We start from the raw sequence: 72,089 nt of genomic DNA, 5'->3' as shown, positions 1-72,089 counted from the left end.
ACATGAATATGATATATATATATATATAAACATAAATTATCCATTCTAATGGGGTCAGACAGTTTTATTTCAAAATCTATAAATTAATCTAGATGGGTTCAATGACCCATCATACCTTAAGTTCATAAGACCATGAAGATAAATTTTAATCTATAAATAGAACCCAATCAAAGAATAAGCAACTGATGCATTGAAAGCCAATACTAGTGGCTTCGGTTTCACTGTTTGATAAACCTGTGCCCAAAGACGTTTACTTCATGGATCTATTCACGCATTCATTCATGAAAGCTTTATTCATTCATCCTCTCAACAGGTTATTAAACACTTTCCCCAGATCAGGTATGATGTCAGACCAGAGAGATAATATGTTAAAAAAAATGGATATAATTCCTATTCACATTATATTAGAACACAGTAAGGGATTTTACTTTATTTAATCATTATTTTATTTAACTATTAACAGTTAAATAATATTTAACTAATATAGTTAAGTGATATTTAAATGTTAATACTTCATTTAACTATTTATTTAACCAAGTCATCTAAAATCATATCTGGGACAGTGCTAATAAGAAGATATATTTCTAAGAATATCTAAAACAGAGATATTTGTCTTAAGAGTTGTCAGGGAAGGACTGCCTCAGTAAGTGCGGCTTGAGTGGAGATCTTAAATGAGATTTGGTTAACCAGGCCAAAAGGGAATGAAGGAGATTTTCAGGCAGAGGAGATACTTAGGTGGGGCCTGACGAGATCATGGAAGGTAGAGTAACACAAACCCCTTTCAGGGCTAACCCTTCTATACTTATTATTTGACCATCTAGAAGCCTCTTTGGCCTTAATTGATGAATAAACATTGAGATCAAAGGAGCCTAGATTCTTGTGTAACTGCACAGAGCAAACACCACCTTCTGACCTCTAATCTTGGTCCTTAACAAGAATAGTGTAAATCTCTGCTTTATCAGACACTGTGTTTTGCAGTTATTTGCTATAGGAGACAGCATTAAATGTCCTAATTCATGGGGATTGATTAATCTCAGAAGTTTTTCCACCGGGGAAATTCTGTGATTTGAATTTACCATTTGAATATAAAGATGATAGTGGTCCCTAATGCTTTGTGTGCTTTACTAGCCTTTCAAACAAAATCATTAATACTTTATCTACTTTATTTATTGCATCTTATAAACAACTCAGTAAATAACAGGTAGTTGATAAATGTTTTCTTATTTTTCAACCAATTTATCTCTCCTTGGTATAGAGGAGTATTCTTTCTCCACTGCATTATATTGCTTTTCACTTGAAATTTCAGTATTTACTGAAAAAAAAAAAAAAGAAATTGTATCTGACAGTCTTCACGCTTAGAGACTTGGAGTGAATTTTTTCCCTACTTTTCTGAGGTTTATAATAACTGAATCTGCAATTAAGATTACTTCCATAAAATACTGAATGATTAATGATTTTAATAATATTAAATTGCTTTTAGTAGATTGCTAATGACATTAGGATCAGGATATAAACCAAAGCAGCTGGTTATAGTCACTGATGTTGAAAACATGTGGGTTTCAATTGCTTATATTCCAAATCAAGTATAAAACTTTCTTAACCAAATGTTGAGAAAAACATTAGAGAAACTTAGGAAAAACATAATAAATATAGCTATAAATTCAAATTTTAATTACTATGTCTGAGATGATATCAAGAATTTTGAGATGTGTGATCAATCTGTCTTAATTATATAATGTGCATATATATAGCTACCTATATATTTAAAATACACATCTTTCTTTCAGGAAACCCAAAGGATTTTATGACTAGTAAAAGAAAGAATCCTATGAATTAACTGATTTTTGGTGATACTGTCATTTTCATTAAAAAACAGAACAAGTACAGTTTTTGAAAGATTATTACTCCAACCACTTAGCAATACTCTGGTTTGGTTCAGAAAACTCATACTAAAAACAAGCTTGCCTCCTCTACCACACAAAATCTTAAGCTAAAAAATCACCATTGCTGCCACACAAAAAAAATATTTTCTATGCCTCCCTTCTAAATAAAGATGGCCAAGAGACACAGATCTGGTTAATGAGATATGTAATTTGGCATTGTTTGGTGTCTTTCAAGAGGGACTGATTCAGCTGGCATATGCCTTCTAACTTATGCACTCCCCCACTTTCCTCACTGGAATACAAACATGATATCTGGAGGCAAAATAGTCATGCTAAGTGTGGGGGGAGATAAACATATCCTGAATGGTGGATAGAAAGCGCCTGGTGATTGATGGCATCATGAAGCCACCATGCCTGTTCCTGACTATCTTTCTCTGAACTTTTTATTATGTTGAAAAACAAAACGCTCTATTCATTTAAGTCACAAATTAATATAATTCTGACTGACTCATCAGTTTTTCAAAGTCATTGGAAATTCTTTTAACAGTATACTTAATGGTGAAAACCATGCCCTCACAAAATGCATATATAGAAGTATTAAATCTCATCATCTTTCACAGGTATTTGATGTATAGCTACACGCATATTTCTTAGGTTAGAAATTTTAGTTGTCAATGGAGTGAAACCAGGAACAATAGAACTCAAGCAAAAACATCCTATTTTTATAATCATATTATCACATTTCAGAGATTTTTTTCCCTTGGAAATAGAAGAAAAGTACAGAAAAGAAAGTTGTGTACTGGATTGTCTTTCAAGAAAGCAGAAGTAGTAAGTAATAGGATATTGGAAGACTTGTCAGAAAGTATGTAGATATTTAAGACAAGTTTCTTCTTGTGTAAGCAAACCACCAAAAGGCATGGTAGCTTTGTGCAATTCTTCAACCTCTGTGAGTCCTTACAAATTTAAGCAAAATCAACGTTTATTTGGAATCACATTTGTTTAAGGCATTGTGCAAGTATTATGCTAGATACTATATAGAAAATAAAGACAACCGAGTCTCAATCTATTCCATCACACTGCTTAGAATCTAACCTGAAAACACAAGATAAAACAAAATGACGTCATTTGATGAGCTAGTTGAGCATGAATTTCATATAAAATTATTTAAAATCCTACACATAATTCAAAGTCTAGTAGACTGTTGATAAGTATGTGTACATTAAATAACACAGGGGGAAACAAATTTCTCTGGTATAGCACAATAGAGAGCAATTAGTTTTGCCTGGAGAGCCTCTGTCTCTCTTTAATGGCTATGTTTTTCTGACTCTTGAGACCCCATGGACTGTGGCCTGCAAGGATCCTCTGTCTGTGGGATTCTCCAGGCAAGAATACTGGAGAGGGTTGCCAGTTCCTTCTCCAGGGGATCCTCCCAACCCTGGAGTTCAACCCAGGTCTCCTGCATTGCAGGCAAATTCTTTACCAACTGAGCTATGAAGTGAAACCCCAAGGGAGAGCCAGAGGTTATGAATATTTAGACATTTGCACTGAGTTTGGATGAGAATGACATTGATAACCAGGTCTTTTTAGGAGTGGTAGGGAACTGGGTGAAGGACATTTTAACTGTGAGCGAAGTGATAAAGGTGTTACAAAATGATTGGTGTAGTCTGAAAATGCAGTATGTCTCTCGGTGCTAGGAATCAAGATGAATGGGGAGATGAGCATTTAATGAGAGTATGTTGCTGTTCAGTTGCTAACTCATCCTCTGGTACCCCATGGACTTTAGCTCATCAGGCTCCTCTGTCCAGACAAGAATACTGGAATGCGTTGCCATTTCCTTCTCCAGGGAATGACAGGATGAAGCAGGTTTACATAGAATTATGACTTTTCTGCAACAAGTTTGGATATTATTCTCAGTTGAAAAACATTCAATTTTTTTTTTTAAAACTAGAAATGTGATTCTGCTTTTGTTTAGAACTATAATCTTGGGCAATGTGAACACTGGTTGGAGAAACTGAAACACAAATGCAGGAAGATTGATCATCTAGGAGACAATTTTACTGATCTAAGTTGTTGAGGACCTAGTTGAAGATTCTACCTCCAGAGTAATGAACAAAAGGTGGACATATTAAACAATAAGACTGAAGATCCTAAGCTTTGGCAAACAATTGAATAGGTATTAAGAGTAGAAGGGTGAATTTGAAGTAAGACTTAATCTGAGTTTATGGAAAAATGAGGAGATGAGCGTTAATTAACCTAAGAATAAAAAAGGAGATAAAGACGTGGAAGGGAAAATACTAACTTCAGTTTTATTCATGTGTTGTCTGAGGTGTCAGGAGTATAAGTTTATGTAAGTGCTCAGGCTTGCCCTTCATTGCTTCTTTTCATGAATTATAAATAGGATGGTATCATTAATGATGCCTATGTTTTAAGAAGGTGAATTTTCTAATAATAACTATAATGAGTATGCTGTAGTCACAATACTAACTTTGTTCATGTGATAATTTACAAATATATTTTATACTCATTTTCTACTTAATGCTTACAATGATCGTAAGATCACTGGGGCAAGAGTTAATATCCCAGGTTTTTAGATGAGTCAAGGAAATGAGAGAATTGAAATCACAGACAGGTAAAAATCTGGTGAAGGTGCCTGGAACACAATTCTTTTGAATGCTTGTCCAAGGATTTTTTCACTTTATTATTGGTCTTAGAACAAAGATACAAGCTGAAAATTTACAAACTCGTTTTGGTAATAGTAATAGCAAAGATTATGCAAACTAATATTTTGGAAAAGTCATTATTTTAGATGTGTGTATGTAACCATGTATAAATATTATATGTAGTATGTATACATATATGTGAGTATGTGTATATACACGTGTGTGGAAAGGATGTATGTATATTTATGTACATATACACACACACACACATAAGCGTATGTATTTTTTTTCTATTTACTTCAACTAAAATAATACATTTTAAGAGATTGAGTGCAGAAACATAAATGAGAATTAATTTTTCCGTTAAGATGGATATTAAGATATTGTTCAATAAGTAAAACAATGCTACTCTTTCCACAAGATTTCTTTTGCTTTGAAAATGTATCAATACTTCATAAAAACATGTAATTACTTTATAAATGCTATTTTAAATGAATTATAAGTAAATATTTGTACTTTTTGTTTCAATTTCAATCACAGTTAATGTTGATAAATATTTATCCATGAAAGAAAAAGTCATCAATAATTTTTAAGAGTGTAAAGGGTCTTGAGACCAAATATATATAAGAAGTGTTATTATAAAATTTCAGACAATTTATATGTAGTTGTTGCTTTAAACCTTCATGATACCTCTGCAAGGATTGAGAGCTTGAGCTCACAGGCTCTACATGTAAGTCACCTGTCACCCTTACTCAAATAATAGCTCCATAACTGACTAGCTATGAAATCTAAGCAACCTACTTAACTCCTCAGTGCCTCAGTTTTATCAATACTACAATGGTAATAAGGTATTTAGCTGAGCTAGTCCCAGAGAATTCAAGAGTTATGACATGGCATTTCAAGGGCTGGGTGGTAGAAATAGTACACTCCAGCTGCAGGCAATAAAGGGATGCAGTGTCTGCAGAGAAAAAATAAAATTTTTAAAAAAGTTACCAAAAGTCAATTTGCTCTAATTATCACCAGGCACCTGTAATTCTAAACAATGTCAGTAATGAAATACTTGTTCTCCAAAACATCTTTTGTTAAATTAAGTTTTAGACAATCACCTGCACTCCAGGTGGACGACATCAACTGCCCCACCAGGAAAGAAACCTGGGGAGCTCTTAGCTTTGCTAGAGAGCCTTCTAGGCTACTGTCCACAGGGTCCCAAAGAGTCAGACATGGCTGAAGTGACTTAGCATGCACTCATGCACTTCCTAGTTCTAGAGTCTCCTTGACATCTACGGGTTGAGCCTCTGTTTCAGCTGCATCCCAGTTCAACCTCTCAATTCTACTTCTCTCACTGCTGACAGAAATTGTTCGTGAGAGTACCAGCCAACATCTCATGTATTCAAAACCGTTTTAGAATCTGTTTCCCAGGGAATCTGATGCAGACAAGTAGCTAATCCAACATCATACAGATAGTGAATTTCAGAACCAGAATTCAAATACCAGCAAATTTGACTGCAGTGTACCTATGACCACTTAATTACTACCTCATTATATACACACAATTCCTTGTATCCCCAATAACTACAAGCAAAACAATGATCAGTGTTTCAGTGAGGCAGGCAACCCTAGATTTTCTCTTTGGCCTGATGTTCAGTCAGGAGCTTAAATCACTAATGATTAGAGGGACAATTATAACCTATGCTTGGAGTCATTGACCAGAAGCCACTTTGAGTGGCAATCTTCCTAACCTGCAAAATCTCTGGAACAACCACAAAGAGAGATTGGAATCTGATTCAGGGAGTAAATGTTGATGTCTCACCTCATCAGCAGAGTGTGCACCCTTCCTTGATGTCTCTGTGTGAGCTGTATTCTGATAGCCAGTTGCTGGATTCATACTTATTTCCCTGAAAAGAAAAAAGAGTTTGTGCTCTTACAAACCCTGATTGTCTACCAAACCATTAGCTAACCTTCAAGGAGTGTCATGCAGAATGCCTGCTTTATTTCTTTTGATTAAAAGTAATATATTTTCCAATATTTAAATGGAAAATAGTTGGGATTTTACTTTTACTTTGCACAAAACCATAAAGAAGGAAAGCTCATACACATAAGCATTCCCTAAAAAGTACTCATTTTGTTTTCTTTACAGTGTTTGTTACCGCCTGATATTTTCTCAAATTAACTTGCTAATGTGTTTATTTTTTTCCCTGTTCCTTTAATATAAAATGAATGAGTAAGGAACTATTCTATCATTTTTAAGCTACTAGAAGAATGTAGGACAGACAGTTAGTGTTTAACAATGCTGGTTCAATGAATGAATATCTGGAAAGAAAGGATAATAAAACAAATTTTGAGAATCTGGTTAAAGTTTGAAGAAATATCTGTATTATTATTTATTTTGTGCTTTGAAAAAATTTTAAAAGTTCTTACTTTCTATCATACACTATGCTTGATACTAAATTTGAAGTGGCAAATTAAATGCATAATACTGTCTTGAGAGACTCACCAGAACAAACCAGGATATTTTGTAAACCACATTTGCACTGGATTATTAAAAATTTAGTAGAAATTTTAGTGGCTAATATAGCAATACTTTTAGGTAATATCTGATCATGTGACAAATAAGAATCAACATTTAGTAGATGAATGCAATGTGTTAGTCACTGTGTTAAGACTTCCAAAACATATTATTACATTCTAATCCTGAAATGTACTCTGTGTCAGAAAGTATTCATACCCCCATTTGTTTCCTGGAACCCAGGATTCTAACTCTAAAACCCACTAAAATTTCTAGCCACCTTCAACCTGGAGAAGGAATTTCAACCATCAGGAAGAGATAAGATGAGTAACTCAGTTTTTGAGACAGTCATTCAGATAAATATGTTAGTAACCATTTAATCATATCTCAATAGTAAAAACATCCTATTCATTTTTATATCACAATTTTTATGAAGCCTTTATTAGTGACACGTACTATGAAATAATTATTGCTCTCAGATGGCTTGGGTATTTCTTCAGGTCCTAAGTTTAATTGAACAGATATTACTATAATATAGTATGAAATAAACAGATATTCCACAAAGGAATTTATACAAATGGACAATAAGCAGTGAAAATGTACTCAACATCATTAGTCATTGGGGAAATATAGGTTAAAGTCACAATGAGATACCACTGAGCACAGACCAGAATGGTGAAATTAAAAAGAGAAAAAACCTCAGGGATTTTTCTAGGCTGAGGTCAATGACCTGTATCTTGAGAGTTATTTTTGTTATACCAATCTGATGCACTTGTCAAAGCTCATCAGATGGTACACTTAGAATCTGTACATTTCAGTATAAGCAATGTTACATGAAAAAAGTGAGCAAATGTTCAATTCTCGTTATTGATATATATATACTGCATACTTAATGGTGAAGTGCATGCAACTTACTTTTGAATAGTATCAAAGAATAATAAAATGGATTGATGGATGATAGAGGGATAGATGGTTGGATAGATATATACACTGTTCAATTTTTTCAATGTTTCTATATGTTTAAATATTTTCATAACAAAAGGTTAGAAAAAAGTATAAGGACTTTCTTATGTCTTCTAATATAAAAATTCCTACATAAACTATATCATAGGGTCTTCCTGACTTTCCTAGGCAGAATGTATCCCATCTTCTTCTGCACAACTAAGAGACATAAAGGATTAGGATAAGAAACAGATTATCTGGATCCTTCTCTCATTATTTATTTATTGTTTAAATATTTTGCCTAAATTATGAATTGATTTTTTAGAAATATTTATAAGTTAATCATTGTGGTGGCTTTTCAAGGACAGGACTTATCTGCATTCATCATTATATCTCTTTCCAAAATTCATTTCACTGTTCTGCATATGACTGATACTCAAAATTATCTGTTAAACAGAATTGAATTTTGGTTATCACCATCTACATTTACTTCCCTATATTTCATTCTCTTTTCTTCACATATATGTTGTTCAATTTGGGCTTCCTAATCATCCATGATCCTTTCTGAAAATGAGGGAATATGGATCAGGAGGTTTTGATTAAAATAATAATTTTAATTACTAGTAAAGGGTAAAGGGGATTAAAAAGTACAAACTTCCAGGAAAGTAAATATTAAACTTTCTGGGAGAGTAAATATTAAAAGATTTCAAAACAAGGATAAAAATTTGTAACTATGTATAAAGATTGATGTTAACTAGACTTATTCTGATCATTTCACAATTTCTACAAATATTGAATCACTGTGTGTTATACTTGAAACTAATATGTGTAATGTTATATGTCAATTATATATAAATAACAATAATAAAAATCAAGAGAAAAAATAACATTTGGTCAACTAATTTTTACTGCATGTAAAATGAACTTGAATCTGAACCTTTGATGTAAACCTAACTCAATAAAAAAGTTACATCAACAGGGAGTATGTGGAAGGTGCACAGTTAGGAAGATTTGTATTGGTAAGGAAAATAGGTTTAACATACATTTAAAGAGGTGAGTTTTTTTATATATTAATTTTGATTTTATTGCCAGATCATTTTGGCTTGCATGAATTACAGTTTCATGTGAGAAATAATGGATGTTCATATCTATTGTGTTAATACCTTTCCATAGGTTCTTCTTATTTAAATGTGGAAGAACTTTACTGTGTTACAAAATATCTGCCTGTTTTTAAAGATTATTTAGCATAGGTCCTCTTCAAAAAACACACCTTTTCATATGATCTTGAGGAGCTCATTGCAGAGGCAACAGTGAAGCATCCTCTGGTTTGTTGATAAGTACACTTAAAGTCCAAAGTGAGATGACCTTTAACTTCAACAGTGGTAGGCTCAGGAAATAATTCTATGATTTTAATATTTGAAATAATAGTATGATTTCAATATTTAGGTAACATAAAGTATAATGGCAATAGGAAGGAACTTCTAGGAGTTTATGAATTCAAATCTAAGTAGAAGTAAGAAAATGTAGGTGGGAGAGAATAGAACTTAATTCTGTATAGTAATAAAGTCAAAAGATATGTTGAATATCCATATATCCCTCACATGAGTTTCATGTCTAGACTACACACAAAAAGTATGGAACATGGACTCTGCTCTCAAGGGGCACGCTTCTGTCCTTCAGGAGAATTCTCACAGAAGGAAAGTGAAAAAAGTCTTGTTGCTAGAGTCAGGAACTTTCTGTTTGACCCACCTGCAACTTTAGTTGAAAATATCAATTTTTTATACATTATAGTATCTATTATGATATGTGGCATATTATAATATTATATTCATATATATATATATGTATATATATACACATATATATATAGCATTACTTGGCACACAGTAAATCCTTACCATCATTATTCAATACTCTACTGGGATTAGAAGGGGAAAATGGGTCTTGTTTGAACGGTTAGACTAGGTTCAGTAAATCTTTAATCCAATTTTCTGTTGATGGGTGGGGCTGTGTTCCCTCCCTGTTGTTTGACATGAGACCAAAATATGGTGGAGGTAATGAAGATAATGGTGACCTTCTGCATTATTTTCCCATATGTGCACTGCTGCATTCAGTGCCCCTGAGCCTGCAGCAGACCCCACAGTCAGTCTCTCCATTCAGGAAACTTTCATAAGCCTCTTATCCTTATCCCTCAGATGGTAGACAGAATGAAAACCACAATCACAGAAAACTAAACAAATGGATCATGTGGACCACAGCCTTGTCTAACTCAAGGAAACTATGAGCCATGCCATGTAGGGCCACCCAAGATGGATGGGTGATAGGGTGAATAGAGGATAGGTGAATAGGATGAATAGGGTGAATAGGACAGGTGATGGAGAAGAGAATGGCAAATCATTTCAGTATTCTTGCCTTGAGAACGCCACGAACACTATGAAAAGGCAAAAAGATAGGACACTGAAAGATGAACTCCCCAGGTCTGTAGGTGCCCAATATACTGTTGGAGAAGAGTGGAGAAATAACTCCAGAAAGAATGAAGAGATGGAGCCAAAGCAAAAACAATGCCCACTCGTGGATGAAACTGGTGATAGAAGTAAAGTTCGATGCTGCAAAGAACAATACCGCATAGAAATCTGGAATGTTAGGTCCAAGAATCAAAGTAAATTGGAAGTGGTTAAACAGGAGATGGCAAGAGTGAACGTCAATATTTTAGGAACCAGTGAACTAAAATGGACTGAATGGGTGAATTTAACTCATATGACCATTATATCAACTATTGTGGGCAAGAATCCCTTAGAAGAAATGGAGTAGCCATCATAGTCAACAAAAGAGTACAAAATACAGTACTCCGGTGCAACTTCAAAAATGACAAAATGATCTCTGTTTGATCCCAAGGCAAATCATTCAATATCACAATAATCTGAGTCTATGTCCCAATCAGTAAAGCTGAAGAAGCTGAAGTTGAACAGTTCTACGAAGACCTATAAGATCTTCTAGAACTAACACCCAAAAAAGATGTCCTTTTCATCATAGGGGACTGGAATGCAAAAGTGGGAAGTCAAGAGATATCTGAAATAACAGGCAAATTTAGCCTTGGAGTACAAAATGAAGCAAGGCAAAGGCTAATAGAGTTTTTCCAAGAAAATACACTAGTTAGAGGAAACACCCTCTCCCAACAACACAAGAGAAGACTCCACACATGGACATCACCAGATGGTCAATACCGAAATCAGATTAATTACATTCTTTGCAGCTAAAGATGGAGAAACTCTATACAGTCAGCAAAAGCAAGACTGGGAGCTGACTGTGGCTCAGATCATGAACTCCTCAGTGGCAAATTCAGACTTAAATTCAAGTATGTAGGGAAAACCAGTAGACCATTCAGGTATGACCTAAGTCAGATCCATTATGATTATACAGTGGAAGTGAGAAATAGATTCATGGGATTAGATCCAATAGACAGAGTGCCTGAAGAACTAAAGTAAAATCAAGTCAAGTCTCTCAGTTATGTCCGACTCTTTGCGATCCCATGGACTGTAGCCTACCAGGCTCCTCTGTCCATGGGACTTTCCAGGCAAGAGTATTGGAGTGGCTTGCTATTTCCTTCTACAGGGGATCTTCCTGACCCAGGGATGGAACCCAGGTCTCCAGCATTGCAGACAGACACTTTACCATCTGAGCCACCAGGAAGCCCTAAGAACTGAGAATGAACTAAGGATGAAGAACTAAGGATGGAGGTTTGTGACATTCTACAGGAGACAGGGATCAAGACCATTTCCAAGAAAAAGAAATGCAAAAAGGCAGAATGGTTGTCTGAGAAGGCCTTTCAAATAGCTAAGAAAAGAAAAGAAGCTAAAGACATAGGAGAAAAGGAAATATATATCCATTTGAATGCAGAATTACAAAGAATAACTCAGCGAGATAAGAAAGCCTTCATCAGTGATCAGTGCAAAGAAATAGAGGAAAGCAATAGAATGGGAAAGACTAGAAATCTCTTCAAGAAAATTAGATACCAAGGGAAATTTTCATGCAAAGATGGCACAATAAAGGACAGAAATGGTATGGACCTAACAGAAGCAGAAGATATTAAGAAGAGGTGGCAAGAATACACAGAAGAACTATATAAAAAAGTTCTTCATGACCCAGATAATCACGATGATGTGATCACTCACCTAGAGCCAGACATCCTGGAATGCGCAATCAAGTGGGTCTTTGGAAGCATCAATAGGAACAAAGCTAGTAGAGGTGACGGAATTCCAGTTGAGCTATTTCAAATCCCAAAAGATGATGCTCTGAAAGTGCTGCATTCAGTATACCAGCAAATCTGGAAAACTCAGCAGTGGCCATAGGACTGGAAATGGTCAATTTTCATTCCAATCCCAAAGAAAGTCACTGACAAAGAATGTTCAAACTACCGCACAATTGCACTCATTTCACATGCTAGTAAAGTAATGCTCAAAATTCCCCAAGGCGGGCTTGTACAGTACATGAACCATGCACTTCTAGATGTTCAAACTGGAATTAGAAAAGGCAGAGAAAACAGAGATCAAATTGCCATCTGTTGGATCATAGAAAAAGCAAGTGAGTTCCAGTAAAAGATCTACTTCTGCTTTACTGACTATGTCAAAGCCTTTGACCGTGTGGATCACAACAGACCGTGGAAAATTCTTCAAGAGATGGGATACCAGACCACCTTACCTGCCTCCTAAGAAATCTGTATTCGGGTCAAGAAGCAACAGTTAGAACTGGACATGGAACAACAGACTGGTTCCAAATAGGAAAAGGAGTATGTCAAGGCTGTATATTGTCACCCTGCTTATTTGACTTATATTCAGAGTGTATCACGAGAAAAGCCGGTTGGATGAAGCACAAGCTGGAATCAAGATTGTGGGGGAGAAATATCAATAACCTCAGATAAGCAGATGACACCACCCTTATGGCAGAAAGTGAAGAAGAACTAAAGAGTCTCTTGATGAAAGTGAAAGAGGAGAGTGAAAAACCTGGCTTAAAACTCAACATTCAGAAAGTTAAGATCATGGCATCCAATCCCACTACTTCTTGGCAAATAGATGGGGAAACAATGGAAACAGTGATAGACTTTATTTTTTGGGCTCCAAAATCAGTGCAGATGGTGACTGAAGCCATGATTAAAAGATGCTTGCTCCTTGGAAGAAAAGCCATGACCAACCTAGATAGCAAATTGAAAAACAGAGACATTACTTTGCCAAAAAATATCCATCTAGCCAAAGCTATGATTTTTCCAATAGTCATGTATAGATGTGAGAGTTGGGCCATAAAGAAAGTTGAGTGCTGAAAAATTGATGCTTTTGAACTGTGGTGTTGGAGAAGACTTTTGTGAGTCCCTTGGACTGCAAGGAGATCCAATGAGTCCATCCTGAAGGAAATCAGTCCTGAATATTCATTGTAAGGACTGATGCTTAAACTCCAATACTTTGGGTACCTGATGTGAAGAACTGACTCATTAGAAAAGACCCTGATGCTGGGAAAGATTGAAGGCAGGATGAGAAGGGGATGACAGGGTATGAGGTGGTTTCATGGCATCACTGACTTGATGGACACGAGTTTGATCAAGTTCCAGGAGTTGGTGATGGACAGGGAAGCCTGGCGTGCTGCAGTTCATGGGGTTGCAAAGTGTTGGACACGACTGAGCAACTGAACTGAACTGTGATTAGAAGGACACATATTCATCCAGGTGTATATATATTCACCATTTCTTGAAAGCAATATAATTCTGTTCAATAAGTCAGAGTTATTCAAATCCTTCTTGTCTTTGTTTTCAGTAATGAAATAACAACATAGACCATTTTTAGGCTAATGTTTTTAAAAATCAGCTATGTGCTGATGGTAGCTAAATTTTAATATTAAAAATGATATGCCACAAAACAGATACATTGACCAATGGAATAGAATTTGGAGCCCAGATAAAAACCCATACGTATATGAGCAACAAATATTAACAAGGGATTCAATAATACTCAGCAGGAAATGGAAAGTTTCTTCAATAAATTATGCTGGGAAAACTACATACATACTCAAGCAAAAGAATGAATGTGGCCCCCAACTTACTCCAGTTACAAATATAATCTGGTACTGTGTAAAGAATTCCATGTAAGATTTGTTACCATGATACTCTAAAAATAAAACAAAGTTCCTTTAAATTGATCTTGGTAATTTTTTGAATTTGACAGCAAAAATACAAGTGACAGAAGCAAAAATCAAGTGGGACTACATCAAACTAAAAAACTTCTGCACAGCAAAGGAGACAATTAATTAAAAAAAATGTGGAATTGGAAAATAATGTTAGCAAACCATCAATCTGATAAGAGTTAATATCCAAAAATACATAAGGAACTCATACAGTTCTACTGAAAAAGAAACCTGATATAAAAAATGGGCAAAGGACTTAGACATTTTTCCAAAAAGGAAATACAAATGGTCAGGAAGTATGTGAGAATGTCACTATCATTAATCATCAGAGAAATACATATCAAAACCCCAGTGAGATATCCCTGTCACCTGCTAGAGCAGCTGTCATCAAAAAGATAAGAGATAAATGCTGGCAAGGATATCAAGAAAAGAGAACCCTGGTGCACTGTTGGTGGAGATTTAAATTAGTATAGTCACTGTAGAAAACAGTGTGAGCATTCCTCAAAAAAGTTAAAAATAGAACTACCATATGATCCAACAACCTCACTTCTAGGTATACATCTAAAGGAAATGAAATCATAGTCTCAAAAAATATCTGCACTCTCAAGTTCACTGCAGGATTCACAATAGCAAAGACCTTGAAACAAATATCCATCGGATATAGATAATGGCATATCTATCTATCTATCTATCTAGGGAGAGAGAGAGAAACACTGTATGATCTCACTTATATGTGGAATACAAAAACCCTGAACTCAGAAACACAGGAGAGAATGGTGGTTGCAGGGGCTGAGGAGGGGTAGAGAAAATGGAGGACATATTGGTCAGGGGATATAAAGTTTCAGTTATAAGATGAGTAAGTTCTGTGGATCTAAGCTATGGCATGATGACAGTGATTATCAATACTGTATTGTATAGTTGAAAATTGCTGAGAGTAGAGTTTTAATATTCTGTCTTTAAAAACTACAATGGTAATTATGTGAGGTGAAGGTTGTGTTAACTAACCTTATTGTGGTAAATAATTTAAAATATATATACATCTCAAGTCCTTACACTGTACACCTTAAACTTACATATTATTGCATGTCAATTAAATCTCACTAAGTCTTCCCAGCTGGTTCAGTGGTCAAGAATCTGCCTGGGTCGGAAAGATCGTCTGCAGAAGGAAATGGCAATACACTCCAATGTCTCGTCTGAAAAATCCCATGGAGAGGGGAGCCTGGAAGGCTGCAGCCCATGCAGTCACAGAGTTGACACGACTTAGTGAGTGAGCCTCGATAGGTGGCTGTTCAGCGCTGAAGTGGCAAGTGACGGCTGCGCAGCGCTGCAGAAGCAAGCAGCCTAGAGGTCCTGACCACGTTTAATTGTCAGCGGTGGAGGCAGTGAGGAGACAGCCCATGTCCAAAGTCAGAGAAACCCCTGTAAGATGGAAGGCGAGGAGAGGGTATCAGAGGGCAGACAGACTGAAACCACAATCACAGAAAACTAACCAATTTAATCACCTGAACCACAGCCTTGTCTAACTCAATGAAACTATGAGCCATGCCATGTAGGACCATCCAAGACAGATGGGTCATGGTGGAGAGGTCTGACAAACTGTGGGCCACTGGAGAAGGGAATGGCAAACCACTTCAGTCTTCTTGCCTTGAGAACCCCATGCACAGTATGAAAAGGCAAAAAGATATGACACTGAAAGATGAACTCCCCAGGTCTGTAGGTGCCCAGTATGCTACTAGAGATCAGTGGAGGAATAACTCCAGAAAGAATGAAGAGATGGAGCCAAAGCAAAAACAATGCCCACTCGTGGATGAAACTGGTGATAGAAGCAAAGTCTGATGCTGTAAGGAGAAATATTGCATGAAACCTGGAATGTTAGGCCCATGAATGAAGGCAAATTGGAAGTAGTCAAACAGGAGATGGCAAGAGTGAATGTCGACATTTTGGGAATCAGAGAATTAGAGTAAACAAGAATGGGTGAATTTAACTCAGTTGACCATTATATCTACTACTGTGGGCAAGAATCCCTTAGAAGAAATGGAGTAGCCATCATGGTCAACAAAAGAGTCCAAAATAGAGTACTTGGATGCAACGTAAAAAATGACAGATGATCTCTGTTCGTTTCCAAGCCAACCAGTAATGCTCAATATCATAGTAATCCAAGTGCATGCTCCTACTAGTATGCTGAAGAAGCTGAATTTGAACAGTTCTATGAAGACCTACAAGACCTTCTAGAACTAACAGCCAAAAAAGATGTCCTTTTCATCATAGGGGACTGGAATGCAAAGGTGGGAAGTCAAGAGATATCTGAAATAACAGGCAAATTTGGCCTTGGAGTACAGAATGAAGCAGGGCAAAGGCTAATAGAGTTTTGCCAAGAGAATGCACTGGTCAGAGCAAACACCTTCTTTGTTTGTTTGTTTTTTTATTTATTTTATTTATTAATTTTTTACATTTATTTTTATTAGTTGGAGGCTAATTACTTTACAATATTGTAGTGGATTTTGAAATACATTGACATGAATCAGCCATGGATTTACATGTATTCCCCATCCCGATCCCCCCTCCCACCTCCCTTTCCACCCAATCCTTCTGGGTCTTCCCAGTGCACCAGGCCCAAGCACTTGTCTCATGCATCCAACCTAGGCTGGTGATCTGTTTCACCACAGATAATATACATGTTTTGATGCTGTTCTCTCGAAACATCCCACCCTCGCCTTTTCCCATAGAGTCCAAAAGTCTGTTCTGTACTTCTGTGTCTCTTTTTCTGTTTTGCATATTGGGTTATCGTTACCATCTTTCTAAATTCCGTATATATGTGTTAGTATACTCTAATGGTCTTTATCTTTCTGGCTTACTTCACTCTGTATAATGGGCTCCAGCTTCATACATCTCATTAGAACTGATTCAAATGAATTCTTTTTAATGACTGAGTAATATTCCATGGTGTATATGTACCACAGCTTCCTTATCCATTCATCTGCTGATGGGCATCTAGGTTGCTTCCATGTCCTGGCTACTATAAACAGTGCTGCAATGAACATTGGGGTGCACGTGTCTCTTTCAGATGTGGATTCCTCGGTGTGTATGCCCAGAAGTGGTATTGCTGGGTCGTATGGCAGTTCTATTCCAGTTTTTTAAGGAGTCTACACACTGTTCTCCATAGTGACTGTACTAGTTTGCATTCCTACCAACAGTGTAAGAGGGTTCCCTTTTCTCCACACCCTCTCCAGCATTTATTGCTTGTAGACTTTTGGATAGCAGCCATCCTGACTGGCGTGTAATGGTACCTCACTGTGGTTTTGATTTGCATTTCTCTGATAATGAGTGATGTTGAGCATCTTTTCATGTGGCAAACACCCTCTTACAACACAAAAGAAGACTCTACACATGGACAACACCAGGTGGTCAATACAGAAATCAGATTGATTATATTCTTTGCAGCTAAAGATGGAGAAGCTCTATATTGTCAGCAAAAACAAGACTGGGAGCTGATTGTGGCTCTGATCATGAACTCTTTATTGGCAAATTCAAACTTAAATTGAAGTAAGTAGGGAAAACCACTAGACCATTCATGTATGACTTAAATCAAATCCCTTATGATTATACAGTAGAAGTGAGAAGGAGATTTAAATGACTAGATCTGATAGAGTCCCTGATGAACTATGGATGGAGGTTCATGACATTATACAGGAGACAGGGATCAAAACCATCCCCAAGAAAAAGAAATGCAAAAAGGCAAGATGGTTGCCTGAGGAGGCATTACAAGTACCTGAGAAAGGAAGAAAAATGAAAAGCAAAAGATAAAAGGAAATATAAACCCATTTGAATGCACAGTTCCAAAGAATAACAAGGAGATATAAGAAAGCCTTCCTCAGTGATCAGTGCAAAGAAATAGAGGAAAGCAATAGAATGGGAAAGACTAGAGATCTCCTCAAGAAAGTTAGACATACCAAGCGAATATTTCATGCAAAGACGGGCTCAATAAAGAACAGAAATTGTATGGACCTAACAGAAGCAGAAGATATTAAGAAGAGGTGACAAAAATACACAGAAGAACTATACAAAAAAGATATTCATGACCCAGATAATTACAATGATGTGATCACTCACCTAGAGTCAGACATCCTGGAATGTGAAGTCAAGTGGGCCTTGGGAAGCATAACCACAAACAAAGCTAGTGGAGGTGAAAGAATTCCCAGTTGAGCTATTTCAAATCCTAAAGGATGATGCTGTGAAAGTATTCCAGTCAATAAGCCAGCAAATTTGGAAAACTCAGCAGTGGCCACAGGACTGGAAAAGGTCAGTTTTCATTCCAATCCCAAAGAAATGCAATGCCAAAGAATGGTCAAAGTACCACACAATTGCACTCATCTCACACTAGTAAAGCTAGTAAAGTAGTAAAGTAAAGGTTGCTTTAGTAATAGTTCAGTTCAGTTCAGTTCATTCACTCAGTCGTGTCTGACTCTTTGCGACCCCATGAATCACAGTACGCAGGCCTCCCTGTCCATCACCAACTCCCGGAGTTTATTCCAACTCATGTCCATTGAGTCGGTGATGCCATCCCGAAATCTCATCCTCTGTTGTCCACTTCTCCTCCTGCCCCCAATCCTGCCCAGCATCAGGGTCTTTTCCAATGAGCCAACTATTCGCGTGAGGTGGCCAAAGTATTTGAGTTTCAGCTTTAGCATCAGTCCTTCCAATGAACACCCAGGACTGATCTCCTTCAGGATGGACTGGTTGGATCTCCTTGCAGTCCAAGGGACTCTCAAGAGTCTTCTCCAATAACACCACAGTTGAAAAGCATCAATTTTTCGGTGCTCAGCTTTATTCACAGTCCAACTCTCACATCCATACATGGCCACTGGAAAAACCATAGCCTTTACTAGACGGACCTTTGTTGGCAAAGTAATGTCTCTGCTTTTTAATATGCTGTCTAGGTTGGTCATAACTTTCCTTCCAAGGAGTAAGTGTCTTTTAATTTCATGACTGCAATCACCATCTGTGGTGATTTTGGAGCCACCAAAAATAAAGTCTGACACTGTGTCCACTGTTTCCCCATCGTTTTCCCATGAAGTGATGGAACCAGATGCCATGATTTTAGTCATATTAATGTTGAGGTTTAAGCCAACTTTTTCACTCTCCTCTTTCACTTTCATCAAGAGGTTTTTTTGCAAATAGAAAATACTAACTTTAGTAAAGCTAGTAAAGTAATACCCAAAATTTTCCAAGCAGACTTCAACAATACATGAACTCTGAACTTCCATATGTTCAAGCTGGTTTTAGAAAAGGCAGAGGAACCATAGATCAAATTGCCAACATCCACTGGATCATTGGAAAAGCAAGAAAGTTCCAAAAAAACCCCATGTGTTTCTGCTTTATTGACTGTGCCAAAGCCTTTGACTTTGCGGATCACAATAAACTGTGGAAAATTCTTCAAGAGATGGGACTAGCAGACCACCAGACTTGCCTCTTAAGAAATCTGTATACAGGTCAGGAAGCAACAGTTAGAACTGGACATGGAAAAACAGACTGGTTCCAAATAAGGAAAGGCGTATGTCAAGGAGTATGTATATTTTCATCTTGCATATTTAATTTATACGCAGAGTACATCATGAGAAATGCTGGACTGGAGGAAGCACAAGCTGGAATGCAGATTGCTGGGAGAAATATCAATAACCTCAGATATGCAGATGACACCACGCTTATGGCAGAAAGTGAAGAAGAACTAAAAAGCCTCTTGATGAAAGTGAAAGAGTAGAGTAAAAAAGCTGGCTTAAAGCTCAACATTCAGAAAACTAAGATCATGGCATCTGGTCCCATCACGTCATGGCAAATAGATGGAGAAATATTGGAGACAGTCGCTGACTTTATTTTTTGGGTTCCAAAATCACTGCAGATGGTGAATGCAGCCATGAATTTAAAAGATGCTTACTCCTTGGAAGGAAAGTTATGACCAACATAGACAGTATATTAAAAAGCAGAGACATTACTTTGCCAACAAAGGTCTGTCTAGCCAAGGCTATGGTTTTTCCAGTGGTCATATATGGATATGAGATTGGACTGTGAAGAAAGTTGAGCGCTTAAAAATTCGTGCTTTTGAACTGTGGTGTTGGCGAAGACTCTTGAGGGTCCCTTGAACTGCAAGGAGATTCAACCAGTCCATCCTAAAGGAGACCAGTCCTGGGTGTTCATTGGAAGGACTGATGCTGAAGCTGAAACTCCAGTACTTTGGCCACCTCATGGGAAGAGTTGTCTCATTGGAAAAGACCCTGATGCTGGGAGGAACTGGGGGCAGGAGGAGAAGTGGACAACAGAGGATGAGATTGTGGGATGGCATCACCGACTCGATGGACATGAATTTGGATAAACTCCGGGAGTTTGTGATTGACAGGGAGGCCTGGTGTGCTGCAGTCCATGGTGTCGCAACAGTTGGACATGACAGAGCGACTGATGTGACGTGAACTGAGCTGAGTGATGGAGCACGTAACTCAATAAAGCTAGAAAAATAAAAAATAAAAGGGTACATTAGTGAAAAAAAGTCACTAGTGCCAAAGTTTTCTAGAAAGTTCAAAAATAGGTAACTATCTGCTTATTTGATGTGTTCACTTGAACAGGCATGTCAAAATTAGCATATCTATACAGATGGCTAACAAACACATGAAAAGATGCTCAACATCACTCATTATCAGAGAAATGCAAATCAAAACCACAGTGAGGTACCATTACACGCCAGTCAGTATGGCTGCTATCCAAAAGTCTACAAGCAATAAATGCTGGAGAGGGTGTGGAGAAAAGGGAACCCTCTTACACTGTTGGTAGGAATGCAAACTAGTACAGCCACTATGGAGAACAGTGTGTAGACTCCTTAAAAAACTGGAATAGAACTGCCATACGACCCAGCAATACCACTTCTGGGCATACACACCGAGGAATCCACATCTGAAAGAGACACGTGCACCCCAGTGTTCATCGCAGCACTGTTTATAGTAGCCAGGACATGGAAGCAACCTAGATGCCCATCAGCAGATGAATGGATAAGGAAGCTGTGGTACATATACACCATGGAATATTACTCAGTCACTAAAAAGAATTCATTTGAATCAGTTCTAATGAGATGTATGAAGCTGGAGCCCATTATACAGAGTGAAGTAAGCCAGGAAGATAAAGACCATTACAGTATACTAACACATATATATGGAATTTAGAAAGATGGTAACAATAACCCTATATGCAAAACAGAAAAAGAGACACAGATGTACAGAACAGACATTTGTACTCTATGGGAAAAGGCGAGGGTGGGATGTTTCGAGAGAACAGCATCAAAACATGTATATTATCTATGGTGAAACAGATCACCAGCCCAGGTTGGATGCATGAGACAAGTGCTCGGGCCTGGTGCACTGGGAGGACCCAGAAGGATTGGGTGGAGAGGGAGGTGGGAGGGGGGATCGGGATGGGGAATACATGTAAATCCATGGCTGATTCATATCAATGTATGACAAAATCCACTACAATACTGTAAAGTAATTAGCCTCCAACTAATAAAAATAAATGAAAAAAAACACCCAAAAAATTTCCATTGGGGGGAAAAAATTAGCATGTCTAATAACTCCTTATACCTGTACCTCACAACCTGTTTTGCTTTCAGTATTCTTATCTCCTTAATTTGAACTATCTCCCATCCAGTTGATCAGGTTCAGTATAGTCTCATCATTGACTCATTTTTTTTTTTAAACATCTGGAATCCAGTCTGTCCTTCTGTAATATCCTGTTTGCTCCATATTCAAAATATCCTATATTCTACATTTATGCATCTCACCTTTCTCTGCTACCACTCCAGTATAAGCCACTAGCACTTAACACCTAGTCTCTTTAGACTACAGTCGCTGCATCTCCTTATTCCTATGTATGTACTCTTTCAGTCTCTTCTCCAACAGCAGTTTGAATATATTTAAAAATATCAGAGAGTGTGATATCATTGCTCAAACTTTCTAATAGTTTCCCATTTCACTCTGAATAAAATCTGTCTTAGAGAATCTGACTCGGGAGAATGAGCTAAGGCCCCTCTCCTACTTCACTTCTTCAATCTCTCTCTCCCATTCACTGGGTCCCAACCACATTGTTATGTTCTTGGAACATGTTCACATGTTCAATACACTCAGATCACTCATTGTCTGCATTTATTCTTCCTTTTTCTGAAACACTTTCCCCCTAACTATTAATATATGAACACCAGGCTCAATCTTCTCCTTTAAGGCTCAGTTCAAATGTCAATGCCAAAGAGAATTCTTCCTGACTACAAAACAATACCCTTCCCATTTTCAGTCTCCTTATTTTATTATCTTCATAATACTTATTATTAATGACACTTAATATTTTAAATTGTATGAGGGGAGGGACATATGTTTTATTTACTGCAATAACTCCATGCCTAGTTAAGTCCCCGACCCACAGTAGATGAAAAACAAATATTTGCTGAATGAATGAATAAATCGTTGGTCAATTCGAGTTTCTTATGACCATCACAACATTGAAATGTGGTTTGCTGAAGTGGTGGTGTGATTCTGTTTAATGATGATAATAGTAGTAATAATATTAAAAACCTTGAAAACTTAGAGTTCATAATCTCCACTATTCAGGTTTTATTTTCCTGTAGTTTTAAAATTATCTAACCATGAAGCATTAAAATGATTTGTGAAAACAAATCCTTAAGATGAATTAATTTATTCATTTTATACATTTTCCCTAGAAAGGTTACATAAAAATTAATTAGTGAAAGCAATCTCAACAGAAGGAATCAGGAACTATTAAGGGCTGCTTTTTAGTTTATATATCACTATAGTAAGCATATAACTTTAAGTATTAATAAATTCTTTGGTTTTGTTAGTAAATTAATTTTTAGTGTTCATAGTATTACATATCTTTTAATTTTCTAATGTTTTGTGAGAATTAGTAATTTTTAGTGTGGCCATTAGCTGTCAATATAATAATTCTTTTGAACTGGATGGAAAAAATGTTTAAAATGCCTTTCTACATAGGAAAATAAAGACACATAATGTCCATACACTTTGTAATTTGATTTATAAGCTTCAGTGATGTATCCCTTGAAAAGCAATACTGTGAAAGGGGTGGTAAGAACAGCACACACACAAAAGCCTATAACTTGATTTCATGCACAATTGTCATAATACATAAGAGCACAGAGAGGGAGTGAGATAACGCAGCAAGATAGATGGGAGATTAAAAAAGTGTCATCACTCACTCATGATTCTATTCCTTTTTCTCAAGGGGCAGAGAGAAAAATATCATCTCTTTATCTTCAGTTCAATAAAACAAACTCTGAATGATGTCACCATGGACAAAAAGGATTTCACGGAAATCATTATAAAACGTGTTGAAGACTATCTCAAGGGAATAGAAAGACAGGAAGACTGTTTTATTGAATCACATAAGATGCATATAAATATTCTACACAAGCATATTCCCATATGAGATAGAGAATCTAATTTGGGATTTGCAGCTCTTTCATCAAAGCATCAGGTTTGTGATGTTGGGAAGTCATTTACTTCGAAGGGATGACAAATCACAGTCCCAGGTTTTTAGACAATCAGAAATGGGCTTTTCTTACCTCCATTTTCTCATTTTACGTTTAAATCTTATTGAATAAATGTCCAAGAAGTTTAAAATATTGTGATATGACCTTATATAACTTATTTGACAAGGGACTGACTAATAAAATAGTCTTTAATAGAGCTATAATTTCTTATGTCATTTTATTGGCAATTACTGGAATCTAATAAATGTTTTACAGTTCAACCAATTCTTTGGGGAAATTCATGTAACACATGAGAAAAATATGTACTGAAAAGAAAAAAAGTGCAGAAACAATATAATCTCAAATTAGAGCATATATATATTCTAAAGAAACAGTTTCAATTTTTTTTTTTTTATTTAAGAGAAAAGGTTTTATTTTTATTTAAAAAAATTTTTTTAGGTTTTATTTTTAGAGATCTAAAAATACAATTAAAATAATCTGAATTGATTAACTCTTCGAAAAATCTGATCCTAAATATCTACAGGTAGTGTAAAAAATGAAAAGACAAAAGTCTTGTCTCTTAACAAGAAATGTTCTGAAGTGGTCTATCATTATTAATTAACTTAAAATTCACTGTCGAAACATTAGTCACATGTTTGCTATTAACGTCAGCCTAATCAGCGCCTTCATGTGGAAATCTCAGATTTCTGCCTGATATTGCATTTCAAGACAATGCTTCAAGAAAGGGGTGATTCAGGAGGGGAGAGTGGTTAATAAGACATGTCTAATCATTCTATAATTACCATTTAAAATACATGACACTCAAACAAAAAGTGTGAGAAAAAAATAGATTAAAATAGAGCTATTGTTCACACTAGATAATTTTTCCCTCTGTTTCAAAATTAATCCATAGTAGATAGGAAAGGACTCAATTAATTGGATAAATGAAATATTTACATAAATTCTTAGAAATCAATCTTAGACATAGTGGCCAAATGATTAATCTGCATATGCCCTGTGAAGAACAGACATAAGAGTAAAGTAAAAAAAAAACACAAAAAAAACAACTTCACAACACTGTTCATCTTCTCTCATTTATTCCTGTTCATTCTTTTATCTCTTTCTTACATCTATAAAACTATATTTAAATAAGTGTGATTGCTTTTAAATATTTTAATACTATACCAGTTTGACAGATACAGATACAGGATGGTGAAATGGAAAGAGTATAATACTTTAAGTTGTGAGATTCAGGTCTTGATTATCTGATATGAGAAAAGTTCCCTTATTCTTTTCTTAAAATGCATTTCTTAAAATTGCTGCTCATTTTTAATAATGACTGCACCACTTATTATGTATGTGCTTTGGAATATATGTTTTCTAGTCTCAGATTCTTCATTTGTGAAATATAAACAAAGACATGTATTGTAGTTAGATAATATATGTTGAAATGTCCAACATAATGCCAGAAGAATGGGGAGCATAATTGTAATAATACAGAGAATTATACATTTTAAAGGGAAAATTCAAGGAATTAATGGAAGCATAAAACAGAAAAACTTTGGTAACTTCAAATCACTTAGTTAATTTCTAAAGGGGCTATACATCCTTTTTGTATCAGGAAATGTGTATGGAAAGTCAGAAAAAAATGTCTTTAAAAAGCATCATTCAGCTATTTATAATTGAGTGGCTCTATTTGACTAATATAGCTCCAGGAACTGAAAAATATTTCCTATTCTATAAAATCAGGCTGGCCCAAATCATTAATGGTGCTTTTTGGCATTGCTTGACTGTTTCATTGCTTCACCAGATAGTTTTTCATGAGTAATTGTAGGTCACTACTTGTAAAGTGGATGCATTTGCATAGAACACATTAATCAACAATCATTCATGCTTTGAGAAATAGTGAAACAGATGGAAACAGCAATACTACAAGTGACTGACTTTTGCCTCAGCAGTCTGGGTGGATGCTCAATCAAGAAAATCAGTTTATTGTGGTGATGATTTATTTTAGCTTCCAAGTGCTGTGTCTAAGAAGCAGTTCAAGAAATAAGACCTTCTGAAATGTCTCTAGACTTTTCTCTCCCTAAAACATGCAATAGCAAAATGATGTCTTTAGTATTACATGTTAAAAGCCAAATATCTACATAGGCTATTTCCCACTGGCATTCGTTTTTCCATGACTTCAAGGGTGTAGGTTGCAATTTCTGTCTAATGCTGCTAGTTTATAAGATGACTTTGGTAAACATCACTGATATATTTCTTATTTACTCTTTAATCTGAAGTTATTGCAGATTCATCCCCAAGGCTAGCCTGAACAATTATTATTATTATTTTTAAATTTTTTCAAGTTTAAGAATCATAGCACCAGCTCTGGAAAAGCACATCGTCACCTGAGTTACTATCTTACTTTACATGGAAATTATTTGGAGGAAGACAAGACCTATTCTAGTTTGACATAATCCTTGCTACTGGGCAGAGTGAGATGGGGAAGCAGTATGTATAATTCTCTCAGATGTATTTACTCCTTCACATCAGTGCTGGCTTTAAGAGAAAATTAAAAGTTATCCCCGATGGCTCAGTGGGAAAAGAATCCACCTACAATGCAGGAAACACAAAAGATGTGGGTTCAACCCCTGAGTCAGGAAGATCCCTTGGAAGAGGAAATGGCAAGCCACTCCAGTATTCTTGCTTGAAAAATCTCATGAACAGAGGAGCCTGGTGGGCTACAGTCCAAAGTGTTGCAAAGAGTTGTACATATGACTGAACAGCAAAGCACATATAAAAATCAGGGAAGAAGCTCACAGTAGAAAATGGCAAAGTAGTAACCTCTAGAAGAGAAGAAATCAGAGTGATGACACAAAGTATTTAAGACTGATGACAAGAAAGATACATTTTATGTTCACAAAAGATGAAGCAATTCTAAAGTCAGCAAACATTTTTAATAATTAGGGGACCATTGCTACACAATAGTTATTTTTTTAACTTTGAGAACAATTACTTTCTCTCAAGTATGGTATCAATTTTGTAGCAACCCTGTCCTTGGAAACTTTAAAAAACAAGTTGGATGTAGTGATTTCAGAATCAATATGAAAGTGTACAGGTGAATACACCAGATGGACCTTGGTCCTTTCCAATTCCATAATTCTATGGTGATAGGAAATCCCAAATTCCAATCTTGTCTTGGCATATTTGATTGGTTTCTGACAGGAGAGCAGCTGGTGTTTGTGGTTGTGTAATGAAACTTCAATCACCAATTGGGCTAACTGTACTAAAATATGATGGAAAGCATTCTGGTTTGGTGATTTTCATTTAACCAGTTCTTCTAATTTTTATACACTCCACGTTGGATTGCATAATTGAGTGCTTATTTTACCCCCCAGTCATTCAGTACCAACATCAACAAAATCTGGAACTCCATGCATGACCTGGGGCACATGCACACAGAATCACACTTTGGCAAAGTGAAATGGAGCAGGTAGTAGGGAGTATTAGCACATATTAGTCTATTATAACGTCGTGGAGAAGGCCCTAAGATCAAAGGGGAGAGTCTATTCTAACACTTCAGTAAAACACAAGAGCGAAGTCTACAGGTAAAGCTAACTAGCTGAACTCCAATCCTGCAACTCACTATATGGTCAGACTGTCAAAAAATAGCAGAGGTTTAACTATGAGCCTGAGACTTCACTGCCTGATCTTGAAGTAAGTGAGAAAAGCAAGCCAGGAATTTAGATCTACTAGGATCAAAGTAACAGGTGGGACACAAAGAATGAGACTTATGTGCAAACAATTTTCAAATCTAGCTCCCAAGACTGGGTTATAATGTCTGTGATGATACCCAGACAAAGAAAGTGAAAACCCTTTTTTCAATAGAATACTGCTAGGACAGGAAAAGAGTGTTTATGCAGATTCCTTAGATTGTTTTGTTTATTTACTATTATTATTTTTTTCTTTGTGACTCTTTTACTGGTCCCAGAAATTAGAACTGGCTTAAACCACAGGAAGCTCAGCCGAGAGGAAGATTTGGAACCTTGAAGCGTTGAATGAAAACCATGGAGAGAAACAAAGTTACGTCAGGCACGCTCACTTGAAGACTGGCACAAGGTGAAGTTACTGGAATACCAGTGGATGAGGTGAAGATGAGGAGCTTAAAGCCAGAGCGACAAGTTAAATGATGACTCCAGACTCGGCTAGTGCTGCCAAAGGTAAGAAATACGTAGCAATTTGTGTGCAGCAGGATAAGCTTAGTGGAGGACTAATTTGTTCAGCTGTTGTTCCAGCTTATTACCCATCTTTGGCAGATAGAAATGGTTAATTGCTTCAGAAGTGGCCTCTGATGCTAGTCTAGGGGTATTTCTGAGCTATTTGTCTCTGAAATATTTCATGAATGTGAATATGAGCTCTAAGACCAGAGAGTTGAGATTAAAAACAAAAACTAAATTCTACTTCCCGTGCTTTTACGTTTAATGATTATTTTTGAACCATTACATTTCACAGGTGGAATTCAGTAAAGTCAGTCAAAAATTCATTACAGTCTTGTGCACCAAGAACAAAAAAAGACAATCCCATTAAAACTAGTCTACGGTGCCATAGAGTAATAACTTTTCATCCCATTTTAGTAGGATTAGCTAGTAAAATAATGCTTTATTTCAAGTAACAAGGATCTGATACTGTCATTTTTTCCCAGTGGAAACAGAAAAAAAAAATCTTATTACAAATAAGTCTCCTATAACAAAATTTTCTTTCCAATTTCATTTATTTTTATAATATAGTGTCATGTCTTAAAAAAATAAAAATAATAGTAGAAATCTATTTGATGTTAAGTAAAGTTTTCATATCAGTCACATATATTATATGAATCAATAAATACATATGTATAATAAAGATTACATTGACATTGCTTATGGATACATCTGTGATAGCTATTCTCTGTGAAATAGGATTGAATTGCCAAGACACAAAGTCCTAAAAATCATTGTTGTTTGTTGTTGTTGTTGTTGTTCAGTTACTGAGTCATTTCTGACTCTTTGTGACCACATGGACTGCAGTACAGCAGGTTCCCCTGTCCTTCACTATCTCCAGGGGTTTGCTCAATTTCACATCCATTGAGTCAGTGATGCTATCTAAATATCTCATCCTCTGCTGCTCCTTTTATCTTCAATCTTTCTCAGCATCAGGGTCTTTTTCCAAGAAGTCAGCTCTTGGCATTAAGTGGCCAAAGTATTGGAGCTTCAGCTTCAGCATCAATCCTTCCAATGAATATTCAGAGTTGATTTCCTTTAGGGATGACTGGTTTGATCTCCTTGCTGTCCAAGGGACTCTCAAAAGAGTCTTTTCCAGCACCACAATTTGGAAGCCTCAATTCTTTGGGGCTCAGCCTTCTTTATGGTCCAACTCTCACATCTATACGTGACTACTGGAAAAACTGTAACTACGACTATATAGAATTTTGTTAGCAAAGTGATGTCTCTGCATTTGAACACACTATCTAGCCTTGTCGTAGCTTTCCTTCCAAGGAGCAAGTGTCTTTTAATGTCATGACTGCAATCACCATCCACAGTAATTTTGAAAAGTGAAAGAGAAGTTGCTCAGTCATGTCCGATTCTTTGCAACCCCATCGACTGTAGCCCACCAGGATCCTCCATCTGTGGAATTTTCCAGGCAAGAGTACTGGAGTGGGTTGCCATTTCCTTCTCCAGGGGATCTTCCTGACCCAGGGATTGAACCCGGGTCTCCCACATTGTAGGCAGATACTTTTACCATCTGAGCCACCAGGGAAGGCCCTGGTGATTTTGGAGCCCAAGAAAATAAAGTCTGTCACTGCTTCCACTTTTTCCCCTTCTATTTGCCATGAAGTGATGGAAACCAATGTCACGATCTTAAGTTTTTTTTTAATACTGAGTTAAGCCAGCTTTTTTGCAGTTAGAACTGCTGCTTCTTTACCCATATTCAGGTTTCTCAGAAGACAGGTAGGGTGGTCTGGTACTCCCATCTCTTTAATGATTTTCTACAGTTGTGATCCACACAATCCAAACTTTCAGTGTAGTCAATGAAGTAGAAGTAAATGCTTTTTTTTCCCTGGTATTCTATTGCTTTTTCTGTGATCCAACAGATGTTAGCAAATTGATCTCTGGTTACTCTGCCTTTTCTAAACCTTTCGTATATATCTGAAAGTCTTCAGTTCACATACTGCTAAAGACTAGCTTGAAGAATTTTGAGAATGTGAAATGAGCACAATTGTATGGCAGTTTGAACATTCTTTGTCATTATCTTCTTTAGTGTTAGACTCAAAACTGACCTATTCCAGTCTCATGGCCACTGCTGCATTTCCCAATTTGTTGACATATTGAGTGCAGGACTTTCACAGCATCATCTTTTAGGATTTTGAATAGCTCACCTGGAATTCCATCACCGCCAGGAGCTTTGTTTGTTGTAATGCTTCCTAAAGCTCACTTGACTTCACACTCCAGGATGTCTGGCTCTAGGTGAGTGACCATAACATTGTGGTTATCCAAGTCATTAAGACCTTTTCTGTATAGTTCTTCAGTATATTCTTGCCACCTCTTCTTAATCTCTTATGTTTCTGTTAGGTCATAATTATTAATAATATGTTATTTTTCCAACCTAAGAGAACCTACTCATTTTATGGACATTAAGTGATTTAAATTATTATCATGCAGTAGTCATGTATGGATGTGAGAGTTGGACTATAAAGAAAGCTGAGCACCGAAGAATTGGTGATTTTGAACTGTGGTGTTGGAGAAGACTGTTGAGAGTCCCTTGGACTGCAAGGAGATCCAACCAGTCTATTCTAAAGGAAATCAGTCCTGAATGTTCACTGGAAAGACAGATGTTGAAGCTAAAACTGCAATACTTTGGCCCCCTGATGAGAAGAACTGACTCATTTGAAAAGACAGATTGATGCTGGGAAAGTTTGAGGGCAGGAGGAGAAGGGGGAAAGAGAGGATGAGATGGTTGGATGGCATCACTGACTCAATGGACATGAATTTGGGTAAACTCCGGGAGTTTGTGATGGACAGGGAGGCCTGTTGTGCTGCGGTTCATGGGGTCACAAAGTCGGACACGACTGAGTGACTGAACTGAACTGATGCTATTTTAACAATTTGATAATATCTTTGTGGTTTAGTTGCTAAGTTGTTTCCAACTCTTGAGACCCCATGAGCTGTAACCTGCCAGGGTCCTCTGTCCATGGGATTCTTTAGGCAAGAATTCTGGAGTGGGTTGCCATTTCCTTCTCCAGGGGATTTTCCCAATCCAGGAATTGATCCCAGATCTCCTGCATTGCAGACAGATTCTTTACCAACTGAGTTATATTGAAGATAGACTAATGAATGCTATAGTCAGTATCTCTAAACCACAGTAATTTCTCCTTTCTTTTCAATTATAGATTGCTGTTTTATAAAGATTAATAACTGTTCTCCTGACTTATAAAGTATCATGTCATTTTGAAAAGTCATTGTATTTTTTTCAGAAGAATATATATATACACACATATATATGTAAATGTACTTATGTATTTCCATAATTTTCTGTATCTCAATATTTAAGTTCTTAAATTTTTAGAGGTCTAAAAAGAAGAGACTGGAATGATTTCAAGACACATGAATATTATGTGGCCTAAAACAAAATAATTATGCTACAGTATTTAATCATGTCTAATATTCACGCTAATGATCTATATTTAGACTAGGGAACAGTTGAGAGTACACTGTCATTGTTTTATCAGAGTCTTGTTATAAAATTAGGGAAAGTATTTTTCAAGGCAGATCTAAGATGACAGAGTTGAGCATAATATGAAAACTTTGACATTCTACTCTTTAGTAAGACTTCCTTTCGTATTCCTACTCCTACACATTTAAAATATATTTTTTATGTCCTTTACAATGAAGAGCAGCTTTAGTTATTCTGAAATCTGAAGGTGAGTAGTTAAGACAAACATTTAGAAAACAATAATGTACAAAATAAAAGGGAGACTTTGACTTTCTCAAATGGCACACACTATTTCTGGAAGATCTGACATTCTTCCAGTAGAATTTCCAGTGACAAGGAATTTTCCCGGTATATCTATATATTTAATCAAATAGGGAAGCTTACTCTAAAGAAACACAGATGTTTATGGTTCTGCTTCACTAACAATGTTTTCTTTGCCAAACATTATTGTTTGGAGAGTCATTAAAGGTTTGACTAAAAGCAACTCTACATTAAAAGAAGAGAGTTACAGTTTAGTTTGAAGTAATTAAATCACTTGATAGCAAGTGAGGCTGAACTGCAGCAACGGATGATTTTTTTCAAAGCTGCTGTAAAACTCTTAAGTGAGCTTGGATGTCAGCCTGTTTTGCAGATAAGTCAAGTGGCCCTTTGCATATGCATTTATTTGCCTTTAGAAAAGCAACACAGTTCAGTGGTAGATAGAGAACACCCTACAAGAAAATAGATTCTTGACCCAGTGATCTTGGAAAGCACTCAAATAAACAAATTTAAGGTTTTCTTATTTCAGCAAAATTCTAAGAGTACTTAATATGCAGTCATGGCTTGTGGGTAAACTAGAGATGAACATTTCCCAAAATTGACTACTAAACTTTTCCCCCTCCCCACTTAACATTTTATCAAATTGGTAATTTGCGGGATTCACTTCCGGATATATTGCTCTGAAGTGTTATTCAGGTAGTAAATCTAGTCTACCTCTGACATTTTGGAATTGATCAACCTCATCCTCACTTCCTCAGACACAAACTGGCTCATAAAAGAAATTATCTGAAATGTCTGCCTTCTGGGCAGACTCTTCTCGGTGTTTCTACTTCCTTCTTTAGCTTGTGCTTGTTCCCCTCGTTGTGAGTTTAGGGCTTGGTGAGCTTGATATAACACCAGAATAGCCGGATAAGTGGAGACACCTCTTTTCCTCTCGCCCCACCAACAGTTCTCTAAAATAATTTGGTTTGTATAATCACTCATCTTCTTACCTTCCCCAGTATTCTAAGAAAGTATTACTTTTGTGAGCTCAGTTTGGGTTTTTATAACACAGAGTATTATTGATCAACTATTGATCAATTCAAAAGAATTGATAGAGGCAAAGGAAAGATAGTAACAGATTAATAATAACAATAAATACCACAATCATACTGCTGACTTTTCTGAAACAGCTACAGTTTATCAAGAATATGGTAGTAAATGAAACAGAAAGAAAAAGAACAGAAGTAGGAAAGTTTGTTCAACTACATAATAAGAAAGAAAATTCATAAAGAAAGACAGGAGGAAAACAGTCAGAAAAGTCTTGCTGGCTGAAGAAGCAGGGGACATTGCAGTATGTAGGAATAGGCTTGAGGAAAGCCTTTGGAACCACTTCAGGGATGAAAGATAATTTTGAGTGAGGGTAAAGGTAATTCTGAAGAGGATCTAATTGATTCTGATTCAAATCTCCTTTAATTATCTAGGTAAAAACTGGGATGTCCTGTTAATTACTTTTAGCTATTGGGCTAGTTTCCATTAATGAATATGTTATACAAGGACAGTGAGGCATTTTGTGTTAAATTTAGATCATATTAGCTCCTTTCACTGGCAAACCTTCTGGACTTGTGGCTCAGCTTTTTGATTTTTAGATTTTCATCTATTCTTTGCTCTGCTCACTGCCTTGGTTTTGACAGTACTAACTGTGTTGAATGAGAAATTTCTATACCATTTCTAAGCTCGGTCATTCCAAAAGAGACCATCCCTTAGCTCTGGATGAGTTTCTTCTCCCCATCACCTTTCCTATCCATAGTCAGAGGGACAGGGCACTTTGTTAATTATCTTCAAGTATCTTCTTGTTTGTTAATCTGTGTCTTCTCTGTGCCACAGTGTTCTTAGACCAAACAAATTAAAAGTGAAATGGTTATTTATATCAGAGACTCAAGATGTCCACACCTCAGCTGAGGCTAGGAAAAGTGAAATTCTTACAGTTCTATTTATTTAAAAAAATAGTTTGGTAGAGCCTAAGAAGGGAAAAGAAGAAAAAAATGGAAAAATAGGCTTCATAAACTGTGAGAGCCTGGATGTGCTTCAGATTGAAGTGTGGAAGTGAGGCTATCTGTGTGTGAATAGTGAGGACTTTGCCCTGCTAGTCAACAGAATGGAAGAAGCCATGAAATAGGCAGAAGGCAGAGTAAGGACACATATGTAACTTCCCTTCATGCAATTAAGGCTTGGAAGATTCCATGTCCACATCTTACCGGGCTGAACATCTGTACCATCTATGGAAAACTCTCAATCACACTGCAGCTAGACAAAGTTCAGATGTCATATTGCAAGACATAAAAATGTATGCTTACATTGCTGTAATTTTCTCCCCCCTCAATTTCCCCCAAGCTAAGGAAGTTATTCTCTCTTTAACACTCTGTGCCAAATATTTGCACTCATTTATGTATTATCTGGGCTTCCCTTGAGGCTTAACTGGTAAAAAAAAAAAATCCGCCTGCAGTGCAGGAGACCTGGGTTCGATCCCTAGGTTGGGAAGGTCCCCTGGAGAAGGGAATGGCTACCCACTCCAGTATTCTGGCCTGGAGAACTCCATGGACTGTATAGTCCATGGGGTCACAGAGTCGGGCAAGACTGAGCAACTTTCACTTTCACTTTCACGTATTGTCTGACCATGACGTGTCTCTCTCTGTGCGACAATGCCTCTCTCCTTTAGGTACCCTGTGACTTGGCAGCAAGCCACAGTGATTTATCACATTTTTTATTCCTTGCTCCAGCTGCAAATCTTATGACAACTAGTCCATTGTTTTTATTATTTATATTTTTCCATAAATTTCCTTCTTGTTAATTACTTTTTCCTACATAGATAGTAATAATTGAGTCTCACAATGATGTTAAATAGCATTTTAAAGAGAACCATCATGCTTAATTGTCTTGGAAATAGTACAGATTTTTTTTAATATACTAATATTTCACTGAAATCCTCATTTAATTTTTCTATCAATCTGCCACATGATTTATGTTTCATACTACCTTGATTCATAAATAGGCATATTTATCATTTTTCTTAGAATAGACTTGTTTAGTGCTTTTGTATCTTCTGATTTATATAAAATTTATATAAAAGTTATTCATCACCATGCATTTTTTTATATCTGAATATTAAACAAGGGAATGGTTCATATTATTTCTAAGAAGTTTCTCTTGGCCAAAATGGCAACACGTATTTGGTTAGAATTTGCAACAAATGCAATGCTCAACACATGGGATATCTTTATTTCTTACTGAATCTGGCTAGCACATCACAAGGTGTATTGGAAAACTTTAAGTCATTTGAGACCTTCTGCCAGTAAAACTGGAATGTATGGAAATGGTAGATGGTAGTGAGAACTTTTTTTTCAGCTTCAAATATTTAGAAAATGCATGGGTTTATTAAAAGTATATATAGTGAATCAAATAGCTAAAGGAATGTAGATTTTTATGTGTTTGTGTAATATAGTTTGCTCTATTAAGATATAGGCAACAAATAGATAGAAACTATCTTATGCATTTTTCCAACTAACATGGAAATAGCACAGTAGAAACTCAAGAGAGTTTTATAAGAAAATTAATTAATGAATGAGTGAGTGACAGTTACTCAGTCGTGTCCAGCTCTTTGTGACTCCATGGAGTGGAGACCACTAGGCTCTTCTGTCTATGGAATTCTCCAGGCAAGAATACTGGAGTGGGTTGCCAGTGATGAATAGACTCCATCAATTTTGGAAGAAGTAGCAAGGACCTGTTATTTTTTGGCTTCTCATATCTATTCTTCATTTTTCTGTTAACTCTATCTAGGTTTCTTCCAGAAACCACCCTCACTCCCAAATTCAGCTCCCAAGCCTAAATTGAAACTTTTATCTGTTTCAAAGATAAATCCTGTGACCTCTATGTAAGTAAATTAATGCATCAATCCATAAATGTCTTGAGTTCATGTCCCAATGAATTGAATGGATTTTCTTAGGGAAATCTTCAGAATGATACTCCTGTTCTAAAGCAAAGACTGAAACTCAGTAAACACTGGGTCAGGAGAAGATGTCATCATACTGTGACCATATATGAGGTCATTCCATTGAAATTGAGGATGGAAATGCATAGACAAAGGCAGAATTAAGAGATGGGAAAAATCTAGTTCCTTGGTGATGCAATTAAAACCTCTGCCTCAGGTTTTGGAGCCAGCCCTGTCTTGAGACCTATTAGCCTAGCAAGGCAAAAAAAAAAAAAAAAAAATTAGATTCTATATTTGGTTCAGTAGAGACTTTACATCTTTTGCACTTGAAGCTTCTTTAATTAACAAGACAAAATCATTAAAGCTCTACTGTCAGAAAAGAAACTGAATGAAGTTTTTGCTCTTTCATTCTATCCAAGAATAGAACAAGATTCTATATCTCAACTGTTAAGGCAGTGGCTTTCAAACTATACCCAAGCTGTGCCTTCATCTAAGTGCTCCTGGGAAAGAGGAAGAGGATAGAGACACAGAGTTCTAGAACATTACACTGAATCAATCAGAGACACCCTACATCTATCTCTCCTGAGCTTTTGCAGGAAGAGTTTTGACGCTAAGACAAATTTGATAGCCGCTGGTTAAAACTGTGTTTTAACGCCTTTAAAGCAGACAATAGTAGAACTGATGGACATACGTATTGTTCTGTTTTAAAAAACCCAACCATAACACTATAGAACCATGTTTATTTTATAATCTTCTACTTTAATAAAAATAGCATTATTTAATTGATTATATAAAAATGGTAACTGAAATCACTCTACAGTTTGACATCTTTTAATTTTCATCATTTAGTGTTTTACTTCTCTTCCCTCAGTCACTGAAAACTAAGTCCCTGCTATTCTTTTCATAATTTTAATATGCATGATAAAGCACATTTTTTAGTTCTTTGTTAAATAAGTCAAATCCAGCATTTGTATTTATTCAGTGAGATTTTTCCTTAATAAAATAATAGATTTACTTTCTCAAAATTTCATAAATATTTCGACTTCGGTTAAAGATTATGTTAATCAGTAAGGAAGTATCAACCTGCTGCTGTCCTTCAATAATGCAGCTGTTAGGATAATGTATACAAATGAGATAAAGCATTTTTCAAAGGTGTTGCTCAGTGCTAGGCACAAACACCTACTCAATATTAGTCATCACTGAGTCATCATCATAATCACTATCAATTATCATCTTATCCTTAAAAAAATCTTTAAAATTCTTTCTAGATATATTATTCTAGAAATATATAAGTAGTAATTAAAACAAATTTCCATATTATTTTTTAGCTAAATTTTTATTTGGAAAATATATTTACAGAAAAGTCGCCAAGAGAATATAGAGGGTTCCTATGTATCCTTCAACAAGTACTGCCAATTAAGATAAAAAATCTAAATAATGTTTCTGTTAATATTTAAAACTTATAAATCTAATCACTATTTTTTATATAACAAATTATGTTTAGACACCTCTGATTTGCACAAGTAGATCAATTTTCTTGAGTTGCACAACAGCCTAAAGCAAAACAACACTAAAATAAAAGGCTGATATATCCTGAAATAGCATTAATGAACTAGACCTTGTAAAACTGAATAATCACAAAATAAAACTGGTGAATTATTTAAAGATAGGATTTTTTAAAAGATGGGTTATTCAATAATAGCTTACATAGGTTTACAGCTAATTATTTACTCTATAACTACAAGGAGAAAAGGGAAAAAAAGCATCTTACATCATAGAGCATGAATCTCGAATAAACTTAAAATGTTTTAACCCAGTTTTTAATATTCTTGAACATATTGTCAAGGGACATTGCCAAATCTATTTTTATGGATTTTTTTCCCTTTTAATAAGGTTGATGCTTTCTTGGAGATACAAAATGCATCGGTGCCAGAAAATGGAAATAGATTCAAAGCTTTCTTTGACTTCCTAGCTATTTTTAAACTCTGTAGTTGCTTCCATTGGTCCGAATACACGAAGATGAAGGATCACCTCTAAAACCTCAAAGTGTTCTATAGCATTACTAAGTTTATTCTCGTTATTTGGTGCAAGTACCTTCTAACACAATGATTATATATCAAATATAGATTTGATTCACTCTCAAAAATCTATTTGTTAACAGTAAGCACAGCAAGAATTGTCTGAACATCTGTCCATGAAGAATTGGCTTGAAATGACTAATACATTTCACAAAGAGCAGCAAAAACTCTTTGATTCTAATGTTTTTCACACCTCATGCACTTGGGCCAAATGAAAGTTCTCTATATATCTCTCACAGGTTATGATGTGCAAACACTGCTCCACTTAAAAACAGGTTTAGTTTTTCTCTTTCGTCAGTTCTTGGGATATTTATACATTACTAAGTTGGCTGGCATGTAATATTTATGGCAACAAATGCTATCAAGGAATAAAAGCTATTAGGTTGAAAGAAGAATCATTGAAAGAATATAATTAAATTTCCCTCTGGTCCCTGAAGGCTCCACACTGAACCACATATTGACATCTGTACCTGACTTAGCATCATGGAACCACACTTCTGCTAATTTTCATTTCTTTTTATGTGCTTGCCTCTGATCACAACTTCATTGTTGTCCAGATACTGTACTTTTAAAATTTACTTCTAAGTAACAAGAAACTATCAGAAAAGCAATTATTTCAACTTGTACAGAACCCCAGGCTCATTTCATATGGCATGCTTCTCTAGGATATGAGTCTGTCAGTCACCAGTATCATTCTGGGTACAATCCAGACCATTACATTGATGTAATATTTAAGGTAGAACAAACTTCAAGCTGTCCTTTAATAACCCACGGGCACATTTTAAATGGTTTGCTTAATTTCAAACCCTTTGTATTTTTGCTGGCAGAGCCTCCTCTACTTCTAGGAGTACAAAAGGAAAACAAAATTGAATTTGATCAGTCAAAAACAACAACCAATAAAACAACAAAAATGTCTTACTGAGAAGTAACTGTATTGGATATTCTAACTTCAAATAAAAAAATCAAGGGATGAACATAATGACTAATGTAATTGTTTATATCAAACGTCATTGATCTGTTGAGTTGAGGAAGCATTCAGTTTAAAAACAAAAGTAAAAACCTATATAGGGCTGAACTCTAAAAGGTTTCCTGAGGAAGACAGTTTTAACTTCCCTGTATATTATTCAAATTTAGTATAAATGTATTCACAAAATGAAGTCTACTTGGCACATTTATACAACAGCAGAAATTTGGAATTAAATATACTAAACAAATTATAACATCCATGCAATAAACTATTATGTACATACAAAACAAAATCAAATGGTATTTTTTACATGGAAAGATGTTCATTATGTTGAATGACCATTCAGGACAGAAAGCAATATGCATTTTATTAACCTTCAATGTTATTTCTGGAGGTAGAGATAATGGATGCTTTCTCTCTCTTTTGTTCATACTTTTTCATACATATATTAATTGTGTAATTAAAATTTTTTGACTCATAAATAGTTAAGAAGAAAATGACAGCCAATTGATGAACAGAGAAATTGATGATTTTTTTAATATTTATTTTTATTTTTTTTTAAATTTAAATTATTTATTTATTTTACTTTACAACATTGTATTGTATTAGCCATACATTGACTTGAATCCGCCATGGGTGTACATGTGTTCCCCATCCTGAACCCCCCTCCCAACTCCCTCCCCTTCCCATCCCTCTGGGTCATCCCAGTGCAGCAGCCCTGAGCACCCTGTATCATGCATCAAACCTGGACTGGCGATTGGTTTCACATATGATAATTTACATGTTTCAATGCCATTCTCCCAAATCATCCCACCCTCGCCCTCTCCCACAGAGTCCAAAAGACTGTTCAATACATCTGTGTCTCTCTTGCTGTCTTGCATACAGGGTTATCATTACCATCTTTCTAAATTCCATATACATGAGTTAGTATACTGTATTGGTGTTTTTCTTTCTGGCTTACTCCACTCTGTATAATAGACTCCAGTTTCATACACCTCATTAGAACTGATTCAAATGTATTCTTTTTAATGGCTGAGTAATATTCCATTGTGTATATGTACCACAGCTTTCTTATCCATTCCTCTGCTGATGGGCATCTTTTGTACACATTATTGTTTAAGTGTATTGCTGACAGAATAATAGGTAATAAATGTGAAAATTCTTTAGAATAGTTGGTTGAGTAAATTTTCAAAAATAAAACCCATCTGAGATAGTCATAGATTTAGACAAATACTGTTTGCATAAACTTAACAAAAATTAGTTATGAGAGTCACTAATAAACATGAATGCAAACATCCAACATAAGAAAAATTATTAAATAAGTGACTGTGCATCCATTTGATTGTGCTTTACATACCAGTAAAAATATTTAGTAAAAGTTTACAATGGAGTGAAAAATGCTCATTATATAGCACTTTCTAAATATATCACTGTAGATAAAATTTTATATAAAGTGTAATCCCAATAAAAATATGCAATGAGAAAAATAATTTAAAAATTTACTAGTAGGAAAAAAGGCAAAACATTAGTGGTTATTGCATTAGAGGTGAGATTACAAGTGTTTTTCTGATATTTGTCTGTAATTTTCTGCACTTTCTCAGCTTCTTACAATGATCATATATTACTTTTTCTAGCTCATGCATATTTTTTTCTCATCAGTAATAATAAAGCAAGACAAGCACCTAGTGGTAGAGACCAGTATTAGAACTATTTTAAGATAAAGAACAAGCTATATATTGATGTACTGTCCATAATATAGGGCTAAGAGAAAACACCAAACTCTCTAAATAGGAATACAAATATATCCAAGAGTTATGTGTTCAGCTAAATTCTACATGTTCTCTGGGATCCAACTCAAGTCCCACTGTAATTCTTTCTAGACTGTACCAGTCCCAATTGATATGGCATTTTTCACCAATTCAAATAATTAATGCCTATATTTATAGACTAGCAAAGGAGTAAACTCTCTCCTGTGTTATTCATATATCTAGGAAAGGACTAAATACATTATTGCTTCTAAAAATACTTTAAAATTTATTTACACAACAAGAACTGGACTTTTCATTTCTAGAATATTAATGAGAAGTGGATCCAGTCAGAATCCACTTCTGAGTGTAACTCTCAGATACTATAGATTCATTTTTAGGATGACCCTGTGATTTGGATCATCCCTCTAACCTTACATCTACCTCAATAAACATTTTCAGAGTTACATTCCTTTTGGTAATGAGAATAAATAAGTTAATAAGATACAATTTATGTTAAGATATAGTTTTAATTGCTATTAGAGACAACCAAATAAGAGTGATTAAAGTCACTCTCTGAAAAAGTGTAGACAGAATAAGCAAGTCATGGTTTATTTGTACCGTGTATTTGGAAATCTAGCCATCTCTTATTCTATTGGTCTACTATGTCTAAGATTGTCATTATTACATCAAAGTAGCAGAATGATGAAGCAAAAGAAAGGGCATTCTTCTCCTCTTATGGATACAACTTGGAGGTTGTACACACTTTCCTCTCAAATCTTACTTGCTACATGTGTGCTGTTCAAAGAATAGCAACAAGAGATAAGAAAGCCTTTGTCAGTGATCAGTGCAAAGAAATAGAGGAAAACAACAGAATGAGAAAGACTAGAGATCTCTTCAATAAAATTAGAGATACCAAGGGCATATTCCATGTAAAGATGGGCTCAATAAAGGACAGAAATTGTATGGACCTAACAGAAGCAGAGGATATTAAGAAGAGGTGGCAAGAATATACAGAAGAACTGTACAAAAAGTTCTTCATGACTCAGATAATCATGATGATGTGATCACTCCCCTAGAGCCAGACATCCTGGAATTTGAAGTCAAGTGGGCCTTAGAAAGCATCACTCTGAACAAAACTAGTGGAGGTGATGGAATTCCAGTTGAGCTATTTCAAATCCTAAAATGATGCTGTGAAAGCTACACTCAATATGTAAGCAAATTTGGAAACCGCAGCAGTGGCCTCAGGACTGGAAAAGGTCAGTTTTCATTCCAATCCCTAAGAAAGGCAATGCCAGAGAATGCTCAAACTACCGCACAATTGCAATCATCTCACAAGCTAGTAAAGTAATGCTCAAAATTCTCCAAGCCAGGCTTCAACAATATGTGAACCGTGAACTTCCAGATGTTCTGACTGTATTTAGAAAAGACAGAAGAACCAGAGATCAAATTGCCAACATCCACCGGATCGTCGGAAAAGCAAGAGAGTTCCAAAAAAACATCAATTTCTGCTTTATTGGCTATGCCAAACACTTTGACTGTGTGAATCACAATAAACTGTGGAAAATTCTGAAAGAGATGGGAATACCAGACCAACTTACCTGCCTCTTGAGAAGTATGTATGCAGGTCAGGAAGAAACAGTTAGAACCAGACATGGAACAAGAGACTGGTTCCAAATAGGAAAAGGAGTAAGTCAAGGCTGTACATTGTCACCCTGTTTATTTAACTTATATGCAGAGTACATCATGAGAAATGCTAGGCTGGAGGAAGCACAAGCTGGAATCCAGATTGCCAAGAGAAATATCAATAACCTCAAACATGCAGATGACACAACCCTTATGGCAGAAAGTGAAGAAGAACTAAAGAGCCTCTTGATGAAAGTGAAAGAGGAGAATGAAAAAGTTGGCTTAAAGCTCAATATTCAGAAAACTAAGATCATGGCATCTGGTCCCATCACTTTATGGCAAATAGATAGGGAAACAATGCAAACAGTGACAAACTTTTTTTGGGCTCCAAAATCACTATAGATGGTGAGAGCAGCAATGAAATTAAAAGACACTTACTCCTTGGAAGGAGAGTTATGACCAACCTAGATGGCATATTAAAAAGCAGATAATTGCTTTGCCCACAAAGGTCCATCTAGTCAAGGCTACAGTTTTTCCAGTAGTAATGTATGGATGTGAGAGTTGGACTATAAAGAAAGCTGAGTGCCAAAGATGTTTTTGAACTGTGGTGTTGGAGAATACTCTTGAGAGTCCCTTGAACTGCAAGGAGATCCAACCAGTCCATCCTAAAGATCAGTCCTGAATATTCATTGGAAGGACTGATATTGAAGCCTAAACTCCAATACTTTGGCCACCTGATGCGAAGAGCTGACTCATTTGGAAAGACCCTGCTGCTGGGAAAGATTGAAGGCGAGAGGAGAAGAGGACGACAGAGGATGATATGGTTGGATGGTATCACCAAGTTAGTGGACATAAGTTTGAGTAAACTCCGGGAGTTGGTGATGGACAGGGAAGCCCGGCATGCTGCAGTCCAGGGGGTTGCATAGAGTTGGACACGACTGAGCAACTGAACTGAACTGAACTCTGTTGTCCAATACTATAACCCCTAGCCATGTAGGACTATTGAGAACGTGAAATATAGCTCAATATCAATTGCAAGTTGGGCCAGAAAGATGGCTGAGCATTGAAGAATTGATGTTTTCAAATTGTGATACTGGATAAGACTCTTGAGAGTCCCTAAGACTGCAAGGAGATCAAACCATCCAATCCTAAAGGAAACAAACCTTGTACATTCATTGGAAAGATTGATGCTGAAGCTGAAGCTGAATCTTCAATATTTTGGCCACCTGATGTGAAGAGCCAACTCATTGGAAAAGACCCTGATGCTGGGAAAGATTGAGGGCAAGAGGAGTAGGGGATGACAGGGGATGAGATGATCGAATAGCATTACTAACTCAATGGATATGAGCTTGAGCAAACTCTGGGAGACAGTGAAGGACATGGAAGCCTGTGTGTGCTGCTGTTCATGGGGTCTTAAACAGTTGGACACAACCAAACAACTGAACAACAATATACTTTAAGTTTAAAATACAATGGACTTTGAAGACATAGTATAAAAAATAATGTAAAATATATTCTTAATATTTTTATATTGCTTGTATGCTATAATGATACTGTTTGTGGTATATTGGATTAAGACATCTTTAAAAATACTTTTATGTCTTTCTTTTTACTTTAAAAATATAACTAAGAAAAAAATTTAAATTACATACATGATTTGAATTATGTATCTATTAGAATATAATGGGCTAGAGAGGATGAGATGGTGATAGCCTCACAGACTCAATGGACATAAATTTGAGCAAATTCTGGGAGAAAGCGAAGGACAAGGAAGCCTGGTGTGCTGCAGTCCATGGTGTCATAATGAGTCAAACACGACTTAGCAACTGAACAACAAAAACAACAAATTTCCTTAAAAGACAGTTAGGAAATTTTGGAAATGTTTGTTTCCTCTGAAAACTAGGGGGTTTGTTTACCATGATGTAGATGGAATAATGAGGAGGAGAAGACAAATTGTAGTATCTTCCATATGTAATTTCCTTTCAGGGAACATAGATTTATCACAAAGAAGGAGTAGGTTCATGTTTTAGCACTAGGAGCTGCTGGGAGGAAATTCTTCATAGGTGTTCTGCATTTCTGGAAGTTTTGTGACTGACTCGCTGGCTTCCTTTTGTTTCAGACTATCTTTCCAAAGATGTCTGTATAGTGAATGGCCTTGGATGATGTAGTGTCTTGCTTGACAGCAAGGGACAGGCTGGCATGGTTTCTGTCTACTCATTTTAAAAGAGTCAAATTTCCTAAACTAAGGGCTTTATCTCCTATAATGCGACCCGTTGCAAGTACAGATACCATTTGGCCCTCTTCACATGGCCCTATGGGATTTAGAGCTCAGGGAAGTGTAAAAATCGTGATACTCTGAAGACGTTATTGCTCAAGTAATAAACTGTTCTCTGTCTCTGATCCATAAGTCTTGTTTGTTGTACTTTACGTAACTTTAAAAGGAATGCACAATATCTAATAAGAGTGGATGTATTTAAAGCACAGTCTTAGATGTTTGGCAATTCTACCACACATGACCATTGTATGCTGCGCATGAGTGATTTAACTTCTTTGTACCTCATTTTCCTATTTAAAATTAAACTGAACCTCATTAGATTCATTATAAAGATTATATGAGATAAATTTATATAAAGTGCTTAGAAAAGTGCCAGGCATATGTTTTCACTCAATAAATGTTATTGTTACCAATTAGATGAGGAATTATGGCTAGATGCAATAAATAGAAAATGGCATTGAGCAAATGTGACAGAAATTTGTTTTATATGGATAATCATACATGACTGGCATTGTGCAAAATACAAAACAGAACTATTTTGGTTGGATATAACAATCTTACTGCTTTGGAGTGTGACACATGGCCTGATCCATAAAAATCTAAAGTACCAAATCTTACACTTCTTTCTCATCTGTAACCTTAATGAGAAAGACCCTGAAGATCCAGAGTGATATAGAGCTGCAAGAAGGAAGAAACTAGGGTACTTAGATGTCTTTGTGATAAAAATCCATCTATCTTCTTTCCCTCCTACACATCAGCCTACATAGAACTACAACATAAGCAAGAAGTGAACCTTTCTCATGTGAAAGTACTAAAATGTTGGAATCCTTTGTAACAGAAGCCTACAAATGACTAATAAAGGGTAGAGAAAAGGAACCTCCTCTGAAGGGAAAGAAGACAAAAAGAAGATGAAAAGAAGTCATGTAAGTAGGGCTTCCTGGGTAGCTCAGGGTAAAGAATCCACCTGCCAATGCAGGAGGGATGGGTTCAATCTCTCGTCTGGGAAGATGTCCTGGAGAAGGAAATGGCAACCTGCTTCAATATTCTTGTCTGAAAATCCCCATGGACAAAGGAGTCTGGCGGATTAGAGTCCATGGGGTCACAAAGAATAGGACATGACTTAGCAGCTGAAGAACAACAAGGCATGTAAGTAGTTTGGTTGAGATCTGGCTCTGCTGGTACAAAGAGCATATGAAAAATCCATGCTGGGAAGCTAACACAACTGAGTTGTTCACATGCAAAACTCCCTAAGTAAGCCTGGGTTCCCAAGTGTAAATGCCAAGGTTGTGGTCCTTGAACTTCTCCAGCTTTATGCAAAGTCCTACCTCCTTCCAAAGGTGTCTTACAGATTACATTTCAATAATTACGAATGTCTCATAGCTCTCCAATCATAATATGCATACCTAATAGTGATTATCTTACATCTGTCTTTTTAAAATGTTAATCCTTCTCCCTGGAATGCCCTCTCTCTTTTATATGCTAAACCTTCACTCATGTGTCCTCCAAAAGTCAGTTTGGGTGAGTCTCTTCTAAGAAGCTTTCCATAATCCTCTCAAGGCCAGGGCAAAAATAGAAAAAAGTGTTCTGTTTTACTTTGTTTTCACAACTGAATTGAGTACATATCACCTTGTTATTGGTGTGGAGGAATAAAGTTTAAAAGTAGTACATTGAGAGACTGTATTTCCTATGACTAGGACATCAATAACAATGCCTGGTAGTTTGTCCTCTATCAGTATTAAGTATCTATTTCATAGCTAGGATTGCCTTTGGCATAATACAGACATAAAAATGATATACTTTCTGCCTTATAAATAGTTTCTATCTAGGTAGAGGAGATAGGCTAACTAATGAGGCCAGCAATTCATAGATTAAGATGGAACAAAATCATATCAGTCAAAATGTATATTGTATAATTCTGAATCGAGTGATCTGCAAATAAGAAGCAAAAACACTGCACCAGTCTGTGGCCTTCCTGAATATCAAACTATCACTAGTCTAATGTCTGTAGGTATTCAGCCATGAATGTGAATTAAATGAGACAATTAAGTCACAAGAAGAGAAGGCATGCTCCACATAACTCAGATGAACTGGACTGTAAAAAGTGTAAGCATATAGGATTTCAGATAAAAGAGATTCTTGGTAGGGACTGGTATGGGCAAGGAAAACATCAAGAAGTCAGGATCTGAGTCAGACTATCAGGATAGAAGTCACAAGAAATTTGTACTCAGACAACTCTGGATTGAAATTACAAATGTATCACATAGTAGCTATTTTATTTCATAGATTGTATTTTCTGATATATAAGAAGAAGATTCATAGCAACTATTTTGCTAATATTTTTGTTAATGATTTTTGCATCTATATTCACCAGTGATATTGATCTGTAATTTACTCTTTTTGCGATATATTCAGTGTTGTGGAAGGTTGACGCTGGCCTCAGAGAATGAGTTCAGATGGGTTCCTTCTTCTGTAATATTGTGGAATAGTTTAGAAGGATAGGTGTTAAGTCTTTTCTAAATGTTTAGTAGAATTCACATGTGACGCCATCTGTTCCTAGACTTTTGTTAGTTGAAAGTTTTGTGGATTTTTTCTGCTTGTGTATTTTGCTTTGTTTTTTAATTTTAAATTACTGATTCAATTTCATTATTAGTAACTGGTGTGTTCAGTATTATTTCTTTGTGATTTAGTCTCGGGAGATTGTACATTTCTAGGAGTTTGTCCATTTCTTTCTGGTTGTCTATTTTTTTGGTATATAGTTGATCAGAGTAAACTCTCATGAGTGTATGCATGTCTGTGGTGTCAGTTGACTTCTTTTTTGATTTCTGATGTTATTGATTTGAGCCTTCTAACTTTTCTGATTGATGAGTCTAAGGGTTTATCAATTTTGTTTATCTTATCAAAGACCTGGCTCAAAGTTTTCTTGATCTTTTATTATTTTTAGTCTCTCTTTCATTTCTTTCTGCTCTGATCTTTAAAATTTCTTTCTTTCTACTAACTTTGGGTTTTTTTTTCTTTTATTTTTCTATTTCCTTTAAGAGTAAGGTTATGTTGTTTATTTGTGGTTTTTCTTGTTCCCTGGGGTAGGTGTATATGGCTATAAACTTCCCTTGAAGAACAGCTTTTGCTGGGTCTCCTAGATTTTACACCTTTATGCTTCCATTTTCATTTGTCTACAGGTACCACTTAACAAAATTCTAAGTATGAAATATAGTATTGTTAACTATATGCAGTATAGTGTACAATACAGTTCTAGGACTTCTTCATTTTGCATAACTGAAATTTGTACCTTTTGACTAATGCCTCCTCACTAGTTCTGACATCTAGTCCCTGGTAACTACCATTTTACTCGGTTTCTATAAGTTTTACTATTACATATTATTCCTGTAATTAGAATTTTGTGTTGTCTGTCCTTTTGTGTTTGGCTTATCTCACTTGGGTTAATTCATGTTTTCACAAATAGGATATCTTTCTTTTTTGTAAAGACTGAAAAATATTTTGATGTATATAACTGCCAAATTTTCTTTAACCATTCATTGATTGACAGACATTCACACTATTTCCACAACTTTGCTATTGTTATTAGTGTTGCAATCAACATGGGGGTGCAGATATCTCTTTAAGATCCAGATTTCAAAATGTTTGGTTGTGTACCTGGAAAGGTGATTACTGAGTCATATGGAAGTATTATTTTTTTAATTTTTTGAGAAACCTCTGTATTGTTTTCCACAGTGGCTGCACCAGTTCACATTTACACCAACATCATATAAGGGTTCCTTTTTTCCCACATCCTTGTTTGTACTTGCTATCTTTTGTCTTTTAATGGCCACCCTAAAAGATGTGAGGTGATAACTAATTGTGATTTTGCTTTGCATTTCCCTGAAAATTACTGATGTTAAGCACCTTTACATGTACCTGTTGGCCATCTGTGTGTCTTCTTTGGAGAAATATCTATTGGAGAAATATCTATTGGAATTATTGGAGCAAGAAAAACAATGCTGGAGACATCATACCTCCAGATTTCAACAAATTACAAAGCTAAAGTAAATTTTTATGCTTACCACATAAAGACATATAGGTCAATCAAAAAAAATAGAGATCACAGAAAGGAATCCATGCATAAACATTCAGCTGATCTTCAACACAAGGGCTAAGAACATACAATAGGGAAATGATACTCTCTTCAATAAATGGTGCTGGGAAAACTGGATATCTATCTGCAAAAATTGAAATTGGATTCTTATTTTACATCATATGCAAAAAATAAACTAAAAATGAATAAAAGCCTTAACATAAGACCTGAAACTGTAAAACTATTGGAAGAAAATAGGGAAAAGGATTCTTGACATTGGCTTTAACAATGACTTCTTAGATATAACACAGAAAGCTCAGGAAACAACCAAAAAGTAGACATATAGATTATATTACACCTAGAAGATTTTGCATAGCAAAGGGAATGATCAACAATGTGAAGAGGCAAACTAAGTGTGGAAGAAAATATTTGTAAGCCACATATCTGATAAAGGATTATCATGAAAGATATAAAATGACTTCCTACAATGCAAGAGCAATAACAACAACCAGAAAATCTCAAGCCCAAACAAACTAAGACATATAACTTCTTTACTTTTTTTGTATTGTTGTTACTTCGGCATTTTAGGTTGCTTTGACAGAACCACTGGTAAGTATTGTTAAAAGAACTTTATCATTTTTTTTTTTTTCATCCAATCTTCATCACCAGTAAACTAGCCCCGCTTCTTGCTTCTGAGTCCCCGTCCTTGTGCTTGGTAGCACTGGTTTGCCTTTGATTTTCAGGATATGCTCCTCTTTGAGACTTTCTGATGCTTGCTCCTCTCTTTGACATACTCACCATGAGAACTTCCCTTCTATCTAACACTTTACCACCTAAATGTTAAATTTCTCTTTAATACTTGAGTCAGGAAGATATTTTATCCAGGTAGAAAACAACACTGACTAAACCTATTTTTTAGATTCTTAGTTAGATAAACTTTGATTTGTGTGAGACAGTAGAGTTCTGTAGTCTAGCACAGCGAGGACCTAGGCCTATCCTTGATAAATGAATGAATGATGCATCTTCACACCAGGCAGGATGAAGCATGAGCTGGAATCAGGATTGCCAGTTCAGTTCAGTTCTGTTCAGTTGCTCAGTTGTGTCTGATTCTTTGCAACCCCATGGACTACAGCACATCAGGCTTCCCTGTCCATCACCAACTCCTGGAGTTTACCCAAACTCATGTCCATAGAGTCAGTGATGCCATCCAACCATCTCATCCTCTATTGTCCCCTTCTCCTCTTGCTGTCAATCTTTCCCAGCATCAGGGTCTTTTCCAACGAGTCAATTCTCATCGGCTGGCCAAAGTATTGGAGCTTCAGCTTCAGCATCAGTCCTTCTGATGAATATTCAGGACTGATTTCCTTTAGCACTGACTGGTTGTATCTCCTTGCAGTCCAAGGGACTCTAAAGAATTTTCTCGAACACCACAGTTCAAAAGCATCAATTCTTTGGCACTCAGCTTCCTTTAGAGTCCAACTCTCACATCCATAAATGGCTACTGGAGAAATCATAGCTTTGACTGAATGGAACTTTGTTGGCAAAGTAATGTTTCTGCTTTTTAATATGCTGTCTTGGTTGCTCATAGCTTTCTTTCCAAGGAGCAAGCATCTTTTGAATTCACGGCTGCAATCACCGTCTGCACTGATTTTAGAGCCCAAGAAAATAAAGACTGTCACTGTTTCCATTGTTTCTCCATCTACTAGCCATGCAGTGATGGGACCGGATGTCAGGATCTTAGTTTTTTGAATGTTGAGTTTTAAGCTAGCTTTTTCACTCTGCTCTTTCACTTTCATCAAGAGGCTCTTTAGTTCCTCTTCACTCTCTGCCATAAAGATGGTGCCATCTGCATATCTGAGGTTATTGATATTTCTCCCGGCAATCTTGATTCCAGTGTGTGCTTCTTCTAGTCCAGCATTTCTCATGATGTACTCTGCAGATAAGTTAAATAAGCAGGGTAACAATATACAGCCTTGATGTACTGCTTTCCTGATTTGGAACCAGTCTGTTGTTCTATGTCCAGTTCTAACTGTTGCTCCTTGACCTGCATACAGATTTCTCAGGAGGCAGGTAAGTTGGTCTGTTATTCCCATCTCTTGAAGAATTTTTCAGTTTCCTGTGATCCACACAGTCAAAGACTTTGGTGTAATCAATAAAGTGGAAGTAGATATTTTTCTGGAACTCTCTTGCTTTTCCGATGATCCAGTGGATGTTGGCAATTTAATCTCTGGTTTCTCTGTCTTTTCTAAACCTAGCTTGAACATCTGGAATTTCATTGTTCATGTACTGGTGAAGCCTTGCTTGGAGAATTTTGAGCATTACTTTGCTGGTGTGTGAGATGAGAGCAACCGTTTGGTAATTTGAATATTCTTTGGAATTGCCCTTCTTTAGGAATGGAATGAAAACCCACCTTTTCCAGTCCTTTGGCCACTGCTGAGTTTTTCATATTTGCTGGCATACTGAGTGTAGGAATTTCATACCATCATCTTTTAGGATTTTAAATAGCTCAACTGGAATTCCATCACCTCCACTAGCTTTTTTGTAGTGATGCTTCCTAAAGCCCACTTGACTTCGCGTTTCAGGATGTCTGGTTCTTGGTGAGTGATCACACTATTGTGGTTATCTAGGTCTTGAGGATCCTTTTTGTATAGTAGAAATATCAATAACCTCAGATATGCAGATGACACCATCCTTATGGCAGAAAGTCAAGAGGAACTAAAGAGCATCTTGATGAAGGTGAAAGAAGAGAGTAAAAAAGCTGGCTTAAAACTCAACATTCAAAAAACTAAGATCATGGCATCTACTCCCATCATGTCATGGCAAATAGATGGGGAAACAATGGAAACAGTGACAGACTTTATTTTCTTGGGCTCCAAAAATCACTGTAGATGGTGACTGCAGCCATGAAATTAAAAGACTCTTGCTCTTTGGAAGAAAAGCTATGACAAATCTAGTCAATGTATTAAAAAGTAGAGACATTACATTGGCAACAAAGGTACATACAATCAAAACTATGTCTTTTTTTTTCCCAGTAGTCATGATAGATGTGAGAGTTGGACCGTAAAGAAGGCTGAGCACCAAAGAATTTATGCTTTAAACTGTGGTGTTGGAGAAGACACTTGAGAGTCCCTAGGACTGCATGGAGATCAAACCAGTTTATCCTAAAGGAAATCAGTCCTGAATATTCCTTGGAAGGACTGATGCTGAAGCTGAAGTTCCAATATTTTGGCCTCCTGATGGGAAGAGCTAAGTCTTAGAAAAGATCCTGATTCTGGGGAAAATTGAAGGCAGGAGGAGAATGGGACAACAGAGGATGAGATGGTTGGGTGGCATCACTGACTCAATCGACATGAGTTTGAGCAAACTCTGGAAGATGGTGAAGGACAGGGAGTTTGCATGCAGTCTATGGGTTCACAAAGAGTTAGACAGAACTGAGTGACTGAACAAGAAAATAATGCTGTTTGTATTTCACAAACAGCCTTTCATTTTATCTTTATGGATCCATACTATACATTCGCCACTAGATTGTTAGCATTTGGAGAGTGAAGCTTATGCTTTTCACATTCTTTTTCATGTGAATCTCATAAGATTGTATACTTGAATCCTGGTTTCCTCTAACCAGCATGACTAATCTCTTTAGGAATCTTTCTTTTAGGTCATGCATTCCACCTGTAGGCTTATAGTGAGTTCCTAAACCACCTACCCCAGCATCCATTTACTTGCTGAATTTGTGGAAGATCAGCTTCTTTGTTCCCACTTACTATCCCCATTTCACCATTTCACTCCACAGTAAAAGAAAAACAAAAACCAAGAAACAAAACAAAGTACCAATTACCATCACAGATGTGCTTACCCTTCAAGGTACATTTTGCTTTATCAGTGATGCCAGCCTAAATTTCCATTAAGGCACACATTCCTGTGAACTTGACTTTTAACTGAGTTGAAGTAACCAATAACTTTAAAATGTTTATTTTGTTAAATATTTTAGTTTCTTTTATATTGTCTTTAGCACTGACAATGCCTACTTAGTGGCCAAAGATAAAAAGTTGGTAATAAATTAGCATGGTTTTGATTTTTCTTACCCAATGTTCATTTCCCCTCAAGAGATTTGACTATCATTTATGACTCAATAATAGTATCCATGCTTTTTTTTTTTTACTTTGTTTACTCAACTTTTAATGCACCCCCCCCTTTTTTTCTTTTTCTTTTTTTTTCTATACCAAAGCAGCCCAGAACAAATTTTGGTGTTCGTTGGGAAAGCTACCTGAGTTACAGAAGTAAAACAGTCTCTTTGAAATGAAGTGATTCTAACAAATACCTCATTTCTCTATGCCAAATTTATTATACTGTACTTTTGCCTAGAGCTATTTTCAATATGGTTCTGTTTGATGAGTATGCATTTATTATCTTATCATAAGCATAATTCTGCAGCCTTGAATGAAGGCATTTTCCATAACTTGAAATATGTTACTTTTTTATCTAGGTAGTTTCTACCTCTGGTAATAAATCTGATAAAAAAAACACAAAGTATATAATGGAATATAAAGTAAATGATATTTAATAGTCCCTCATATGTTTAATTTACAAATGTTTTTTCTGTGAAATGAAGTCAAACTTTGTATTATCATAATTATTTGCTAATATATGTGCATATATAACACAGCAATAAAACTAAATTAAACCAACATAGTCTCTGATTCCTTGAAATATCAACCTTAGAAAATAATTCAATTCAATAACAATTTATTAAGAGCTAATTACATGTCAGATTTTTTGTAAAATCAGTGTTACATCTACATGAGGAACGCAGACAACTGAACAAATACCTCAGGTAAATAAATCATGTGCAAGTTTACATTATAGAAGAACAAGGGAATGAATACAGATATGTGCACTAGAGAGGATAGAAAAGAAAAAAGAAAAGAGTCATTTCAAGATTAAAACATTTTAGAACTCAGTAGAAGTAACCTTTCATATTCTTTTCTCTGCCAAAAAAAAGAAAAAATATATGTAAAAAGAAGGGACTTGCCCATAATTAAAGAATGGATCAGTTTAAAGCAAGAGACTAGACAGACTCTAGGATTCCTTCCAAATAATCACAGCTAATATTCATTTAATTTTTATGACATGTTAAGCATTGTTATGCTGCCAAAATTTATCTTCCCAATGATACTAAAAATGAATAATAGTACTTTTTCAGACACACAGAAGTATAATTAACTTCATGGGACTGTTGCAAACAGAATGCCCACAATATGTATTCAATCACACAATAAAAAAAAGCTAAGATGGGCTTAGAAAATAAGAGGATATTTTGGTGGATGGGTGTTCAGTGGGCAGTAATTATATTATTACTGATTAGGAGAAAGGAAGGAGACATAAAGTGATTGGAGAAGTGAGGTAGCATACCAGTTATCAACTGTGTAACAGATGACTTGGGATGTAGTAGCCTAAAACCAAAACCATCAGCTGATCTGGGACAGAATAGACTTTGGCTGGGCTTGACATGCTCTTACTTGGCTGATTGGTCAATGAAGGCCACGTATTGGCAGTTCTTGACCTATCAGCTATGAGAAGGAGGTGACTGGGCCCTGCATCTGTCATGGTCCATCGTGGCAGGCTTGGATGGTGGCAGATTTCAAATACCGAAGCCTGGGTTCAGACTGTACTGTGTCATTTCTATTACATCCTATTGCCCAAAGCAAGTCACAGGTGGCGGGGGAATAGATGTTACCTCTTGTTGGGCAAGCTGCAGAGAATTATGGCCACTTTTGCAATCTTATAGATGGTGAGAAATAGAAGAGATGAACTGGAAAGAAGTAAGCGGAAAACAAAGTAACACCAAACTGCTACACATATTTTCACCCCTAAAATCACAGAAATAATTGAAGGTAGACTAAAAAGAAAATATTTGGGAGACTATTGACAATTATATTTTTTTATGATGAAGATAAAAATTTCTTATAAGATCATTTCAAGCATTTACTATATCTTTTGACCTTAGCTTAGAAAAGGAATTGGCTTTGATTTAAAAAAAATGATCTTTATAATTCTAGGTGACTGATACCTTTTTGCATAGAAAAAACACCAAAGATGAATCAAGCAATTTTTCTAATATACATTAAGATGCAAAGGGCAAAATAAATGTGCTAGTACTTACTATAAACTGTAATTTATCTGGGCAATAGGGCATTTTTCAAGTCATAAATTTTTATCTTTATTTTTCCCTTTGACAGGTATGTAAAAAATAGATTTTACTTGCACAAACTTAAACCTATCTAACTCCTGTTATTGTTTAGTAGAGAAGCTAAGCTTGCTGTGAAAGCAGGCACAGAAAATTTTAATTTTAATTCCTTAGAACCAACAGGTGCTTAAAACTCTCAACACAAATATGTTATTGATGGTTTGTTTACATTTAGATGTTGGGTGTTATATGCTCTATTTCTTTTCTTTTCTTTTTTTTTCTGATTAGAATTCTTATTTTTATCACTCAGTTTCTTCAAAAGACATCAAGACTGATCCAATTGGTCGTGAAAATGTGCCACAAGGAACACACACACAAACACAGAGTTAGCAAGTGTTAGTCTGTTGGGTTCTGTGCTCATCTAGTTTGAGTCATATTACTGATTATGGACCTACTTCTCTGGTCTTCCCTGGCTCTTCAATTCTCCTAAACTCTCTCTCTTTTGGACTCCTTGCTTCTATTTATAACCAAGCATTATTGAGGGCTGCTAGAGGAGTAAAAGATAATTCCTTCCTTGTAAGCTGGCCTATGACTTGGATAGAGAAATGCAAGATTCAAGAAACCATAAAGAAGTTACCTTGGACCTTATCATTTGTCATTCACCTATGACTCCCATTGCATTGTCTATCTCCCACACTGGACTATGAACTTCTTAAAGGACAAAGATCATGTCTGCTTTGCTTACCACAGTATCTAACATATAGGAGATTTAAATGTACTATTTTAATTAATTCCAAATTAACTTAGTTTATGTCAAAAACATTTCTTGTTATGATGGCTCTAAGGTCAACTTTTTACTTCTTTATCAAGCTGTAGTGTGTTTGCTGAGTCAACTACTATTACTATCCAGTTAAACAAAATTGTAATTGAATGTTTGATAGTGGCATATATTATTAGTTCCATGAAGGAATCAGGTAATGTTTTCTATTTATAAGTCTTACATTAGACTATTAATCTTTATATATTTTTGTCTAGTGTTATATTAGGATCTATATTTTCATGACCTCATATATGCATTAGAAGCTGGATTTTATAACTTGTCATTAAATTATAGATATTAAAAACTTTGTTTTACTCTGTTAAATAATGAATATATGGGAATGTGCACAAAAAGTACAGTGCAACAATTTATCACCAGGTGAACATCAAAGAACCATAACCCAGGTCAAAACCAGAAAATTGTCAGTATCTACAAAAGGACCCTTTTACTCTCTCCAACCACTGGTCTGTCTTCCTTCCAAGAAACCACTATTATAACCTATTATGATCACTTTCTTGCTTTTTTAGAGTATTAACACACTAGTATAAATCTGGAAACTCTCTCTCTCTATATATATGTATCTTTATATCTATATCAATATAAATATTGATACATATATTTCTATATATTGAATCATATATTATGAATTATCATGTGTTCCTGGTTTCACTTTCAGTGATATGTTTATTAAATTCATCATTATTTTATGTAGCTACATCCATTTTCAATGTTTTATTCCTTCCAATGTATGAATATATTACACTTTAATCATGCATTCTTCTCTTGGTGAACATTTAGGTTGTTATATGTTTGTTATATGAACAACACACATGAATGTATGGATTTCTGTTAATTAGTACATATGCAAATATTTAACTTCAGTAAATTATACCAAACTGTCTTTCATGTTTGTTGTGAAAATTTACACTCCCACCAACAAAATATAAGATTTATTTTTGACTTTCTTGCCAAAACTCCTTAATTTTAGCTACCCTAATTGGTTTACACATAGCACTATCACTAATTTTGATATGTATGTCCCTATGAGATGATTGGATGCCATCACTGACTCAATGAACATGAGTCTGAGCAGACTACACGAGGTGGTGAAGGACAAGGAATCCCGGTGTGTTGCAGTTCATGGGATTGCAAAGAGTTAGACATGACTTAGTGACTGGACAACAGCCATGAGTAATGAGTTGAAAATTTTTCACATAATTTTTGACCCTGGTTTTCTCTTTATGTGTGCCCATTCAAATTAATGGAGTCTTGGTTTTTCTAGTTGTTGTTTTCTTCTTCTTCTTCTTCTTTTTTTTGCTCAAAAGCAAATTCAGAAATATGTTTTCCAAGCAAACAAACAAAAAAAACACACAAATCTAAAAAACAAAAAAACACACAAATCTAGACTGTCAACTTTCACACAAACTGAAGTAATCACAGTCAATCAATAAGTCACAAAATCTCTTGGGTTTGTATGGGACATAACTAAAGTTATAGATCACATTGTGAAGAAGTCACAAATTTGTAATTCTGAGTCTTCCAAATCCTAAGCATATATACCATTCCATATATCCCTATTAATTTTTTAATGTAATTAATGTTTTATAATTCTCTATATAGTCTTTCTACATGAAAAGGCAAAAAGATAGGACAGTGAAAGATGAACTCCCCAGGTCAGTAGGTGCCCAATATGCTAAAGGAGAAGAATGGAGAAAAAAGTCCAAAAAGAATGAAGAGATAGAGCCAAAGCAAAAAGAACACTCAGTTGTGGATGTGACTGGTGATGGATGTAAGGTCTGATGCTGTAAAAACAATATTGCATAAAACCTGGAATGTTAGGTCCATGAATGAAGGTGAACTGGAAGTGTTCAAACAGGAGATGGCAAGAGTGAACATTGACATTTTAGGAATCAGTGAACTAAAATGGACTGGAATGGTTGAATTTAACTCAGATGACCATTATATCTACTACTGTGCAAGAGTCCCTTAGAAGAAATGGGGTAGCCATCATAGTCAGCAAAAGAGTCCAAAATGCAGTACTTGGATGCAATCTCAAAAGTGACAGGATGATCTCTGTTCATTTCCAAGGCAAAACATTCAATATCACAGTAAGCCAAGTCTATGCCCCAACCACTAGTGTCAAAGAAGCTCAAGTTGAATGGTTCTGTGATGACCTACGAGGCCTTCTACACTAACATAAAAAAGAAAAGTCCTTATCATCATAAGGGACTGGAATGCAAAAGTAGGAAGTCAAGAGATACCAATAGTATCTCTTTTGGTACTTGCCAAAAGAGATACCAAGATACCAAAAGTATCTCAAGGCAAGTTTGGCCTTGGTGTGCAAAATGAAGCAGGCCAAAAGTCTAATGAGAATTTTGCCAAGAGAACGCACTGGTCATAGCAAACATCCTCTTATGTCAACACTAGAGATGACTCTACACATGGACATCACCAGATGGTCAATAGTGAAGTCAGATTGATTATATTCTTTACAGTAGAAGATGGAGACACTCTACATAGTGAGCAAAAACAATACCAGGAGCTGACTGTGGCTCAGATCATGAACTCATTGTTGCCAAATTCAGGCTTAAACTGAAGAAAGTAAGGAAAACCACTAGACCATTCAGGTATGACCTAAATCAAATCCCTTACAATTATACCATGGAAGTGACAAACAGATTCTAGAACTGATAGAGTGCCTGAAGAACTATGGATGGAGGTTTGTGACATTGTACAGGAGGCAGTGATCAAGACCATCCACAAGAAAAAGTAATGAAAAAAGGCAAAATGGTTGTCTGAGGAGGCCTTAATTTTCTCAAATAGCTGAGAAAAGAAGAGAAGCTAAAGAAAAAGAGAAAAAGAAAGATATACCCATCTGAATTTAGAATTATAAAGAATAACAAGGAGAAAAAAGAAAGCCCTCCTCAGTGGTCAATGCAAAGAAATAGAGGAAAACAATAGAATGAGAAGGATCAGAGATCTCTTCAAGAAAATTAGAGGTACCAAGGGAACATTTCATGCAAAGATGGACACAATAAAGAACAGAAATGGTATGGCCCTAACAGAAGCAGAAGATATTGAAGAGGTGGCAAGAGTACACAGAAGAACTATACAAAAAAATTCTTAATGACCCAGATAACCATGATGGTGTGATCGCTGACCTAGGGCCAGACATCCTGGAGTCCAAAGTCAGGTGGGTCTTAGGAAGCACCATGATGAACAAAGCTAGTGGAGGTGATGGAATTCCAGGTGAACTATTTCAGATCCTAAATGGTGATGCTGTTAAAGTGCTGTTCTCAATATGCCAGCAAATTTAGAAAACCCAGCAGTGGCCACAGGACTGGAAAAGTTCAGCTTTCGTTCCAATCTCAAAGAAGGCAATGCCAAAGAATGCTCATACTACTGCACAATTGCACTCATTTCAGAAGTTAGCAAATTAATACTCAAAATTCTCCAAGCTAAACTTAAATAGTACATGAACTGAGAGTTTTCAGACATTCAAGCTGGATTTAGAAAAGGCAGAGGAAGTAGAGATCAAATTGCCAACATCCATTGGATCATAGAAAAAACAAAAGAGTTCCAGAAAAACATCTACTTTTGCTTTATTGATTATGCCAAAGTCTTTGACTGTGTGGATCACAACAAACTGTGACATATTTTTCAAGAGAGGGAATACCAGATCCCCTTGTCTGTTTCCTGAGAAATCTGTATACAGGTCAAGAAACAACAGTTAGTACCAGATGTGGAAAAACATACTGGTTCCAAATTGGGAAAGGAGTACGTCAAAGTTATACACAGTCACCCTGCTTATTTAACTTGTAGGCAGAGTACATCACATGAAATGCCGAGCTTGCTGAAGCACAGACTGGAATCAAGATTTCCTGGAGTAATATCAATAATTGCAGATACACAGATGGCAGAAAGCAAAGAGGAACTGAAGAGCCTCTTGATAAAGTGAAAGAGGAGTGTGAAAAAGCTGGCTTAAAACTGAACCATTCAAAAAACATCCAGTTCCATCACTTCAATGCAAATAGGTGGGGAACCAATGAAACATGACAGACTTTATTTTCTTGGGCTCAAATTTCAGTGCAGATGGTGACTGTAGCCATGAAATTAAGACACTTGCTCCTTGGAAGAAAAACTATGACCAACCTTGGCAGCAAATTAAAAAGCAGAGATAGTTACTTTGCTGACAAAGGTCCATCTAGTCAAAGCTTTTTCCAGGAGTCATGTATGGATATGAGTGTTTGACTATAAAGAAAGCTGAGCACTGAAAAATCAATGCTTTTGAACTGTGGTTTTGGAGAAGACTCTTGAGAGTCCCTTGGACTGCAAAGAGATCCAACCAGCCAATCCTAAAGGAAATCAGTCCTGAATATTCAGTGGAAAGAGTGATGTTGAAACTGAAATGCCAACACTTTGGCCACGTGATGCAAAGAATTGACTCATATGAAAAGACCCTAATGCTGTCAAAGACTGAAGAAACAAGAAGAGTGTGACAGAAGATGAGATGGTTGGATGGCGTCACCTATGTAATGGAAATGAACTTGGGCAAACTCTGGGAAATTGTGAGGGATAGGGAGGCCTGGCATGCTGCAGTCTATGGGTTCTTGAAGAATCTAACACAACTTGGCAACCGAATGACAACAAGTTATTCTGAACCTTTAAGAAAAAACTTTAAACTCAGCCCTGAACCATTTATTATCATAATTTTCCTACTTACTTTTATCAATTTTAGAAATTTATTTCTTTCATTTTCTAAGTTTTTTTTTTTTTAAACTGTAAGACTTTCATCTGTCTTATTCTTGCATCTATTGAAATCATCATAGAATTTTTTTCTCCTTTTCTAATCAATTGCATTAATTTGTTTTCAAATGTTAAGCCACTTTGGTATTCCTGGAATATACCAATTAAGTTATGAAGTATGATCCTCTATATGCACATGTTTTATATATATATATATATATATATATATATATATATATATATATATATATATATTTCCTATCAGTTCAGTTCAGTTTCTCAGGTGTATTTGACTCTTTGTGACCCCATGGACTGCAGCACATCAGGCTTCCATATGCATCATCAACTCCTGAAGTTTAGTCAAGCTCATGTCCATTGAGTTGCTCATGCCACCCAACCATCTCATCTTCTGTCATCCCCCTCTCCTCTTGCCTTCAACCTTTCTAAGAATCAGGGTCTTTTCAAACAAGTCAACTCTTCACATCCGGTGGTCAAAGAGATGGAGTTTCAGCTTCAGCATTAGTCCTTCCAATGAATACTCAGGACTGATCTCCTTTAGGATGAACTGGTTGGATCTCCTTGAAGTCCAAGGCACTCTCAAGAGTCTTCTGCAACAATACAGTTCAAAAGCATCAATTCTTTGGGCTCAGCTTTCTTTACAGTCCAACTCTCACATCCATACATGACTACTGGAAAAACCATGGCTTTGACTAGATGGACCTTTGTTGGTAAAGTAATGTCTCTGCTTTGTAATATGCTACTTAGGTTGGTCATAGTTTTTCTTCCAAGGAGCAAGCATCTTTCAATTTCATGGCTGCAGTCACCATCCTCAGTGATTTTGGAGCCCCCCAAAATAAAGTCTTTCACTGTTTCTGCTGTTTGCCCATCTATTTGCCATGAAGTAATGGGACCAAATGTCACCATCTTAGTTTTCTGAATGGTTTTTCTTTTCACACTTTTCACTCACACCAACTTTTTCACTCTCCTCTTTCATTATCATCAAGAGGCTCTTTAGTTTTTCTTGCTTTCTACCATAAGGGTGGTGCCATCTGCATATCCGAGGTTACTGATATTTCTCCCAGGAATCTTGATTCCAGCTTGTGCTTCATCCAGCCCAGCATTTCTCATGATGTACTCTGCATATAAGTTAAATAGGCAGGGTGACAACATACAGCCTTGATGTATTCCTTTCCAAATTTGGAACCAGTGTATTGTTCCATGTCCAGTTCTAACTGTTTTTTCCTGACCTGCATCTAGACTTCTCAAGAGGCAAGTCAGGTGGTCTGGTATTCGCATCTCTTTAAGAATTTTCCAGAGTTTGTTGTGGTCCAAACAGTCAAAGGCTTTTATATAGTCAATAAAGCAGATGTAGATGTTTTTCTGGAACTCTCTTGCTTTTTCGATGATCCAACGGATGTTGGCAAATTGATTTCTGCCTCCTCTGCCTTTTCTAAATCCAGCTTGAACATCTGGAAGTTCACAGTTCATGTACTGTTGAAGCCTGACTTGGAGAATTTTGAGCATTACTTTAGTAGCATGTGAGATGAGTGCAATTGTGCAGTAGTTTGAGCATTCTTTGACTTGCCTTTCTTTGGGAATCACCAATAGCTCAGTTGGTAAAGAATTGGCCTGCAATGCAGGAGACACCGTTTGATTCCTGGTTCAGGAACATCTGCTGGAGAAGCCATAGGCTACCCACTCCAGTATTCTTGGGCTGCCCTTATGGCTCAGCTGGTAAGGAATCTGCTCACAATAGGGGAGACTTGGGTTCGGTCCCTGGTTTGGGAAAATCCCTTGAAGTAGGGAAAGGCTACCCACACCAGTATTCTGGCCTGGAGAATTCCATGGAATGTAAAGTCCATGGTGTCTGTCGCAAAGAGTTGGACACTACTGAGCGACTTGCTATTTCACTTTCCCTTTTCACTTTCTTTGGGATTGGAATGAAAACAGCTTTTCCAGTCGTGTGGTTACTGCTGAGGTTTCCAATTTTGCTGGTGTATTGAGTGCAGCACTTTCACACCATCATCTTTTAGGATTTGAAATAATTCAGCTCGAATTCCATTACCTCCACTAGCTTTGTTCCTCGTGATGCTTCCTAAGGTCCAGTTGGCTTCCCATTCCAGGATGTCTGGTTCTAGGTGAGTAATCACACCATTGTGATTATCTGGGTCTTGAAGATCTTTTTTTGTATAGTTCTTCTGTGTATTCTTGCCACCTCTTCTTAATATCTTCTGCTTCTGTTAGGTCCATACCATTTCTGTCCTTTATTGAGCCCATCTTTGCATGTAATGTTTCCTTGGTATCTCTGATTTTCCTGAAGAGATCTCTAGCTCTTCTTATTCTATTGTTTTCCTCTATTTCTTTGCATTAATCGCTGAGGAAGACTTTCTTATCTCTCCTTGCTATTCTTTGGGACTCTGCATTCAAACAGGTATATCTTTCCTTTTCTCCTTTGCTTTTCACTTCTCTTCTGTTCACAGCTTCCTCAGACAGCCATTTTGCCATTTTGGATTTCTTTTCCTTTGGGATGGTCTTCATCACAATGTCATGAACCTCCGTCCATAGTTCTTCAGTCACTCTGTCTATCAGATCTAATCCCTTGAATCTATTTGTCACTTCCACCATATAATCATAAGGGATTTGATTTAGATCATACCTGAAAGGTCTAATGTTTTTCCCTACTTTCTTTAAGTCTGAATCTGACAATAAGGATTTCATGACATGTGCCACAGTCAGTTCCCAGTCTTGTTTTTGCTGACTGTATAGAGCTTCTCCATCCTTGGCTGCAAAGAATATAATCAATTTGATTTTTGTATTGACCATCTGGTGATGTCCATGTGTAGATTCTTCTCTTGTGTTGTTGGAAGAGGGTGTTTGCTATGACCAGTGTGTTCTCTCGGCAAAGCTCTATTAGCCTTTGCCCTGCTTCATTCTGTACTCCAAGGCCCATATTTATTAGATTTAGTCATGTTTATTCTTTTCATTGTTCTTTGTACATTTTTATAGCAGCTTTCATCCATATGAACACATTATTCTACTACTTGAAAAAAACTTTTTCTATTATTTATTATGAGTCTCTTTGTAATAAATTCTTCCATGTGTTTATCTGAAAATATCATTATTGCCATATCATTCTTAAACATATATTTCTAACATTTCAAAGATATTTTGAAGCTGTTTGGGGCTTCCATTTTTTTTTCCTTGCAAAGTCAGTGGCGTGTTTTTCTTTTTTTTTAAGATTTTTCTTTTTGACTTTGATTGTCAAGAGTATAAAATTATAATTTTGTTTATATTTAATTAACTTTAAACATGCATAAAATGGTATTTCTTGAGTTTGTGATTTTAGATTCTTCTTTAGTGTTGGAATATTCTCAAAAAATGCTCTGCTCCATTCTTCCTTCTTTGTCATCTGTGACTCCCACCCTCTTATTCTTTATTTTATACCTTTAATTTAGTAAAGGTAGGATAGTGTTTTTAAACCTATCTCAGTTTTGTTAGATATTTTGGAAAGTGTTTTTTAGAACTATCCCAGATTTTTAATTCCCTTTTTGACCTCAGCTAATCCAATTATATCTTAATTTGACTTATTATGCTTATAAATTCTAAAATTGCCATTGTTATAGCCTTATAACTACTTTTTTTACATTTTCTAACTGCCTGTTTAAATGTTATACCTTAAATTTTTATCTTTTTGAACTCTATAAGCATAGTCATTTTAAAATTTGCATCTGGTTTGTTCCAAATATGGAGCTTAAGTGTCTGTTTTTATTGATTGCTTCTACTACAAATTTCATGATTTCTGGTGTGTTTTTGTCCCTTGTTATTTTTTATTGTTTGCTGAAGATCATCTTTGAAATATTTCTTCTGAAAATGATTTGAGAATCATACTAAAGCTATTTCCTTCCAGAAAGGAATTTGCTTGTTTAGGCAAACTTCTATGGACATGCCGAGAAGGCGATGGCACCCCACTCCAGTACTCTTGCCTGGAAAATCCCATGGACAGAGGAGCCTGGTGGGCTGCAGTCCATGGGGTCGGTAAGAGTCGGACACGACTGAGCGACTTCACTTTCACTTTCCCTTTCATGCATTGGAGAAGGAAATGGCAGCGCACTCCAGTGTTCTTGCCTGGAGAATCTCAGGGACAGGGGAGCCTGGGGGGCTGCCGTCTATGGGGTCGCACAGAGTCGGACACGACTGAAGCGACTTAGCAGCAGCAGCAGCAGCTATGGACATGAGCCATATGGAACGTCATTAACAGTATGAAAGAATTGAGATGAAGCAAAGATGAGATACAATCCCTAGGACAGCTTCGACAGTCTCACTTTATCTTACTTCTAAAGTTCAGCCCTTGTGAATCTCTATCTTAAATACAAGGTCAACCAGCTTCTGACCTTGTTTGATTCTGAACTCCAAATGATCCATAATGATGCTATATTCTCAAACATAGTTAGTGAACATCTACCATCTGCTATAGAGAGATAGACAATTTTAGTTATTTTTTATTTTTTTTGCCTTGTGATGTATTTCTAATCTCCCAACAACAGTGCTAATTATGTTTAATATGTTGTACATTGCATCTCTAGTGCTTATTTTTCTTATAACTAAAAGTTTATACTTTTTGATAACATTCATCTAATTCCCCCTCCCCTGCCACACACCACTACTTGTCACAGATCTGATCTCTTTTCTATGAGTATGTTGGTTCACTTTTTATGTTCCTGGTATATAACATAGTGATTTGATATGTTTATACATTTCAAAGTGATCACTATGATAAGTTTAGTCGTTATTGTCAATATACAAAATATTACACAATTATTGACTATATTCCCTATACTGTACATTTCATACCTGTGACTCATTTTGTAACTGGAAGTTTGTACCTCTTAATTGCCCTAACTTATGTCTCTCCTTCTCCTACTCCCCCTCTCCTCTGGGAACCACCTATTTGTTCTCTGTATCTATGATTAGGTTTCTGTTTGATTATGTCTGTTTATTTACTTTTAAAATTCCACATAGAACTGAAACCATACAGCATTTTTCTTTGTCTATCTGACTTATTTCACTTAGCATAATACCCTTTGCCATTCTCATTATAGTGGTGAGTATCCCTGCCTGTCATGTGGGAGACCAGGATTTGATTCCCTGATGGGGAGGCAACACTTCCTTGGCTTTCCTGGTTGTTCAGATGCTAAAAAATTTGCCTCCAATGCAGGAGACCTGGGTTCAATTCCCAGGTTAGGAAGATCCCCTGGAGAAGGGAATGGCAATCCACTTCAGTATTTTTGCCTGGAGAATTCCATGGACAGAGGAGTCTGGTGGGCTACAGTTCATGGGGTCACAAAGAGTTCCTCACGACTGAGAGGCTAACACTTTCACTTTCACTTTTAATACTGTTTAGGTTCATCAATGTTTTTGTAAATGGCAAAATTTCATTTTCTAATGACTAATATTCCATTATATATAAATGTATATACACATTTTCATTATCAATTCATCTATTGATGAACAGTTAGGTTGCTTCCATATCTTGGCTACTATAAATAATGATGCTCTGAATATTGGGAGGCATATATCTTTTCAAATTATTGTTTTCAGTTTCTTCAGATTAATATCCAGAAGTGGAATTGTTGGACCATATAGTTCAGTTCAGTTCAGTTGTTCAGTCATGTGTGACCCTGCAACCCCATAGACTGCAGCACGCCAGGCCTCTCTGTCCATCACCAACTCCCGGAATTTAGCCAAATTCATGTCCATTGAGTCAGTGATGCCATGTAACCATCTCATCCTCTGTCGTCCCCTTCTCCTCCCACCTTCAATCTTTCCCAGCATCAGGATCTTTTCAAATGAGTCAGCTCTTTGCATCAGGTGGTCAAAGTATTGGTTTCAGCTTCAACATCAGCCCTTCCAATGAACTCCTTTAGGATGGACTGGTTGGATCTCCTTACAGTCCAAGGAACTCTCAAGAGTCTTCTCTAACACAGTAGTTCAAAAACAGCAATTCCTCAGTGCTCAGCTTTCTTTATAGTCCAACTCTCAACATCCATATATAACTACTGAAAAAATCATAGCATTGACTAGATGGATCTTTGTTGACAAGTAATGTCTCTGTTTTTTAATATGCTGTCTTGGTTGGTCACAGCTTTCTTTCTGAGGAGTAAGGGCCTTTTAATTTCACGGCTGCAGTCACTATCTGCAGTGATTTTGGAGCCCCCCAAAATAAAGTCAGCCACTGTTTCCACTATTTTCCCATCTATTTGCCATGAAGTGATGGGACTAGATGCCAATATCTTAGTTTTCTGAATGTTGAGCTTTAAGCCAACTTTTTCACCCTCCTCTTTCACTTTTATCGTGTCCAGTTCTAACTATTGCTTCCTGACCTGCATACAGTTTTCTCAAGAGGCAGGTAAGTTGGTCTGGTATTCCTATCTCTTTCAGAATTTTCCACAGTTTGTTGTGATCCACATAGTCAAAGGCTTTGGTGTAATCAATGAAGCAGAAATATCTATTTTTAATTTTTTGAAGACTCTTCATGCTGCTTTTCCAGAGAAGGCACTGGCACCCCATCCCACTACTCTTGCCTGGAATATCCCATGGACAGAGGAACCTGGTAGGCTGCAGTCCATGGGGTCACGAAGAGTCGGACATGACTGAGCGACTTCACTTTCCCTTTCACTTTCATGCATTGGAGAACGAAATGGCAACCCACTCCAGTGTTCTTGCCTGGAGAATCCCCGGAATGGGGGAGCCTGGTGGGCTGCTGTCTATGGGTTCGTGGACAGAGTTGGACATGACTGAAGCAGCAGCAGCAGCAGCATGCTGTTTTTCATGGTGGTTGCACCAATTTACATTCTCATCAAGAATCCTTTTCTCCACATCCTCATCAGCACTTATTATTTGATGTCTTTCTGGTAATAGCCAATCTGACAGGTGTGAAGTGGTATCTCATTGTGTTTTTAATTTGCATTCCTCTGATGGTTACAAATTTTGAGTATGTTTTCATATGCCTGTTTGCCATCTGTGTCTTATTTAGAAAAGCATCTATTCAAGTCCTCTGTCCCTTTTGGCTTGTAAATATCTTCTCCCATTCAGTAGGTGGCCTTTTATTGTGTTGATACTTTTCTTCACTGTGCAAAACCTTTGTAGTTTGATGGAGCACCATTTGTTTATTTTTGGTTTTGCTTAGTGGATTAAAAAAAATGTTATACCACCCTTTTTATTTGTCTCACAGTAGGAAAATGATCCAAATATTCAGTTTACTATTACATAAGTCAGACATATCAATTTTAAATTATAATGCTACTTCTATTTTGGTAGAAAACTCCCAACCCTCCTCCCTTCAAAAGAAAAGAAAACTGCTGCTCTGATTGTTATAAGCTACTTATCTAGAATAAATGGCATTGGAGATACATGCATGATGCAGGTATAAGGATACTGCAGATATATACAAGGACTGGATGGGTTTGTTTTTGTCTATGTTAAAGTTATTTTTCCTTTTATATGTCATTTTTTTTTTAACCACAGGCTTTTAGAACAAAGCATTTTTTTTTCAAGGCTTAATGTTTATTATTTCAGTTGTTCTCATCTAGTCTGTCTCTCTTCATTGACTCATCTACTTAGGAACTTCTTGCATCTGTCCTCTGCAACTAAATTAATTCAATCCTTCTCTAAGGTCTAACTGGAGCCCCAATGGAGCAGCATCTTTGCAGGATTCCAGTGCATAATCATAGCCCCATTCTATGAGATCCTAATGCAGAAATGAATTATCTAATGGCCAAGGAGGTAAGAGCATCATCTCTGGAACAAGACTGCCTTGGCTCTTTCTCTGAGTAACACAAAACTGGATAAGTTACATGGTCTTTGTTGAACTGTTTTCCTCCAAAAAAATAAAAATGTGTTGAATTTTTAACCTCATGTCACATGATGACAGAAGCAGAGACTGGAGAGATGGATCTGTAAGCCAAGAAGTCCCAGGACTAATTGCCAACACCAACAGCCATGAAGACACAAGGAAGGATTCTTCCAAGGTTTCAGAGGGATCATGGCTCTGCTAACACCTTGATTTTGGACTTCCAGAAATCTGATGTGTGCAGAATTAAAATTCTGTTGCTTTAAACCTTCCAGTTTGCAGTACCTTTTTATGGAAGCCCAAGGAAACTAATATTGTATAACTTCTTTCTGCCTACTTTCTTTGTCTATAAAATGCAGATAATAATAACACTTGTGTATCTCTAGAGGTTTTGTGAATGACATTGTGCAACAAGCAAGTGGATGGTGACTGGCTCTTAATGAATGCTATGTAAGTCCTCTTTAAATAACAGAAGTACACAGATATACTTTCAGTTATTTTCCATCTAATTGTTCTATTAATTTTCAAGTTCCATTTTTTATCTGTATGGTTTTGCAACTTTTAGGTCTTTATGAATTATATTTTTATATCCTGGTTTGTAATTTTGACATTTCCCCTATGACTTGATTGCTTTATATTCCCCCTCATCTCAAACACACTCCCACCATTCTCTCACCCTTATGCTTATGTCAAATTCCTCATTAGCTCATAATTTCTAAACGTTGTTTTGACTGTGGAAACTGAAGGAGAAAAAAGAGCTAAAATGAACAGTTTCCAGGTAACTGTGGAACTTAAAATACAAAATGTGGGTTTTACTCCTAGTTCTGCTACAAACCTGTTAAATGACTCAGGTATAACACTATGAAACCTCTTTCCTTAGGAGATTGGGTTAAATGCTTTCAAATATTTTATCAGTTTTAGTTTCTGTGATTAAATTATTCTGTGTCCTCTGAGTTGAACCATGACAATGAAAAGCTAGTTTTCACTCATCCATTATGGCCCAGCACACATGGTGGGGTTGGGAGGAAAGCAAGTATCAAAAAGAGCATTTGATTATTAGCTGATATGGGGAGATGCAATGACTGTTCACTGAGATAGGGTAATGCACATTATTGTTGTTCTTGCAAAATCTGGCCTCTCCACTACAATTACCTGTGCAAGCACAGTTCAGGGATACTTCCAAATGCCTGCTCTCAGCACACACACTTGGTGTAGCTCAGATTTCAAAAAGCCTGTTGTTCTGAAAAGTTTTCATATTCATGGTAACATAATGAAGGGAAGAAAGTACTTTCATGTTGCAATGCATCATTTTTACTTTTTACATCAAAACACTGTGGCATTTGCCTTTAACTTGTTTAGCAAAATGATAATTATTTTTAAATATTAGATGAACATTTTCAATGGTAGTCAAATTCTTGAAAAGTTATAAACACTTTAATTATTTCCTTACTATCAAGTATTACCTGTGTGGGAAAAGAATACCATGTGTCATTTCAGTAAACAAAGGACACTGTGCCATCAATTCATTAGTCACTGCAGTCACCTCTGATGGTGCACCCTGAGGAAAACTCATGATGGTGAAAACCAGGATCCCTGCCCTAGGTAGTTAACATGCATATCCAAGAAATTATTTCAATAAGTTCAGACTCTAGCATCTTCCCACACATAGAAAAGCACCAAATTTTAAAACTTGAAGTGCTTGGATTTTAAAGGTAATTAGCAGTAATTTTTTGATGTTCAACAACCTGTTTTTTTGTTTGTTTGTTTTGTTTCTCCACAAAACTATTTATCCTGGCTCCTCCCTTATCTTCATAGCAGTCTCTCAAAGCTATCTGAGAGGCTGTATCCTTGGCTTAAATCCTCATTAAGTTCACCAAATAAAACATAATTCTCAAATTTCAAGTTGTATGTTTTCTTCTGTTGATACCTGATTGTTTTCTATTTGGCTTCTATGTCTACCACTTTGCTAAAAAACTTTTCAGAGTTAATCAATTGCTAAATCAAAGTCTTGTTATATTCTTTATTCTTTTATTTATGCTCACTTGAAATTGTGAACTGTCTCTCCCTTGATTCTTTCTCTGCTAAGTTTCCTTGATAACATGTTTGTTTGTTTTCAGTTTCTTCCTAATCTAGCCATAAATGTTTGATATTTCTTTATCCTGTTTTATAAAGAAAGGCATTGCACAAAATATTTATTTATATTTCTTAGTCTCAATCTCACTTGAGCTTTAGGCTTCTGAGTTTCTTCAACTTTCTTCATGTGGTTTAGATTTACATTCATTTATCATTCTGTTCCGGGTTTTCTGTGCTATCTGTGATTTGCCATTGCTGTTCTCAAATATTATTTTTCTGGTTCAAAAAGGACTATCAACTTTATACAGATCCTATAGTTCCGAAAATAAAGTCCACAGCTCCATTAGTTACACTGGTAACTGTATAGTCCAGCACTTGGGTTGGGGTTTCTATTTTGACATTTCAAAAATGTGTCTCCACATTTTCTGCACAACAAAATAAACTTTAAGAAATTTTTCTTTCACAAACTTGGCTTTTGATTTTACTTTTCTTACTACATTTTCTTTAAAATAATATAACACACAGCATCATCATAATTAACACAAGGCAGGCTGAAGGGATAAGAATGAGCAGAATCAAGAAAATTATCAAGTTACTTGTACTCATAGGTAAGTAGACATTTGAAGAAGTAGTCTTTCATGCTAAACTCATCTGAGATATCTTTGTATATAAATTATTTTTTTGAGCTAGCATGAGACTGATGCATCTAATAAAGATTACAAGTCACTCGCTGTATTATCTTTAATAAGTTAAAGATATGCACAATTCATTTTCAAAATATTTTCACCATTTAATTTTAAAGAGGTTTTTAACTTTTAAAAGCTTTTAACTTTCCATTTTTTAAGGACAGTTATTGTTCTATGACTCCTTTGTCCCCCAAAACAACCAGAAAAAGAAATAATATCAGTATTGTGTGGACTGAGTATTGCTAGCTCTGAAATCCCCTCAGGGTAAGTGAGGACAAGGAGGAAATCCTTCTGCAATTCCCTAAGTGTTTTCAGTGAAGAGAGGCAAAGCATCTGGCACACAGTATTTTGTATTCAGCCAGCTTCTCCAAGTAGAGTGTTCCCCAGGAGTAAATTAGGCAATTAGCAGAATCATTAACTATTTCAAGCCAACAAAATATCACTTAGTGCACCAAAGTAATAATGAGCAAATTAGTAGTCATGCAGTCAGAGACTGCTAAAGAAGAAAGCTGCTCACTTTGCAGAGCCCACTCTCTCATTTGTCCAATGGAAAGCCAGTTAATGACCAAGACAAAAGGGGTTTACAATGGTATTGACTAGATTCTCTGGGGGCAAAGAACTAAATACATACTAAACATATGTAATCACTCACATACTTCAACACTACTGTATTGTTAAACATTCAGAGTTCAGCTTTTTTCACAGTATCTTTACTGTCATGTGGTACTTAATTGAGATATACATGTCCAGAAAAAGTGAGGCTCTAATTTATTCTGCACCTATGTGAATACTTAGCTTTGCTCATTAATGACAGCATTGTGATCACAGGGCTCTATTTATTCATCTGTAATCAGAAGTTCTAAATTTAAGGAAAGACTATGTGAGTTTTAGAGACCAGATACATTGAGAAGCTCTTCTTGAATCTACTCTACAGGATTACTTTCAGGATGCTATAATATTTGTGAAAACAATTAGGAAGATATTTGGCATCTTATATATGTTCAAGAAGCATTACTTGGATCTGAATTTTATATCAACACTTACTAACTCTGATTCTCATTGTAGCTTAGGGTAAATATTATTTGTTCTTCATGTCACATGGCATTGTAGAGATGACGAAGTAGGACGTGAGTGTGAAAACACTTTACACTGTATTAATAATTATACTTTTGACTATTTCCATGTGCCACACAAACTCTATGGGTCAACGTATTGCTGCAACTGCAAACCACCTACCTATAAATTTCTAGAATATACTAAATTATCAATAAATGGGAGCTGCTATTACTAGAATGGTATACTATCATTATTATTAATACTG

This window comes from Muntiacus reevesi, chromosome 3 (assembly GCF_963930625.1).
Source record: "Muntiacus reevesi chromosome 3, mMunRee1.1, whole genome shotgun sequence".
NCBI classification, from domain to species: domain Eukaryota; kingdom Metazoa; phylum Chordata; class Mammalia; order Artiodactyla; family Cervidae; genus Muntiacus; species Muntiacus reevesi.
The sequence above is the reverse complement of the archived record's forward strand: the minus strand, read 5'-3'. Positions refer to the sequence as shown.